Below are 60,948 nucleotides of genomic sequence, written 5' to 3'. Positions count from 1 at the left end.
TTTAATTAAAAGTATTATTGAATAGAATAATAGAAATTACTTTCTTAAAGTAAATGCTTGAACAGAAGATTAGAAAAATCCTAATTTTATAAAGCATGCAACAGAACAGGGTAGTTGCAAAACACACTCTACCTATCACAGGCACCTGTGCTGAGAGACTTTGATTTTACAAAGCAGAGCTGGGAAGTGAAATCCTTCCTCTACAGTGACAGAAATTTTGCACAGAAAGTAACTGTGTATCAGTTGGGCAGCTGTTAGTCCATATACCTTAGGACTGTTCTCTTGGGGAATTTGCAATACCATGACTTAAAATTATATAATAATTTATAGCAGAAGGGACATGCCATGCAGAGCTCTGCTAGCCCCATCCCACTCAAACCCAGCTGAGACTGCTGACCAATATTGACACAAACTTAAGAATCTGTGTATAGGGCTCAAGTCTACATGTTTTTGGTTTTTTTTTAGTTGGTTAGTGCTGTTAGCACTTTTTGTTATTAATTTGACCTGAGTTCATGATCTCTCTGATATGTGTAAAACTGCCAACAACTGAACAAGCATCATCATCTCTAATGTTTGGCTTTTTTCCAAACAACCACATGAAAAGGTTAATTCAGACGGAGTTAAAGAATTTTATTTTGTGCATTTCAGAAATAAATGATGACATTTTCTAAAATCAGTTGTTGCTGTGCTAGACAGACACGTGTAAAACTCATCTTTCCATTTTACATTACAACATGCAGTGCGAAAATAATACATTATTTTACTTGAATTCTCAGTTAATCATCTTTGAATAAATCATTAACTGTACGAACACTAGTAACAGTCAAAATTATTTCAATTGGAAGGAAGAAAAAAGAAAAATGTCAATACCATATAGATCAAGAAACACCAACTGGAACACAATGGATTCACAGTTCTTACTAAGTTCTTTAGTTTATTTCTACAACATATTAGTTTATTTGTAAAACATGTTTTACTGATTATAACTTTGCATTACTAGAAGTTTTTGAGTGTATAATATAAGTGATACTAATGAATGAAAATACAGTTCAGGATGAGTCAACATAAATCCCCTATTTTTAGGGGATGACGACTTGGGTATAAAGTTTATCTAGATGAATACCAGCTCATGTAAGTGTTAGACTTAACTTTGCTTTCTTCCCTCTTCATTTTTAAACTGTCTGGCTCAACAAGTGTTCAGTAGGTTTGTGATTAAAAAAAAAAAAAAAAGAGAAAGAAAAAACCCCAAACCAATAAACCACCACCAACCCCCCCAACAGTTATAACCTCAAATCTTACTTTTGTTGCTACTTAACAGCAAAGTCAACCAATATGATACAAATTTTTTCCTATGTAAAACATTTATCTGTCACTAAAACTAATCAGTGCAGAAGCAACATTAGAATGGGCATGTTTAGAAGTTCCATAACATATGTATTTTTGTGTACACAGTGGTGCTTTCTTTAAAATTTTACTATTAAATTAGAAAAAAAAAAACCAGCAGTGACAAATATGCAGTCTCTATCAGCAGTGCAATTTGCAAAACAGTAGAAAGTCATCTGTAATAACATACGAAGGCTTTGCTGAATAATTTCTCGTTTTTTTCCAACACTGAAAGAGTGTTATTGCCAATGTATATGATTTGACACCTTGTGAAAATCTTTTTCAACAGTCATAGCTCTTAAGCTGCACTTCCAATTTTAAAATGTTTCATCAGGTAAGAACAATTTATTCTGCCATATTATTCCTGCTTTCTAAACCATAGGAGCCATAAAACATAGTTTGAAATAATGAACGAGAAATAATTATCTAGGAAAACAGTAAAAAGCCAGTCATACAGTAGGACAGAAACCTCAAAATCATTATCAAGAATTTTTGAAAGTTCGGTACATTACAAAAAAACACTTTATATGCCTCTTGCACATTAAAAAAAAAACACCTGTGGCTGACATTTCAGTAACGTTTTCGATCAAATGACATCTCTCATGCATTATGTCGAGAAAATAAGATTTCCCAACCCATGTACTGCAGCAGCTCAAAAGTTGAGGTACAACATAGACCTTCCCTAGTCATAACTTCTAACTACTGAACACTTCAGCAAGGGAGTTCAAATACTTACTAACCTTTCAAATAAACAGCGTGAATATAGCCACTTCTTACAATTAATCTATGTTCAGCCTATTAACTTGCCCTTAAATGTATCTATCTGTAACATCTCCCTGAACAAGACAGCACACTTGCACTGTACTTTAGACAGGGTACAGAAACTTTAAAATACAGATACAATAAAGTCTTGACCTACATGTTATTAGTGCATTATAATTACATTCTGTGTATATTTTTTTCAGCATATGTTGTCCAATATTAAAAAAAAATGCAGTATCAGTTTTGCTTTCCCCCTCTGTGATGTGGGAAGTGTTGTCAGCCTCACTCTCTGCCTGTTTATTGCACTAAGATGGAAAAATCGCATGAATAGAGAGTTGAGAATTACCAACTGCTCTTCTGTCAACCACCCTTCAGTTTGGGAACACTGAACTGAACTTAGTAAGGTCATGCAGGCATCCAAATACGAAAGCACATACATGTTTTGCATCATGTTCAGCGGAGGCTCTTCCCAAAAGAAAAACACAGAGGTAGCATGCTTATTCTTATCGGTGGAATTTCAAAAGGCCTAGAAGCCTCATCTTCTCTTCTCCAGTGGTAGGCTAATAGCTCTTCCCACTGATGTTGTTTCCACCTGTTTCAATAGAGCTAGGATTTTGCTAAGAATAAAGGGCTGAGGTGACCATACCTCTCCAATAAATTAATTTAATTAAGCAGTCAAGCACATTGACTTCTGTATCTTTGGCCTCCCCTAACGTAAAGGCTGTGCATTGTATGCACATGCACATGTTTCTCATTAATTCCTCATGGTGAAAAAGAGATCTAAATGAAGAAATAGGTTTGCTGCACGGCCCACAGTATTTAAATAAATTTAAAAATGGATTAGCATAGGAAATTACCTCATTATTGCTCGAGTTAACCTCAAAGTAGTTTAAAGTTTATGAAAAATTTATATATAACTTCAAAGGTTGGTGTATTACAGTATTCGTAAACTTTATTTCTGTGGCTGCTTAATAGAGTGTTCAACTGAACACATACAAAAAAAATCCCCGTAATACAGTTCAACAGAGAGACAACATATTATGCCTTCACTAAGTATGGTGCTACAGCACAAAGCATACCAAACTCAGAAAGCTATAGGTTAGTCTACTCCCCTTTAAGCATGCATTTGCAAAACATCCATTTACTCTTTAAGAGACAAAGAAAAAAAAAACAAACATAAGAGCTGTGCTACTTATTTTTAGCTCAGGAAAGAGCCACCTCACTTTGTTACATCAAGATTTTGATTTGAAACGTCTAAAAAACCAAAGCTACTTAAAATTAAGTTTGTGCATATTCTTAAAATTGCTCCTTACTAAAAGTTTCTGCATTAAGTGTGCACTGCAGTTTTATTTTATCGTCAATGGCCTGATTTTCAGAAAACAACCCAAGCCCTACACAGTTACAGGGCATAGGAGCTGCTGGTATTCAGCATCTTTGAAAGTCAGGACACAGCTTAAGTGATTGTGCAGAACAGGACATTTCCCTTGCAGTATAAAGCCAAGTGTTCATTTATGCCCAATAATAAGACTACAGAAGTTTCATCAAATCAATCAAAATAAGCTTTTACAAGTCATAAAGGATTTCAAGGATAACACCAATTGACCAGGCCTGAGTTTCACAGCTAAAAGGGCAATACTGTCCATTTTCATTGGTCAGTTCTGGAAGCCCTTTCCAGGATGATCTGATAAAAGAAAAAAAAAAAGGCAAAACAAATATTGTTGTTAGATTATACACTGAAATTAAAAGAACATTTCATTTTAAAACCTTTTAGAAGATTATCTCAGTAGGAAACGGAAAACCATGACTAAAGGTCATGACTACAGGCACAGTATGTTCTTTAATAACTGAGATCTAAGGAAACATTTTTTTCCTTGCAGCTGGGAATGGTAGTTTTTTGTGAGGGTGCCTCTCCTTCAAAGTAGACTCTCTGCTACTAATAATATCTGAACTTGAACTACTGGCATGTTGTCCCTGTTTTTCATTCAGGTAGTTTTGCAGTTGGAAGAATACAAATTATCTTTGAGTTAACTGAATGGTATTCAAATTACACTTGAAACTGGATTACGGTGCTACAAAGTGATAATGGCTGGAAGATAGCATGACTACATAAGCCTTTTTTTTCCTCCATAGGAATAAAATTTCCACAAACTAACATACTTACAGAAATGCTCATAAATTGAGCCTGTTGCTACATTAATAATTCTGTACACAAATGAAATACAAAACCAAGTAAAAGTACACTACTTAAGTAGTAAGACAGAAAAAACAAAAGAATGCTACTAAACTGTAAGGTATTTGGTAATACTACCAAACAAGACAGTGGGACAAGACACTACATAAGGCAAAAAGTTGCTTAACAAATCCCTTTTCTTCCTTGTGTGGTCAGACAAATCCTTCTGTCATGACCAGTCCTACTGAGTTACAGTTATGGGTATAAATAAATGCATATTTGAAGTACTGCAGAACGGATTATATGGAAGAGATATCAAGGGCAAGATCTTTATTTTGTTTGGTTTTGTTTGTCTCAAATCCTTAAGAATTAAAAACATAACAGACAGAAAACAGGGAAAAATAGTGTGGGTTTGGTTTTTAAGAGGGAGAACTCAAAACGCAAAGCAACATTTAAGGACCATAGCAAGTTCCTCTGCCTTCTTAGAATATCAAGTTTATTAAGATTCTGAAACACTGTCATACTAATTTCCTCATTTATAACACAAGAAATCCTAACAATATTTTACATCAGCTTATCTGCCACAATTTTAATCTGTCACTACTTTAACTATTTTGTTTTGCAGGTTGTTCTGAAATATTTCATTTTAAAAAACAACTCACCAACATTTTTTTCTGAAATTTATTTTTTGTATGAAATTAGATCCTAATTTTTACATAAGGTTTATTTCACCCGGTCTTGAAAGGGGTAAGTATTAATAATTCTGCAATCTATAAAAAGCACTAGATCTCAGCTGTATTTGAAACCTGACTTGAGATCTTCAATAGCACATACAGCAGTGAGCTTTATATGTAAGCAACAGATGCTGTTTATATTATAGATCTGTACATTAACATGCAATTGCATAGTGGACACCACTAGCTTGAATGAATGTTTTGAATCTCTGTTAGCAGGTGTCTTACCTTTCAAGGTGAACATAGTGGCGAGAAAGAACATTCTTAATCATAACTACAGTTTTTGCATATATCTCTGGACCAATCAACTTTGAGAAGTACAATTTGGCACGAAGAAAATATCCAATTGGCCACAGCCATTCCTAAGGAAAGAATGAAAAGAGATTATTATAGCTGTCAGTTTGAAAAGGTGACAGCACTTTTTCTAAAAAATTGAAGAAATTGGCTCTTACAGGTCCTTGGTGATAATTAAAACCTCTGGCTACATTATAGTTGTCATTGTCAAGAGCATTATCATACACTCCACAGTAAACCATATCACTGCAAGAAAGAAAAAATAAATTACGCAAAGAAAGCCGTAACAAAAATGATACATAAAAATGGAAAGCAGAAATGAACCAAAAATTTGTCACGGCATTTACATTTAATGGTGGTTAAGTTGGGGAGGTCTCCACCAGGTTCTGTATTTTACATGACAATGGAATTCCAAATGCAGTTTAAACTAGTAGGAAAATGGTTATAGTCTTGGAATTACTTGAATTCATGATTTTGCACTTATGCTTTTACTCAAACTGTAGTGCTGTGCACTGTATCATATATGAGCATGTATCAAGATGCAAATTCAACATCTTTTATGATAAAAAATTTGACTTACTGTGTGGCATCCAAAAACACCTGGCGATTGTCTACACAAATGAACTGCATGGACTTTTAGAACAGCAAAATAATTGTTCTGCAACTATTTATTGCAGCCTTATTTCACAGGTCTGTATGAGGATTTTAACAGAAGAAATACTATCCCCACATGTCAAACAATTCCTACTGTCATGTTTTGTAATTAACACTTATTCTTACGTCTACTATACTTACTCTGGGTCTAAGGTTTTCATGCCTAATGGACCAAGCAGTTTTTCCTCTGCTATCTGCAGAGCTTTCCAAGCTCTCTCAGGTGTGAACAACTCAGGGGCCTAATAAAATAATACAGATTCAATGAGTAAACTCTGCACATGTACACACATAAGACTGTGTATACAAATGTAGAAGACCACAAAAAGCCCAAATTTTGTATTACTGAATCAACTTCTGGAAGCTAAAAGTCAGAGTAAGCAAGAAGACAGAAGCTATCCAATTTTTTTTAAATTTTTATTTTATTTTAAATACACTTGCCAAGTAGTATGACTGAAGCTCTTTACAAACCTGATAAAGACAAGCAACCCATGCTTTTTAGCCAATTCGATGGAAAAAGGGGGTCTTTTCCCTTGAAGGGAAAAAGGTCTGCCTACCAAACCTAACCTTAAAAGACATTCTGAATACAGTGAACACTGCAAATTTATCCTAGCTATACACTGGACAGCAGTTTCATTTAGGTAAGTCCTGTCAAGGATGCATTTTTAGGACATACTCCAAGATGGACCAATATTAAAAGCATGGAAAAGAAAAGCTTTCAAAAAGTTATTCTAAGCAAAGTATGTTCCTGATATAATGCCATACAGGTGAACCTTACAATGAACTTTAAGTGCAAATGCTTCCTCCCTGCCACTTACCACAACCATTGCTATTGTAAAATTTGGCCTGAGTTGGTAATCACACCACGGACTCGAAGCTCCATAGCTGTCCTTATAAATTCCACGTTTGTGAACAAGATTTGGATGTTTCTCGTTAGGATCTGCTGGGTTCTCAGAGACAAAGAACAGCCTTTCAAAGTGTCCTTGAATTTTTCTGTTCCACTCATCATATGTGATAGTCTCCTCCTTTTCTGCAAGATGTTACATACAGGTTTTATTTTCTGAAAACAGCCACAGTGGTAACACCAGAAGTATGCTTATGTCTATTTTTACTGTTTTGCTTATTGAGGATTTACATAAGATTCTCCTAACACAATAAAGGCCACAGTAGCATTGCAAAAAGTTATTATCTAGAAGTTGAATTATACTGCAGATCAACTCCAACACATGCACAACTTTTTTACACAACATTTTTTAACTTGTAGTTAGCTAGAAGCAAACAGTATGAGGTACTGTGATCTATAGTAAATATTTAATTGAGTAAGTTTAAAATTTATAATTAACATTTCATCATGGTAACATGTCAGCTCTTTTATAGTACTTGGTATACATATTCTTGCTATTTTGGAGACTTCAAAGAGAGTGTCAAAACATTAGGATAAGTGTCACTTCTAAAAGCTTTCTCTTCCTGAATTCCTGACACTCAATGTAACAGGAGAGGACCTAGGATCACCTCTCTCAAGCTGGTGTTTCACCACGTTTAGGCCAATTCTACAGTTCACAGGAACAGCTCACTGAAACTTCAAGTGAGACTGGAAAAACATCAGGTTTTAGTCAGCAGAATTGTCCTAGGGATAACTTCCTGACTGAGATACGCATACATCTTAAATAAGCAATGTTTTTAAGAAAGAACCAAGAATAGTGAAGAATTGTACATCAGTTTTACATTAGATGAGTATAGGAATATTACCTGTTTTTCTTAAACTACAACTGGAGTATAGCAAAAAGGATAATACTACCAAAACTGAAATATGGTATGGCCAGAAGAACAAAAAACCTAGAAACTATAACAGTAAGCCTATTCTGAAGAAACAAGGTATAGACCATAAATAGGAATTAAGGTTTGTTTTAAAATAGACTCAGCAGTAGATGAATGAAGTTTAAACCCAGTTACATGAGATTAACAACAGTAGGGAGTATACACACATCAACACAAATCTAAAATAGTTTTCTTACCTCTTCTGTTCCAGAATCATAAGCAAGTCCTATAAATATTATTTCTACATTTACAGATTATAGTATTGCTGTGTACTGAATTCTAAATTGTCTTACTCTACCCATAAATTCTAAGAAATCCTGAAGTGACAGGTAAGTACATGAGCTAAGAATCTGTACTATCAAGGACTGGTAGGAAAAAACCTAAAACAAACACTTCATTCACATTTTCTAAAATAGAATAAAAGAACCATTAAATTAATTGCTTTCCAGTATTACCCTTTACTGAAGAGTAAAAATGCTTTACAGGGCATATATATTCACTTGGGCTGGGTAAGCTCAAAGCAAAGTAACTTTGTAACCAGAGCACTGAAACATAAGGGACATCTAAAGATACCCATGTAAGTATGCACAAGAGGTGGTTTTCTGTGTTGTGAATATTGGGGGGGGAGGGGGGGGGAGTGGGGAAGAAAAGAAAAAGAAGAGAAGCATCTCGTGTCATTTTACTTAGCATTCTTGTAATGAATGATGTGTATCATCATAATATATAATAATCCTATCACTTATATCAATTCTGAGAAATGGTATTTAGGCTCCAAAATTCCTTTGTAATCCACACCTTAATACATGGAATAAAATATTTGAAGTATTGACATGACATTATCAACTCTTAATAAATTTTTGTAGTAACAAAAGATTTTATCATACAAGATACTTTCCCTAGTTTTCCCCTTTTCCCCTTAAACCTTCTTGAGTAGTTTGATAATCATCCCTGATGTTATCTGGCCACAATTTCATCATTTTAGTTATTTTTATACTCCAGTAATACAATTATGAGATTTGCCTGTTCTTACCATATCTTTTTACAGTAACTCCATGGAATGGAAACACATTTTTCCCAGATAAATCCAGCAACCAGCGAACAGCAGACTTGCATAGGCCAACAATTTCCACAGCAGAGCCATCTCTAAAATAATAATGATAAAAAAGCCCAAGAATTACTTTAAGAAGGCTATTAAAGCTCAATAAGTAACTGACCCCCCCCCCATCTTATTTAGACACTTCATTTTTCCCTATTCTCCTACTATTCCTGTTTCTCCTGTAGGAGTATCCCAAAGTTCTACACTATTGCAGTGTTTTGTGAGTAACAGCTCCGTCATCATCACTATTGTCATTATTTTCTAAGCTTCAGTCATACCTCTGTTACCCATATTCTCTTGAAAGTGAAGAGTCCTTAGACATTCCAATCTCTCCTTGCAAGGGAGCTGCTCCATCCCTTCGAGTTTTAGCTGCCCTTCTCTGTACCTCCCTTTATTATGTCCTCCCTGAGACCAGCAATACACATAACACTCAAGATACAAATGCATCCTGCAGGTGTAAGGTTTCGCAAAGAGGCAGAATGGTGCCTTCTGTCTTGTTCTAAAAACCTTTACCGATGACACCAATTATTATTATTTTTTATTAACTTTTTTGGCTGCTGCTGTACACTAAGATATGATTTCAGAAAGCTACCAGTGACTCAGATTTCCTTCCTGTGTTATAGCTCAGTTCTGACAGCATTCGTATAGGTGTGGTTTTAGACTATTTTTCCCCTAGATGCATATCTTAACATTATCTACACTGAAACTTATCTGCCACTTTTAGGCACACTCAGTTTTGTAGGGTACTTTTGAGTTTCATGAAAGGCCAAGAATAAGAGAAGAGATCATTAGCATAAGCAGACTGCCAATTTACTTTTTTTTAGATCAGTAGGAATCCACCTGATGAAGAAACAATAGAGGAAAGGATGGAAAAGAGGTGAGGTTTTCTATCAGCTAACAGGGAATGAGCTTGATTGTAAACTGGCTAACAGATACTTTTCTTCTGTACAACAGACTAATTTAAAGTGGTATTATCATACCCAGCTAATTTGCATAGATTTATGAGAATTTTATACCAGTGATTAAGAACACAAAAAAAGGATCAGCCCCCAAAAAACTTGGTACTCTGATGTTAAAACTACATTCAGTATGGAGGTTCTCATCTGCACATGCACGTTGGTAACTTAGGTAGTATTTCTGCCATAATAGATTACTCAAGTCAAAAGTGAAGCATTAAAATAAGCACTAAATGCACTTCTTGGACTTGCTTCTTTTTTCAGGTGATATGCAGATAATCACCATATGCATAAATTTCATATCATATCACATTGAGTTTTATTGCCTGCTTGATGTAAATTTTTTCTCCAGCATGACCGATTCCACCTCTTTAGGGCAGGTACACCTCAACCTCTCTTGGTTCCCAATTAAAATGCCTCACTTATCAAGCAAGACAATGTTTTCCTTCAGTTCTCACCCACAGATAGCAGTCTACTTGAAACTGATGCTGTACTAAACTCAAGCAAGGATGCCTGCAGCAGCTTGCTAGCACATAGTAAAGAGCTTATTTTTAAAATGTTTAATCTCAACTTTAAAAACTTAAGATGCCGTAGATATTTTTTAATTCTAAATAAGAAGTATTCAAACAACACAACAATTATCAACAAGGTATCTCCTATAATAAGTCTAAAAAATAAGTACTGCTAGTACTACAAGTATATAGTTGTTCTTAAATTACATTTCACTACTTCAATTCAAAAGTCGACTCTTTGCAGGGAGCTAACGGCACGCCAGAAGCTAAGGGCTTCACCTTCTAAGAACACACCTTTTTTTCTTTAAATGACGACAAAGAAAAAAAATTACCATTAACATTTTAGTAGGCAGAAACATTTAGAGCATTTGAGAGATCACCTCTCAGATGTGTTAATGGAAAGCACTGTAGTTCTGCAGAAGAATTTCAGTTAGAAATATAATTTAAACCCCTCCCACCCAAAAGACTGGGTTCTGTACCTTGGAGTAGCTGGAATTCCTCTGTTGCGAGCTCTGTCGCTCTCTCCCATCTTATCCATCCAAGTGCCACAATTGAAGCGGTTCCCTCCAAAGACAAAGCCAGTTTCATTGTCAACACCTGCAGTTACATTAAAACCTGCCAAACAAGAACATCACGTGTGAAGTCTGTATTTTAAACAAAATAAAACCCCAACTGCCCCCCAACAACAGCCCAAACCTCCTAAATAAACAAAAACCCCCTCCAAATAAGAGATCTGAGATGGGTTTCTGAAGGCAACTATACTTTTAGTGTCTAAATTTAATTTTGTACTTAAAAAGTGCTTAATTAATTGTTTGTTATCAGCAACTGTTTATATGTTGTGGTACAAGTTATCTTTAAATAAAAGTTCACTTAAAGTAATATAGTTTGAGTTGCATTAAACAATTTTTTAAAAAAATACTCAATAGCTAAAGGAACAGAAATGTAATCATCACCTTTTGAGTTGCATAGCAAGTGTTCTATATATGTTACCTTCATCTCTCATGTTTTGATCTATCTGTGGACCAGCATTCCTTTCTCGGAAATTTATGCCTTCCATGTGTCGTTGCATTGCTTCCTGTATTACTTCATAAAGTGGCTGATCCTAGATTGATTACATGTTTGGATGATATGTGAAAGGCAAGATGAAAAACAAGTAGAAAGGCTCTATCTAATGTGCAAATAGTAGCAATTCTTAGCCTCTAGTTTATGATACTTCAAAAGAAAAGCATCTAACATTTTCAGTAGCATCTCTGACAATGGCAATACATTGTATACAATTTTTAATACAAACATTTTTCAAGACAAAAAGTAAGGAAAAAATTTAGAAGCTGATGGAATTTTTTCTTCTCCATCCCCAAGCCCCTGCGCCTGTCTAATCATGTGATGCAGGTGTACTGAGAACTGCATAAAATACAGAATACTTGTGCTATAATCAAATTTCACCACGAACAACAGATAGCAACAGGTTCTCGTAGCTAGAAAAATTATACCCTTTCATTAAAAATGAATAGTTGTGTTAAATACTTAAATCAGAAGTTATCTTTACCATAGTGCCTGCGGGCTGAGGAGAAGAGTCATCTCTTGGGTACATCCTAGAAACAGGACACCTGAGAATGTCTAATCCATTTGGAACAATTTTACAGTAGTCCTGGATACACTGAAGCCACCACCATACAGCATCACGACAGTTGTATCTGGCATGTGTCCCCTGGCCAAGCAGATTGGGAATGAGACCATGTCTTAAAGTCCCACCAAATGCTAAAATGATGTTTCTAGAACAGAAGAAAAACACAGTCTTGACTAAGTTACTTTCAAGGCCATTATTGGACCATTAAGTACAAAGCATAGAAGTTTGCCTTAACAGCAAGGTAAGTCAAGGAGACAAACAGGATCTTTAAGACAGATGCCAAAAGTCTGCTGTTGAAAGCTACAAATTACTTTATTTAGCATGAACTTCTTTTACAAAAGTCATCTATTCCCTACAAATTCCCCAATATGAACACATTTAAATCAGTTTGTACAAAACATACAACATCTGCTAATACGGAAAAGCTAGTTTGCTTTTTCATAGATAGTGATACAGAGCCTAAATCCAAATCCCACTGAGGTCACAGGGAAGGTTTTTATTGATATGGTTTTTGATTACCCTGGTAACCATTCTGATGGGTGGGGTGGAATGGGGACAGAGGACAGGAGTAGACGGGAATTTCCTATTAAAATACAGAGAGGTGACAGCAACTGAGCTTATGAGAAGTTTCATTTGAGAATTGTTGTGCATACCTTGTGGAAAACATGGATTCCAACTAGCTTTAGAAGGGAGTATAAACATATTAGTAGACTGCAGATCTTACTGTGTGAGAAAGGTAATAGTTGGGCAAATATAGAACAGCATAAACATGCTAATTTAAAACAACTAATTTTTATGTTTCTATTATGTAGCGAGCTTCAGCCAAATTAAAAGATTAATGGAAATATCAAATCAATAGATCTGCTCATTTGTCAGGTTAAACATTTACAAAGAGATGCCAGATTGTAACAATCCACAATTAGTTGATTTCTAGTATTAACAGACAAATACTAGCAGTTACCAAAAGAAAAAAAGGAGGAAAAAAAAAAAAATCACGATAGACATGCAATCATACCTTTCTGATTAAAACAGTATTCTCTTGCTACTTCAAATTTTTAAGTAATTCTGAAATAACTACTCAGCAACAATGATGCAAGTAACACAATCATTTTGTTTAAGTACAAGCAGTAGTGTTACTGGGGTTAAAACTACTTTATCTATACAGAACATCAGCTTCATATCAGTGCTAAGAAAGCAAAAGAGAATCATTTAAGTAGTATTTTTAATTCCACTTAGAGAGAACTCCCAAACCCATCTAGGGCCACTGAAGTTTTACACAACACATCAACCATTTCTAACAGCTTGTGTGTCATCTCAGGTTTTGAGAACATGCCTTTTTCCTAACTACCTGCAAAACCAGTAAGAACCAAGAATAAGTCAGTCTTACCTTGCTTCTAGATAGCGCCCAGTAACTAACATTAGACCTCTCAGTGCAATAAAGGTATCCCTTCCCCAAGAGCGAAAAATTCCAGAAGAAAAGTGAGGTAAACCTAAAAAGAAATTTCATTATTCATCTCATTTATTGATATAGCAGAAATCCCCAAGCACACACATAGGTATAAAATAACCAGAAGTAAAAATATTTTCACATTTATAATTTTTTCCTAAAGATTTTTAAAGTAAACAATCTTCTAGACCAAGTTCTTGATAAAGTGACCTCTTGATAAAAACCTCATTTTAGAACAGTATCTTCTATAATTTCAAGATCACACAACAGAATTTCTCATATCAATAACAGTCACATTTAAATTTTTATTAAATCACTTTGTTACTTAAGCAAGTGCCATCCTTTAATTAAAAGAAGTAGAAAGAAAACTAACAACCAAAAAGCCAGAACTACAACACGATTTGTAACACTTTGTTGGCAAGAGTTTATGTACAAGACACGTGCCATCTCAGTAGCATAAAGGGGTTAAGACTGGACAGATATGAATTGATATGAATTTCTTCAGCCCAAAATTGTTCTCAGCTGCTATAAAAGGTATCCTGCTTGTCTCTTCCAGCAGCTTCTAGAACTACATCTTACTGCAGATATTATAACATGTAACTTTAAGAATGATTCTGACAGATAAAGCACAATAATTACAACAGTAAGGTCCATCCTTGTCTTTTCTTCCATTTATTAACTTTTTCAATCTATCAAAAAATTCAAGATGGTAAAGCTTCAAAACAGCAGAGTCTTGTGCATGCTTGGTAGAACAACATTTTAACTTCTATCACTTACTTTTCCAAAGTATTTGCTAATACTCAAATATGGCCTCCACACCTCTGCAATTTTATAGTATATGGCAACAGCACTTGAGAATGACAATCCATGTATGAGTTAAAAGTCTCAGACACAACCACCAGTGAATATGTGAAGGGAACATTTAAAACCAAAACCCTTTAGTATAATTAAACCTTATGATTAATTTAAGGGAACATTGTGCCTCTGTGCTTCTAGGTAACACTAAAGCAGGCAAATGGAATGTTACTAAAAGCCAGAAACTAAAAGCAATAAAATTTCATGAGAGAAAGACAGACAGCAAAAAGAAGAAAATAAACACCCCAGTGAGACATGCCATAAAATCTGTGGATGTTAAGTTTCTATGGTTTCAGAAAAGGAATGGGCCAACTCAGAACAAAAATAAATTCATTTTAAGCCACTATACACAGAAGGGAATACTTTTGACATAGGAAAGTGCCCAATTCAAAGACTGCCAGATACTGGCAGAACATTCAGAGTTATAAACACTATTTACTGACTGCTTTTATGCTCTTCCCTTTGGGAGACTGTTTCAGATCAGGCATTCTTCTGGTCTACTAATGGTTCTTTCTTTTTCTGAGAACTTGTAAACAATGAATTCACCCTTGTACTCAATTACAATTCCATTCTCTAAATTCATGCTTAAAAATTATAAACTAAAACCTATTACGCTAAAGTATATCTATCTTAAGCAAGTCTTCTGGAAAGAAACGTACTTGTGGATGTCCATATATGATAAAAGTGGATATAGCTAAAAACGTCTCTAAATAAAGTGCTTATAGACTTCCCCTCACACCGTCCAAAGAGCAGTTGTCCCCAAGAAGTACTGCTAGACAAAACTCCCATATTTTTAATATGGGCAAATCTTTATCTTAAACACAAGTTAAAACACAGGGGAAAAGTGAGGAAAACTGCTACCTACATTTTATACGTGGTTGCTGACACATGGATCCCAAGCACAATGAAGACAATTTAAATATAGTTACTAAGAACAGTTTAGCTATTTCAGAAGACTTTTATAAAATAAAAAAAAAAAAAAAAAAAAAGTGCTGTCCTCACTTACCAGCTGCCAAGGAAACACAACACTGTTCTTTCTCATTTGTAATCTCATTCAGCCTATAGGGAACATCATGTAAGGAAGGAGACAGATCTGGCAGACAAGAATATTTTCCTATGCCACACATCTGGACTGAACCCAAGGAAAGGTGTTTAACGAATGTTGATCCATTCTGCACAAAGCTGTAATTCAATATAATTAAATTAAAATACTTTACATTCAGCAACATCAGTCTATAAAATGTACCCTTTTTCATTTACAGAAGACTATTATAAGTATTATGCATAATGAACTAACAATGAGTTAATATTAGTATTTTGCATAAACTAATTTTGTACCTATGATTTAATTTGTAAATCACTTTTCTCCCCAAAATGGGTGCCCAACGTTAGCCTTAAATTTTAATTTATTAATGCCAAATACTTCTAAGGAAAAGGGTAAAAAGACTAGGGAAATTGGTTTGGTTTACTTGATGCTTACATACATACCTAAGACCTCAAAAATATGATAAAAGATATTTTACTATGAACAGAAGTTTCTGTTTAAAAATACTGACTAGGTTTAAGATCACCACATTTTTATATACATTCATATATATAAAAAAACCATAAATCAATAAATCAGTTAACACATTATCTAAAATAATGAAACCTACATTCCTGACTATTTAATCTCCAAGCATTTTTTCATAAAATATACTACTTTCCACATGACTTCACAGCCATACAAAATCCTGTCCCATTTTAACATCTGTATTTTTACAAAACAATACTGATTTGTTCAGGATGTTCATAGCTAGAATAAAGCCTCCATTAAATCAATCTCCCTTCCCTTTCGAAGAAACAAAGGAGAAGCAGACACTGAAGATTAAACAGTTATTTCAAGAACTAAGCAAAGTGCTCAGATAATGAAGGATATATAGCTGTGTTAGAGAAGAAATGTTGAACAAAGCATCAGCATCAAGTACAATCTGGTATTTTCTTTTTTCCCTGAACTTTAAAGAATCATTGCAGTTGTACTGAAACTACAGCAAAAAAAGTTTCTGAAGCCTGGCAAAAAAATGCTGGTTTAAGGTCTCCTCCTCCTCCTGCACAATGCCAACTGTAGTTATAAATTCAAACCCTAGACAGACATCTGAACTCTCAACCTTCCAAACCACCACCATTAGAAGATGGATTTGAATTCACTACCAATTTTACCCTTTTACATTAGACGAGTATGAAAATATACAAATTACATTCTCTCCAGCAGATAAAATTTAAAAGGTGCAAATATATACAGATTCCTCTATAGCTCTGATAAGCCAAGCATACCTAGACATGTGATGCCATCCCACATCCAGAAGTGTTGTGTATGCACCCACTAATATGGCATCAAAGTAACATGGGATGAGGTAACGTGGAATTCTCTTTAGGTAGACAAACATGGCCTTCAACCATTTACCAACCTATTAAAATACAGTATTAATTAGAACTTGCTTACACTAGGGTTCAAAACCTAATGCTTTCAGGATCCATCTAGTTAAAGTATGTCACAGTTTTTGTACCTTTATTACACCCAAGTTATGCTTGACCACCACAAAGATGAAGTTATCTTCAGTTATTAATAACACTACTAGCACTCAACCATTCACAACCATTCACGTCTAAGAAGTTGTCCATGCTAGATATTTGTGGTAGAATTGCTGTACCCTCCCACTCCAAAATTTCAGCTGAGATAGATGAACTCTAAGAAAAGTAGTAGGGAAAAATCTGTACTATATCTATACTATGACATAAATGGGCAAGAACATCAACTGTAGAAAAAGATTATAATTTGCTAGCCTTGTAGGAAAAAAAAATATCACAAAGAAGTCATTAAAACTGAGTAGCAAAGGAAAGCTGTAACTCAAAAGGCATCACTACAACCCACGTGTAGGAAGAAGGTTTCTCATGGCCTAAGAAGACAGGACTGAAGAGATGAAGCTTGAGATGAGGGAAAGAAAAATTATCAGAAGGCTAAATTATGTAAGGCCACTGGTGAAAATGACTGCAGATCTGGGTCTAGGACTCCAGATTCCAGAGCTTCATCATCCTTGTGTCACTGCAAAATGTTTGACACCTGGGAAGTATTTCTCTTATTTCCTTCTAGAAATGTTAAAGAACATCATGACAACCTACTAGAAAGTCACTGAAGATTTAAACCTTGCAGATGAAGACTGCACAGATGAAGAAAGTACATGTCAATCTATCACATGATGACACTATACATTTAACCTGGAAGTTATGAAGGCAAAGTTACATATGTAAACAGTGAAATTGTAAATTTTAGTTTCATGTGACTTTAGTATAGCTATAGGTCCTTTATATTTTCTGTAAAACAGAGTAAGACACTACAAATTAAGAACTCAAAAAAATACATAGAAAAAATAAGCAACAATCTTTGAAGAGCAGTAAATCTGGCAAGTATCAGACTAACTTCCTTTCTAGGAAAGCTCCATCTGAGGTCAGATTCAGCATTCACTTCAGTACGTTAGACTGCTTTATCCATTCTTCTGCTTTATATCACTGTGCTTGACTTCAGGAACAAAATGAAGAATGCTAAAGCCTATATTATTATATTCATTATGTAAGTTACCCAAATGAGGTCTTCATTTTGTGAAATGAATAAAGTAATTGCCATGCAGGAAAATAAAACATGACAGAGAAAGAAAAGGACTGTATTGTAATGCAGCTATACAGGTAACTTGAATCTCAGTAATTCCTATCTTCTCAGTGCTTGACTGTGCAATCTTATTACAACTCTATCATAATCATGTATGCCTTCGTAGTATTTAGGCCCTCTTTTGAAAGTACTTAAAAAAAAATAAATGGTTACTTCATTTTTATTTGAGGAAAAGTAATAAACAAGGAAGGACCCCTGCAGGCCTTTATGTAAAAGCTAACAACCCCTCCATGCCCTACATATTTTTCACTTCCCTTTTGCAGTCTATGCTCAAATAGAATTGAGGAGAGGGAAGAAAAATATATTAACGGCTTAATCTCCTAGAAAAAATTGCCTAGACAAGAAATACGTTATAGACAGACTGAATTTAAAAATATACCAGTAATTGAAAAGGAAACAAACTAGTAATTTAAAACTCCAAAGTCACTAGATAAGTATTTTTACTCACTTCTGCACAGGCTCCTGCACGTGAAATCAGACGATTACTGACATAATCAATCATCCAGTCTCCAGATCTTAAATTATCACAAAATGGATGACCCAAATCATTCTTTGGTCTAATGTCTGCCATCACTGACATTAACCCTGAAGATACAAACCCAACTCTGGATTAAAAGACACACCATTATCACAAACAGCAAATACAATTCAGGAGGAAAAGGTACACAGCAACAGATGCTACAACTGGATTTAACTATATTACTTCTCTTGATGTGCAGAACGAATTAGGATACACTCAACTGTAGTTTCCTCAGTGTACATCTCAGACAGTTACAAAAATCATTGTGGAATAACCAGCATGATGGAATCCATGCCTTTGATAAATGATCGACACTCCTCAGTAATCTAGTAATGCCTAGGGTTTAATTAATGTGACTTTTCACTGGAGGTATATATATTTTCTTTTTATTTTAAAAGCAAGGGCATTGGTGTTAAAACACATATTGAAACTTAATTTTGCAGCTCAGAGTATCTAGAGAGAGGGGTTTTGGTTTAGTATGTGATTTCCTGGGTGCAACACTGATTAGTAGCATGGTCAAGCAAAAAAAACCACAAACCAACAACAAAACAAACAAACAAACAAACCTTACTGGTTTTTATCCAAACAATGGCACTAGCCATAAAACAGCATTAAGGTATGATCTAGATTGAGCAGCTCTGTTTTCCTTTTTTCTTGTTAGAAAAAACAACGCTGAAACTATTACCTTGGAGGCCTGCATACTTTAGCGGTGACCAGTTTGGTATATTGTAACAACCTCCACCATCTTCTTGTTCTTCTGCCTCACACCTATATAGTACTTGATTTAGGTCAGCCAAAGTTAGTTTAGATGCAATACTGAAAAAAACAGTTGAGAAAAAAACATTTCCAAACCCCAAAGCAACATTAGCAGGGAAATAGAGAAAGGATTTCACAAACAATTCTAGTTTCAGACTTATATTAAAATAATCAAATATATACCACTCTTTCACCACTTAATCCTGGAAATTAAGAGCCTGATTTTTCAGATTTTCCAAGATGTTGTTCTCAGATGTTTCAGTATTTATTTAGAAACACAGTATTAAGTACAAACCCCAAACAATCATACCACAACACTGACAAGCACTCCACATTAATAGGTCCACTTTAAGCAGCAATTACACAGAACATGAACAAACAAGCTTAGGAAGTTTTTAAGTATTAACCCTTGTTAGTATTATAAATATAAAAAGAACATCTCAGAGTTTTTACTGCACTCTGACAACCCAAATCCATCCGTAGTAACAACAACAAAAAAATCCTCACTTTAAGGTTACAGATTGTTCTTCATTCCCACTGTAGCTCTCTTGGTTCTACTTCAGAAACTTAAAGAATACTCACGAAGAAAATAACGTTTTTAATATAGGTGCTGAATGATCATCAGGAAGACTTCCAGATTTAAAATGAGGGCTGAACTGGATCAAATGATTGCGCAGTACACCAACAGCCTCTTGTGCCTTTGGGTCAAGACTAACTCTGTAAATATGAATGCATAGCTTGTAGAAATGTAGCACTTACAATAACTACTCAAGTCTCAAAACAAAGAATCCTCTCGTTCTATTTTAGCTAATGCAGCCATTTGGCAATTATAATAACGTACCTGAATACTATTACACTTCCTGGTGTTAATTTTTCAAATTCTATTTCTTGAACAAATTCATTTGGCCCTTTTATGGCAGTTCCAGCTTGCTTTATAATTTTACTGTCTTTAATCTTAGAAAAGAAAACACATTTGCAACTGAAATTCAATGTCTTTTTTCTAATATAACATATCACAATTACAAAATATTACATCAGAACATGGGTGAAGGAGGCTAGTTACCTGGATATGCTCTCTGAGTTCCATTGTGAAATTAGGCAATCCATTTATAAAACGTTCATCTTTTTTGTAAGGACTAGCATTTCTCTCAATAGTCCTAGCCTCAAGTACTACTTCTTCTATTTTTCCTAAGAAAAGTTAAATCATGTTGTAGCTGTTAAGATTCTTTAAATGAAAAGTGATTCTTTTGAAAGTATGAAGCAAAACTTAAAACTAAACATCTAAATATTCAAAATACAAGTCTCTGTTGTACAGCTAAAGAACAACCAAACATGACAAAACATATGGGGAAGCGTTTTAAATATCCTATAAACATTCATTACATGTTCACTGGCTGTATTGTATTTAAAACTGCTATTTTGTTATTTTATAACAAATTAGCCATAAAAATCAATCAACAATAATTAGTGAATTACAACCTGTCTTTTACTGATCACCAGCTCTGTTAGTTTCCTTATCTTTTAGGAGACTGTATTAGATTGGTTTCCAAACTGCAGCTACAGATGGTTTATCTTCAAAGTGTAACAGCTTATTATTAATATTCAAGTATTCTCATTTTCTCTATCCTTTCAGTAATCTACAAACGAAGACATACAAGTCTTGCAGTCACTTGTAAATGTCTTAACATATAATGTGACTGACTTTAAAACAGGTACGCACATGCACTCAAAGAACTGAGTATACTTAAAAAACTAGTTTGGAAAGCTTCTCTTCAGAAATATGCCCAGGTAATGTGTAGAAGTCATTATACGTTGCTACTATTAAGTATAGTAAATACTTTGTATATTTAATTATGTACGTATTATCTAAATATTATCTTTATATTAACTTATGCAGTACAAAGTTGTTTCTTAAGATGTATTTTAAAGCTACAAAAATAGTCATGTATAAGAAAGCTGAATAGCAATGACATTCACAAGTATGATGAGATTTTAGCCTTTTTACCCAGTATAACACATAATAGTAATCCCCTCCAACTCTGTACAATTAACCATCTTGCTGTTAACCATTTCTTACTAGTTCACAAATAAGACAGTAAACAAAACCACACCCTCATGGGGAGCTTATAGCAGGAAGTATACTCAATATGAATGCCTTTGAAAACCCAAGGTAAGTTTGTTATCGTTTCTTTAACCACTTTTGGTGAACGCATGTTAGTACATATAAATGGAGTGTTATATACACTGAAAATTCTCGTATTGATTTCATGTGTTTGAAGTTAAAAATTATGGAATTAGAATAACTTGAATTTTTTGTACACCTGCCATCTCTTGAAAAGAAATCAGATTACCTGGGATACACATTTCAGGTACTTCTTTACTGTAGAAAGAAGTTTTAGGATCCCTGAAGGCAGTTCGACTTACAGCCACAACAGACTGGTGTGTGTTAGGGCAATGTCTTGTCACTGCCACTATATCTTCATCAACTTGATCTACATACACCTAGAAAAGACATACCATTGCAACTGTGCTCACTCAGAACATAAATATGGAGAAATCACAGTGCTACCCTCACTTCTTGCCTGATTAAAACCTTTAGCCCCCAGCTCCTGATGCAGCCTGTTTATGGCCAGCCTTCCTGCTAGAATTCCTGTTTGGAAATTAACTTCACCAGAAGTCAGGTGTGTTGCTGGATTCCATTTTGCATAAAACCTCTCTTCAGATACTACAGAGATCTGTAAAGAAATTAAGATTTAAACAAATATCAACTGCTCTAGAAAGAAACCAAACATCTGGAGGTCTCAACTATGTAATAAATTCAAATTTCATATGAAATTGGATAATTCAAAGTAATGCCAGCTAGTAAACTGCTTGGAATTTAAAATAAACAATGTTAAAATATATGTCCTAGGACAAGAATAAAGTTTACATCTTAACAAGTAACTTAGGATATAAACTGTAGACACATACCTGGTGTGGTACTAATTCATCATAGCCTTTGGTGCTTCCTGTAGCACAGCATGCCATAGAAACAATCATTGCACTAGGAAGAGCATCATATGCAGATCGGTGCTATGTTAAAAAATAAATACTTAATAAATAGTGAAACAAAGACAAAATTAATCCCTCCCAATTCAGCATACAGAAGACATACTCAGTTTAACAGAGGAGTTGCTAATCACATGATTATCTTTTTCTCAATCACAAGAGAATTATTGAAAAAAAAAAAATTACTACAAATGCACTAACAAAAGTAACTTAAGAGAAACCCTCAAAAATAAGCACTCCAATTCCCACTACACTCTCTCATTCTCTCCTGTAAAACAGGAGCTTAGGAGAACAGGTTAACAAGGAGAGACAGAACCACTTATAGTAGCTGGAATAAAACAATGAAAACAGAGCATTAAGTAGCTTTATATACTTTTTCCCTTGAAAGACAAAGTCTTCAACATCAGAGGGAATTGTTATAAAATTTTATTCTCTGCATGAAAACTTAAAGATCCAAAACACATTTTTCGTAAATATCACTTAGGAAAAACATCCAGATTACACCAAGCCCTCCCATGGTTCAGAAATATAAATTCAGAAAGCATTAAATGTAAATTTTAGTTTTCATTTTAGGTGCTCACCTGAATTGGACATTCATTATCATGTGTAATATCCATAAACAGTGCATGAGCAATAGCTGGCATCAAAGGCCTCAAGCGTGGCTGAACAAAAGAGCCAACAGGTTCACCTCCAAAACGATAAACTAACCTTCCCTCTTCATGGCTATTATAAGCAGTCATTGCCTCTAAAGAACAAAATAGGTAAGTCTTTGCATAAGAATAACTACCATAGAGTACAGCAGGCACAAAGATGTTAATGCAGCATTTTACAGTTATTATTTTGGTGTGTTCAGTCATTAAAAAAAGTCACATAAAACTATATTCTCCAAAGTGGATACACAATCTTGGAGTATTCCATTTACTATAATATATTAAGGCAGAAAAAGGTAAAGGAAAAAAAGGGAGAAAAAAGCAGAGATCTGAAACTGTTTCTCATAGGCTTTAAGAAACTCATGCAACAAAAAAATCAGACACAACGCAGCACTTCATAGCAGAACTGTGCTACAACTTCTTTTTCTCTCACTAGAATAAGAGTGAAATATTTAACCTTCTGTAAACTAATGCAGGATATCTTCTCTTACTTTACAGCTAGTACTGTATTTTTGGCTGAGTATCAAAATAAGTCTCTACTTCTGATTACATGGAGTATGAAATTAAAAGTGCATAATCCAGAAGAAACCTTTTCCTTGGAAAAAGCACGTCATCTATAATCTCTCGTTGGAAAGAGACCACACACACAGCAAGCCTACCTCTTATTAAGGAGGTAATGCCCAGCCTATTCACAAAGATATTGTCCAGCTCCTCATTTCCTGTGAACAGTTCAGCCACTACATACAAATCGGCTCGCAATTTTCTAGCTGTGTCCAGCATGTACTGCAAAAAGCACAGCCAAAAAAGCCACAAAAAGGGGAAAGGTAGATACAAAAAAGGACAAGTTTCAAAGCTAGGCAGGGATTGGACAATAGGAAAATGCCATGCAGCAAAGATAAACAGAAAACCAAAATTAAAGAACAAAAAAAGTTGTTACACAGAAGACAATGCACAGACATAAGCAAAATCAAGAATTAACATACAACACAGGAGAAGTTAAGTAGAACATAAAGAAGAAAAGGTAATTGCATAAGCAAAGAACATAAAAAAAATAAAAAAAAGCATACCAATGTTAGTTTCACATTAAAAACTTCAAACCATACACGACAATCCTACATAATTTTCAACTGCTTATTGTACCTCTAATCAGGCTGGTAATTCCCAGGCGGTTGACAAAAACATTGTCAATGTACTCACTGCCCGTGAAGAGTTCAGCTATCACATAAAGATTAGGTCTGACTGATCTGGCTGTTGCTAGCATCTCCTATAGATCATAATACATTTTTAATGCAAGGCATCCATTGTCAGCTACATATATGCAATCATTAACATGAATGTTAACCAAACATAAATGAGTCATTCATATATGCAGTTCATTAAAACCATGTTTATATTTTACACAGATTATTTATGGACTGCATAATTCTAGGAAATTCTCTGAGACTTTAAACTAATTACAACTTTGTTTTTAAACAAAATCTTAACTCAAAATGCAAGAACAAAAGGCTGGACAAAAGAGATACCTGTTAAGGTAAGAAATCTGAGGAAGACTTCAGTTTAAGCCTTTGAAGTTACCATTTCAAAAATAGTAACAATAAATGAAAGAATGGCAGAAGTTTTGAAATGGCTTCATTTAAGAGCCACTTAGAACCTTTGCGTGGGCAAATCATCTTGTTTTAGAGAGCTCTTCATATACGCTCTGTAACCGAGCTAAGTCTAAGCACTAAGAAGCTGCACTACTCAAACCTATTTAAAGCTAATTTACCAGCTAAGTACAATTTCTGGGTGTAGTCAGCTCCCTGGTAAACAATAAGCACTAATCTTAGCAATAAGCCTGCCAGACTAAACTTTTTGCAGGTGTTCTTTACCAACTTTTAAATTCTGGGAAGTAACCCACTTCTTGTTTAATTCAGCAACAGCAAAATATATGGCAAAAACCCACTAAGACTAAGACTTTCCACCAAGTCTTTGCAATGACTCCATCTAAAACTGACATATTGGATACTGGCAGTCATTGCACCAAGTCCATAGTTATGTGAGGGAAAGAAAAATTAGCCATGTCCATCAGCATCTGCGATATTTCAGCTAAAGTAGAGAAATAAAAGATACAGTAGCTACACCACTCTACTGTTTAACATAGCTGAAATCATATCTAGACATCACCAGTCAAGAAACCTTGCTTATGCTATAAGGAAGATTCATTCACACCTGAACTCTGCCATGTAGCTCCTGCAGATTTTGTAACAACAGTGCAGGTATTTATTTCACAGGCAGAAGCTGTTTTATAATAAACACACTTAATTTTGCGTACCTCAGCTACATGAATAGGTGTTGAGTGACAGTTGTCAAGACGAACACCATGGAAATATTTGGCAGTGATTTCAGTGTATTTTTTCATATGTGCCCAGAGGTATGGACAGTCTTCAGGTTTATTACCATAACGCAGTTTCACACTGTCTCCCCAACAAATAAGCTCTCTTCTCAAGTAAACATTTGAGCCTGTAAGGGAAATAAATTCACTATAGTGTGTATATATGTAGTATAGAATGTGCACCAACATGAAAATGTGGTATTTCATTTTCTACTGCTGAAGAGCAGAACACTGTGATGAACAGTAAGAATTCTAACAATAACTGTATCAACTCAAAATCTATATATTCTACACTGATGTATGATTTCAGACTACTCCCAGGGAATATTTAACTTCTATAGTGATACTGAAATAATTCTTCGGGTTGAAATCAAATTCCTTTTAATTCTTCAAAGTAGTATAAAAACTGTACTTGAGAAAAGAAAGAAGAAATGAGCAGCAAACAAATGAACAAGATCAGTAGTTCAGTTGTTTATACTGGTCAAATTCAGAAAAGCATCACACTGTGTTACCATAAATAAACTGCCACAGGCAAAATTTAAAATTTTATCTTCCATTAACAGCAGACTCTGATGATGCAAGGCAAATTTCCAAAGCACTTAGGCAGGTAGGTCACTTAAATGGACAAAGTCTCTAAATAATTTTTGTGTGTATAAAAATATTTATCCTGCATCTAGTCTAGTTTCATATACTATTTTTTGCCTTCTTTTTGATGCAATCAATAAAAAACAATCTTTAAATCTGAGTTCACCTGTAATATACTTACTGCACAGAATATACTGACAGAGATTTAACTGTGACAAAGACTTAAATAATCAGCCATATCTAAAAAAGTGAATTCTGTCCTATATAAATCATGTATTTGACAATGGCAGTAATACAATTAAAAAAACCCCACACACACTATTTGCAACACGTAATATCCAGGCACAACCAAGGAATTGTCAATAATCAGACACCACATAAGAGAAATACAATTATCTTTGAGCCATCAGTCTTCTGAAGGTCTATTTGTATTCATCTTACCTAAACCTGATCAAAGCATGAACAGGGTCAGTACCACTCAGGATGGGTAAGACATAGATACTCCATTGCTTTCTGCTACTCCTAGACCAGCTATACTGATGCATCACCACAGTTATTTTAGTTGTTGAACCTTGAATTAGATCAGGAAACCTTAGCAAAGAGATTATTTTTCAGCCAGACTAATTTCCTAAAGCTCACATTATGGACACCTAAGTGATTGGGACTACACAATGAACGACGCACAACAAGAGTATGCAGCTACTAAGAGCAGGGATTTTAGGTCACCACTACTTCCAAAACTGTTCACTTAAGCACAGCCTACCTTTTACCTTCACTAATGGCAACATAACTATATGGACAGAAAAACTGGCTTTCTTTGGATGTACATCATGATTCTTTTAAGGGCCATTTACAGAACTGGCTGCATTTGTTTTGCAATTCCTATATTTGTGCCCTTATCTATCATCTTTTCACACTGAGTTCTCAGTTGAAATAATGTGTGGCGTAAAACAAAGGTATAACACAACTATAAAGCACTCAAGAGGCTGTAGACAAATTAATAGAGAAAACTCAGTAACGGAAGTTAGGTATGCTAACTAAAACCAATGACTGAAGCTAAAAATACAACAGTCTGCCCAGAAGCAAGGGCAGTTAGCTGAAAGGCAGCTGAACAAAACAACCCTTGAAACACATATTATCTTCATCCTTCCAAAAGAAAAAAAAAGTAAATAAAAAGCAGTGAAAGGGCTGTAAACTATTTTGCAGAAATGAGGTGTCTGCTAACTCCAGATCACCCTGGCATATCAACGAGATTAGCTTCCAGAGCAGACTCGACAAACTCTTAGATAGATGTTTTTAATTAGAATTAAACTGGCCTTTCTTTGATTCAGTTTACAAAGTGAATGACTACTCTGAAAACAAGAGTTGTCAACCTTGCTTTTACTGGATATCAATGCTGTACCCAAAGGAGTTAGAATACAATATTTCAGTGCATGGTGATTTCATACCCCATCTTTCCTTCACGAGTAATCTGCATACTTAATTTGGATTAACTGGGTCATCTCTTGACTGCCTGACTGCCACTCACTGGACCTTTCAAGGATCCAGTTTTTGCTCACTAATACAGTGAAATACTATCCACCTTTTTATTGCATTAGTTTTCTGCCACATTGTCATTGTCTTAGGGAAATGCCAACAAGGAGTGGTGTTGGAACAAAGTACAAAGTAAGCAAAGACAAGGACAAAAGAGAGGAGGCAGGATGTCCTCATTTCAGTGGCAGAAAGCTAGTAATTTCCCTCAAGTCTTGCAAAACTGTACCTCAAATCCCAGTACTTACAGTTAATCTGTACACTGAATGGAAAATAAAAGCGCTATAAACTGAGTATCTGCTATTCTGCAGCTTCATAGGAATAAATCTCAAAAAAAGATAGATTAAATAAAATCCTTTTTGCTTTGGCTAGAATATCAAAAGGTTTATAAGATGATTCAAAGTTCTTTTACAAACCTGGTTCCGCAAAGTTTCTAAGAGGATCATCTCCCATAACCCAACCATTATGAGCCATGAAATAACAAGCTTTATCTGGCTGATGTATCATAGTTTCTTCTTCCTCCACAGTCAGCTCTTTGAATGGATAAGTAAAATACCTATGGAATAGACAGGCAATTAAAAAAACACCCCACAACCCACATAAACTGAAATTTGTTGTCTTTGAAACTAAAATATCTGCTATGAACTGGCTTGTAGATAAAACATATATAAAAAAGCAGCTGCTAGACTATAAATGATGGGGAGTTTTCTATTTCTTAGCATGCCTTGAAGGAAAAAAGGACAGGTGTTGCCACTATCTTGGTGTCAGCTGGTAATGTAAGATTAAAGCCCTAGCTCTTCAGATACGAGTGGCATCAAGTACATCAAACTTGAAAGGTATAAGCTTTCCTAGCTCACCCCTCTTCCACCTACAAGAGCAATTTGCACTATGTAAGGCTTCAATGTGCTCTGAGTATTTTTTCATGCTCTCTGATCACATTTGTTTATTAAACAGTTACCATCGTTGCTTAAAAAAAGACAGTCAATTCATTAAGTGGCATTTGTCCATGGGAAAGAAAACATACACTTCTACATATAAATGTATATACTTTTAGTGAACTTTGAACTCACTTTCCCTGGATAGATTCTAAGTTTCCAAACAAAAAAAAAAAAAAATATATATACCTGGTAACTAAAGGATTTTTTCGACTGATAGGACCCAGCTTAGGACCATCACCAGCCAGTCGTTCATAAACCACAGTCCCCACAAGACAATTGACAGCCTAGAAGTAATTTAATTATGCATTATTGAAATGCCTGCATTTATTTGCAATTTAAAACAATTCAGAATTAAAACATAGTAATTATAAGACCTGCTCTTGATGGTGATTAGTTTGCCTGTACTGTTCGGCATTTAGTTCCTCAATCCTCTTGCGAAACCAGTTACAACATTCTTCTATTGCAGCTGGTCCATTGCTTATCAGGAAGACATTAAAAGCAGAGGACAATTAGAATAATTTATTTTTAAAACATGCAGTATACTTAACTAAAAGGAAGGAAAAAATTAATTTTTCCCATCTCTGAGAAGAATTTTACTTATTTGGTTTTGCAAACTTAACTTCACTTGTGATTTTAACTTGTAATCAATAATACAATACCTGTGTGGTATGAATGTTGCTAATGCTATATTCATATCTACAGTACAGCCAAATCGTCTATAATCAGGGTCCTGAACTATTTGAAGATGTTCATTTGGATCAGATTTAGTGCTCACTTTGCCTAAGAACAAGATAGAAAAGAGTATTCATAAAGTAAAAATAGGAATTACATTTAAAAGGCATACAACTTTTATAATTCTAGCATAAGCAAAATATGGATAGATAAAGTAAAGCCTTTAAAGGCTTTACTAGCTCTCAAAGCATTCTTGTATGCTTAAATCAGCACAGTAGATTTCTCACACAGCAAAAAATGGGATTATTTTGTTTTCCAGCTTACTGTTAAAAGTTTACCTATATGTTTCTTGAACTATAAATATATAATCCACATGCTTCAGCAACATACTCTTCTTTTACCTTCAGTTAGGAGGCTTTTAAATTGCTGCACAGCTTTGTTAACATCCACTTGGAAAAATTCCCATAGTTTAATTTTTGGATATACATCTTCCCAAATTAATTTACGGATACACTGTAAAATTAAAAATTATGTTAGTGAATAATGTTGATGATTAAAATAATTAAGAAAAAGCTAAGTGCTCCTATGAATTGTTCTGAAAAAAATAATTAGATTAAATGTATCTTCAAAGTATACACCATTTTTTGTGCATTTCCACAACCTTAGAAATATTAAAGTTTTTTTCAGCTATTTATAGTGTTCATTAGCTTACATTTAGTTCTTATTCACTTACATTCAAGTGATGATCATTTTCAATCAAGGAGGGGACCCCTTTAGCAGCATACTTTCCATCAGCCACCATACAGGTCAAGTGCCACAGAGCTCTATCCAAGACCCAAGCTGGCTTCAGGTGAGGAGAATTTACAAGGTTATAGCCACATTCTGGATGCATCCTGAGCCACTCACTGTTAGTAGCTTATTCAAGAAAGGGAACGGGGAAAAAAAAAGAAATAAAAAAAACCCCAAACAGTAAGTACACCAACTGAACACTTAGGGTTTTTTTGCAAATGTCTTAACACCAAGAAGTTATGGTACTACAGCATGTATAGTTAGTTCACATTTCAACTAAAGTTTTCCATACCAATAGAAAATCATGTCTTATGCATAGGTATGCATTACTGATAGCCATTTGTTTTGCAACAAATACAGGCGCAGAGACTGTGGAGAAACTTTTTGTTAGTTACATAAAAATATGCAATAGTACCACCAATTCTAAAACACTAAAAAAAATTTTAAAAAAATAAATCACATTTTCATTGCAGGAAATACATCAAATAACAGACATGAATTTTTCTTTGTCTTTTGAAAGCCAAACATACATCCCAAACCAAGATTTAAGATGGCCTAAGCGGTTTATTTTTTAATATTCTTAACCCTATCAGATGCTACACACACAGCCAGAGAGCAAGAGTGCTCAGACACTGCCCAAAAAATAATTAATGAAAAAATGTAGTTAAATGGGCTTTTAAGAAAGGATTAGCTGTGACACTGTTGTGTACATTATAAGAAGCAGAGTGGTGGAAAGCGATGCCACTGAGCCTTACACAGGAAGATGAGTGCACTGGCTGGTGCATGCAAATGGAACACTAGTTCAGATCAAACACTACATTCTATTGTGTCTATTTTCTAAACTTCCCCTGTAGCATCAACAAGCACCAGAAGATATGCTGAACATTAAGAATTAACTCAGAGAAGGTAAGGAGCCTTCACTAGAAAATGGGTGTAATATTCTAATATAGACAGTAGTGTGCATGCAGCAGTATGAGTAAATACATATATAGTGGAGAGAATTTTGATTTTGGAAGTATGACAATGAAGAAAAAATCCTCAAGAGTTAATTTTTTTCCATTTTTGGAACTGTCCTAAACACAGTTTAACTGAAAATAAATTTTCATACATTCTTTTGAATGAATGTCTGCAATTAAAAAAGTAAATGTAAAAAAAAAGCACGGAATGCATAAGAACAAATTTTTACTCAGGTTTTACAAGTTTTTTTAAAGTCATTTCTCAAAGAACGTGTCTTATTAATCCATTGTTTTAGAAAAGCAGAGGAAAATAGTGTAGTACTTCACACAAGGGAAAATATATAACAAATTATTATATTGGAAACATGAAGAAAGAGCCATTAACATGTCTTAAATTATACTGGAACAATTAACACCTAAACCCCAAGTTTTAGTTCAAAGAAGTTCAAATAAAAATGTCAAAGGGAAAGAAAAGAGTGTACTCCCTCAGTCTATAGTATGAACGCTCTTTTGAGCACCCTCTTACATTGTATCTCAAGACCATTATGAAATTGGCAAAATTCCATGTGTATAAGGTCAAACCATTTGTGAAAATTAAGATCTTCATGGTTTAAATGCCACCTACAACTGAAAACACCACACTTACTTTAAAGTTACATAAAGCAATAATAAACTTGGGCTGTTAAAGGCTGTTCTAGGCCAACCAGATCATGGCCTTCCCCCCTGCCCTTTTTTTTAAAATATATATACTACTTCTGAAAAAAAAAATATTTTTCTCCAAAAATCACAGCTAGCTTACTCTATTCATCTAGCAAGAACCATGATTTACTACAAAGGATTTTCATGAGTAAATACAAGTAATTCTAAAAAGACAATATATCAGTTAAATCTAAGGTGTTAATGTGCAAAAAAAAAAGTCAACAGGTCTTCCACTAATTCTGGTGCGGAACAGAATGATGTTTTCTGATCAGAAGGTAAACTCCAATGATTCACAACATAACACCAAAAGAAATCTAATTCTGCAGAAAAAAATTTAGCCAAAACATCACTTGTGATTACATTTGTTACAGCTAGGCAGGAAATACACATAACTATAAAAATATGGAAATATTAAGATGAGGAATTGCAGAAAGATATTTCTAAAATTCATTACGTTCTTGTTTAAGAAAATAATTTCACATTTTTCAAAGGACTAATTCATTGTTATACAAATTAAACACAAACTTAATATTTAGTAGTGATGCTCACTGCCCAAGACTTCTTTATTTTTTTTCTCCCCTTTACAAAGCTGAGAAAAGGTGGTGTTTGATGTGATTAGTCAAGTGCTTGGAAGCAGGATTTACTCAAGTGTTAAACTGCAATTAGACAATAGCGGCCTCTTCTGAAAGATAAAGAAGATATAATTTATTTTAGTTTATTTTAATTACTTTATATGAGTTACTACAGCCACTGAAAGCTCAAAGGATAAAAAAACAACTCTCCTTTTTCTATCTCCTGGTGAAAAGTAAATGCCAGTGAACACAGTATTTCTTATTTGAGGGTGTTTGAACACCCTGAAGGAAATGGCAGCCCAAAAAGGGCACATCTACCCAGTTACCAGGCAGGGTTTGCAAATTTATCTACGATACTCCTGCTAACATGCCAAAGGTGCATCTATATTTAACATTAGCACATGCATCTACTTTACTTTTAAAGTCAGGCCATAGACACTGGTGTTCATTAGAGCCTAACAGCCGTTAACATAAAAAAACCGATTCCCGCCATTTGCTACTGTGCAAGCAGTCCATTCTCCCTGAGTGTAAAAAACAAACACCTTAGCTTAACTGCTTAATATTGAGAGTGGTCTGACTTTACAGCAGGAACACAGGAGAAGCATTGCCGCTTTTATACAGTGGTCTCAGCTAGAAAGCAGAAACCACCAATGGATAAAACCACTGTAAGCTGAGGGGTCATGAGCTGTTAGAATTACCAGCATTAGAGGATTTACTGTGAGACGATTTAAGCTTTTAACGCAGACATGCTGCAGAATTAACAATGATATGCAAGTATCCATAATCTGCTCAAAATAACTGACTACATATTTTGTGTCTTATATTCAAATGGGTCTATGAAACATGTTTTACAATTAAATCACCCTAATGTGTAGGAATGAACTAATTTAACTACTAGAAATTACTGTTCAATTAAAATAAAAAAAGTTAAATTTCCATCTAATCCAGATGTGAAGATCCAGACAAAAAGAACCCCCAAAACTATTTGCCTATTTTCTGATTTCAAAAGCCCCCCCCAAAGTTCCACAGGCATATACCACATTACCGCTTATTCAGACATTTATCTACATATCTTTCTGCGTATGCTAAATTTGGCATTTAACAAAGTTTAGACTCAGTTGTAAATCAAAAGGTTTTGATTATAAACAAAGGGGCAGGCAGAAATCGAGTTTAAAAGTTTGAAAGCAAGCCATCAAGTATACCTTGCTTATTGATGTAAGTCAGGACCATGGTCATCTGACTATTTCTATCCTGTTAGAAGACACTTCTAAACATCCTTTCACCATAGTATAATTGTTAGTCATCCACCCCAATGAAGATTACTTTGAACTCTGAATGTAACCTGAAAAAGTCCTTCTACAAACGTAGCTAAATAATGTGACATTTTTCTTCTTACATCTATTTTGGAGTCTAATAATTAGAGTTACGTATTTCTGTCCATAAAGACATTCTCCTTGGTAGCATGAAAATACACACAGTAAAAAGATGACAGGATCTCAAGCATGTGTGAGAGAAAGTGGACTTGCAGTTGATAAAGTACAAGAAATTTTTTATCCGAAATTGGGAGAATGTTTAAAAGCCTAGTTCCCTCAGACACATAGCCAATAACTATACTTAGTAACTTCTCAACAAACAGATAGGGCAAACAACAGTGCCTACACTGCATTGCAGACTGATTGGATAGGAATGTTTGGCAGCAGTCAACGCCAAAGTAATAAAGCAAATAAAGCTTCAAATTCACAGATATCTGTGGTTAGGGTTTTTTTTAAGCCTCAAAGGACTCTAACATCAACATAAATAACCATTTGTTGTACTCTTTGCTATGAGAATGCTAGTTATTGTGATCCTTAGGATTACAGCTTAAGATGAAAACTTCATTATAATCAAAGTAAACTTGTTATCTAAATAATCAGCAAAATTACAAATGAAGAAGTACTATAATTTAAATTTCATCAGATCATACTGAAGAAAACCCACTGTCCCTCAAGCAATTGGGAGAAGTGAAGCCTTCAATGCATTGGCATATCTATGCTTAAAAAACTCCCCCCCAAACACAAAGCTATCTCTTTTTTTCCTTTCCCCACAGACTGAGCTGTAACATTTCCTCCATTGCTTAATCCTAGCCTCTTGTCCCTATTCTGTTTGCTGTCTGCATGCTAGATCCAAATTAGAGCAGTTACTTTTAAACAGCTACAAGAATAATACCCTGTTTAACAAGAAAGTACTCAGTTTATGTTCACCCAGTAATTAATAACACGGATTCCATTCATTTACTTGGGAGCTACACAGAGCAGATCATAAAAATAAGCATATTATAAAAATAAGCATATTATAAAAATACAGACGCATGCACAGTTCATTAATTCTCTCTAAGAAGGGCTCTATTCACTCTTTCAGTAACAATACTAAATTCTTTCACATCTGTTATGGAGACATATCAGTTAGAATTATAAAGAGTTGTCCTGGATCTGAGAAATTCAAAGAGAGAAGCAACTAAGTTCCTTAAAACAGCTACTAAAAGATGGGTTCAAGAGGGAAAAGTTAAGGCAAATAATGAAATATAATTATAGGACCAATCTTGTTATTAATGCACACAAAAATCATACCAGTATGATTGTAGACTACATCTGTGATGCAAAGCATATTCCATTCATTTTTCATTTTTTCCACAAGAGCTCCTATATCACTCCAAGTGCACTTTTTATTATGGCTTGAAAATTCAGGATTTACTTCTAACTGATCAGCCAGTGAATAACATGATCTAGACAGTCCAAGCTTCTGCAGTGGTGTAAAATGAATCATGTTGTAACCTACATAGTAAGAAGCCATTTAGTAAGAAAAACAAATTTCAGTCAAAGTTAATTGAAAGAAGCATAATAAGTAGCAGTTATAACACACACTTAAAGCTACTGTTTGGAATAACCAGTGTAAACTAATCTGAATTGTCCCCTTGAAATTCAATAATACAAGCTTTAAAAATACAAGCTTTAAAAATCACCCTGTCAGTTCTACAAGTTTCCAAGTCTATCTGAAATCAAAACAATAAACAAAAGTGGTTTCCAATATTATGAAATCCCTGAATTTTCACACCTCTGCAAATATTTTAATGATTTCACTGACTTAATCTATTAACTAAATTGAATATAGTGGAAAATATTTAGTCTACAAAATAAAGAATAAACGAGGTGTTCACACTGAAGCTCTTCAGTGTAACTTTGGGTTTTGATCATAAGACAAAAACATATATCCTTTAATATGTGTATTGGCATTACCTGTTTCTTTTGCAACTTTAAGCCTATCTTCCCATTCATGAAACGGTCCCAGACATTTAGCAAGGAACGTCTGGAGTGTAACACAATCCAAAGGTAGCACATGATTGTCAGCTCCAACATGTAAAATAGGATCCACGACTATGTAACCTCCACCACTTTTTTCATTTCTAGGAAAAATTAATTTTCATTGGCATAGTAAACACCCATTGTACCAATCAGTTTCAGAAAGAGAATCCCACAAGCACAAGCTATTTCAAAAACACAGTAGCCCAGTACAGAGGTTGGGGGGAGGTGGGGAACAGGACTGCAGCGCACCTGAAGAAAATAGGAAACACTGAAGAGATGTTCATCTCTTAGGCATCATCTCTCTACTGGACTTGCAAGAATACAATTGGGATGCAGAGCTTTAAACTCTCTGCAAAAGTGAGATACCTTTGTTACTTTCTGAGACAGAGTACTGGTTTGTCCTTTTAGGATATAGACAGAAACAAAGAAAGCATGACTGCCCATCTTTTATACAGAGACCTCCACTTGGAGCACCATTCTCAGGAAGATACCGGAGCTAAATGCCCTTTTAAGCCTGAGGGAATTTAACCACCCATTTTCCAGAAACTCAGAATACCAAACTACAATCATTACAGATACTGGCATTCTCTTCTGCACTTGTCCTGTTGAAACAAAGGAGGAAATAAAGAACGTGAAGAATGCCAGAACCTCTGTGTTAGAAAAACAGAAAAGAACCTTCAAAGTCAATGAAGGGTCAGATACTCAGAATGCTGATGACTTTGAAAACTTGTAAAAATCACTTGCCTTTCCAACATTCACAGAAAATTAATCAACTTTGTTCTGTATATTCCCCAGAATATCTTTGCATCAGAAAGTATTAAACAACCACCACAGGTACTGTCTTTCATTAGCAGATTCAGATAGGCCCCATGGTTGCAATTTGAAAAATGCATGGAAAAAAATGTTTTCGGAATTAACAGTGATTTCTTCAGGTTAAAATGTAGACTAAGGAAGCAGACTGCATTTGGCTATAAGTATAGAATTTCACTTACCCAAGACTGAAGTAGTACTGGTATGACCCAGAAATTTGGAGATCCAGCTTGCAGTATTTGTCAGAGTCATCTTCTTTTCCTGTGGGATTGTGCCATGACAGCGTCCTGAACTTGTGGCGATCAAATACTTCTCCAGAAGCTGGATAATTTGTGTACACGGTAACAGGCTTGCCTTGAAGAGTTGGGCCCAATCGGAACTGTAGTTCAAAACCTCAAGAAAAAAAGATAAAATCACTTTATCAGACAGACTAGATTTTTCTATTCTGTAATTACAAATCATAATTTGATATTATGTTAAAAAGAAAGTACACCAACATATCTGCCAAGAATTTCAGCAGAATGGTATAATTCTACAGCATCATCTCTCCCTACTTTCCTAACGTCGTTCTTTGCACATTTTATATATAGTCCTTTTCCTTTACTTATACGGCACTGTTCATCCCTTTCCAATTTGCTCCTCTTTACCATATAAAATGTCTTAAAAACAAAATACAGCAAAACACCATGATCAGCAGACTACATACAATTTTATGCAGATTTTGGATTACGTAGTATTTAAGTATTTAGGTTTACCAAGTCTATATACTAAGCTGACCCGTGAAAACATCTGAGAAAAAATTAGGAACACATTTCAAACCAGAAATATTTCAAATCCCTTCATTCTCCATCGAGGGTTCACTAAACAATGCTAAATTCCTTATGCTTTTAACTGTAAAATTATATATACTTGTGTGTAACCTGCAATGTACAAAAAAATTGTTAAACGTTCAGAGCACTCAACAAACCAAAGGAAGTTTGCATACAGGCTGCAGGTCACACACACACAGAAAAGAACAGTATTTAGGCTTAAGATACCCATGATAATGAGAACAAAATTAAGTTAAAATATTAGGACCTAAAGCCATACTGTAGTCTGTTCAGTTGCATATGAAAAATTCAGTCAACAGATTTCAGAATAGGTTTCCACTTGCAGGTTTGAGGGCCACCATCATGTGCATGGCTAATTATGTGCATGGCTAATTACAAGGTCCTTCCAAGTGACTGAAACATGTATAAGTGCTTGCACAATAACTTTTACTAAATTACGTGCCAGTCGTGTAGTTAACTGTAGTAAAACACCTACTAGCCCTAGCAGTCTACAAAATTGGGAGTAAAAGAAACCTGAGTATTTGTAAAAAGAGAAAGTTACTAATACACAGATAATGAATTAAAAGCATAAAACCCCCGAACAATATGAAGTTCCAGTATCTTAAGTTGAAAAAAAGCCACTTGCTCATTATGTAGAATCATAGGGATTCTAATACCAGAATTCAATGTCTGAATACATCTAAATGTAAGTTTCTCATATTAACATAATCACCACTGCACCAAAACCCACCATGTAAAGCAGTGGGTTTAGGATCTGAATGTCTGTCAGGTAAAATGAAGCTCATTTGATTGATTGGAAAAAAAAAAAAAAAAATCAATCACTTTTGGAAGGTTAAGTACACTCTCCCCAGTATTATCCTGACATTTATTACAGGGATTACTAAAATTAGAGCACAGGGATATATGCCATTGATATCTTATTTCCTGTAACAGTTATACTGACATCAGGAATGCTGTGCTCAAAATTAGCTATGCCCTCTAAGAGACTGCTAGCAGCAGAGGCACTCTGAATGTTTGATAGCCATGCACTTCTGTGTGACTCCTTCCAACAAAATTTACACAACTGAAAGGATGAGTTAAAAATAGAGGTTAAAGTCAACTCTGCACTTCTTCACTACTGACATTTTCTTAGACTAGACTGTCAGAAAATTTTGAAATCAATATAGTTGAAGAGAATTATTATTCTCAAGAACCAAAATCTTGCTCCTCTACTAAACCACTTTGGTATCAGGTTCTTAGATCAGTAACATAAAGCAATAAACCCCACCAAATTTCATGAGTAATAAGAACTGTTGCATCATTAAAAGTTGTTTCTAAAGACAGTGGCTTTAGTTTTATAGTCTGAATTTGCTGACCAGCATAATAATGGATGAATTAGTGGGGTGGTTTTTTGTTTGGTTTGTTTTGGGGTTTGTTTGTTTGTTTTGGTTGGGTTTGGGTTTTTTTCTGCAAATAGACTTAAAACACTTTCAGAGAGAAATAATGTCAAGTTCTTAGAAGTATGCAGCCACAATACTAACATAGCACGGCTATAAGAAATCTGACAGGCAAGACAGGATTTAGGAGGAGCTAAAGATCCCATATTCTGAAACATTACCTCAGACTTTGCAAAATGTTAGTATTACTGATACGTTTCAAAATTGTAATATTAAAGATGGGGTGCTGCATAACAGGTTGCAGATAAATACTAGAGAGCTTGACTTATGAGGACTTTTTCGGGTCACTGAAGTACAGGTTATAAAAGGAGAGGTCCTGTTCTGCAGGGCCTGTCTAAAAAATGCTTCACACTTCATTCCCATGAAGACTGACAGCTCCTAGCTGACCTACTCCTCATATCTCAAGTGTTTTACGAGACAGACTGGACCGCAACTGGAGCCCATAGAGCTCTGCAGTGGAAGCAAGCATGTCAGGAATTGTTTCACATTAGAATATGGAAAAAAGTAAGGAAGAAAAGAAGAACACCACCGCAGGCTGAGCTCCCTTTCCATTGCCGCTCGAAGAAGGTGGCGAGTGCCCGCCCGGCCATTTCCCGCTCACCGGGCCCTGGGGGCTCCTCGCCGAGGAGGAGCAGGAGGAGGAGGTTGAGGAGGCCGCAACCCGCCGCCCCCGACCTACCTTGCTCCAGCCTGAAGAGGGTTTTGTCCAGCTTCTCCATCTCGCTGAGGTGCAGCAGCCGCGTCTCCTTACCGCCCGGCATGGCTGCGGCCGTCTGCCCGGCGCTCCTCCCGCGCCAGGAGACTCACTTCGGGGGGGGAGAAGCGAGCCCTGCCGTGAGGGAACACAAACAAAAACCCACAGGTCAGCGGCGACCCCCGGGAGGACAGCGTCTGTTTGGGAACGCCTCACGCTGCCCGTCTCGCTTACATGTTCCCTGGCCGCGGGGAAGTGAGGGGACGAGGCGCTGCAGGGCAGGGAGGAGGGGGAGGAGGGTATGAGGGAGCTGTCAGGAGGCACCCAGCCCTCCCTTGGCCGTGGACTGCCGCCGGCAGCACCGCAGACCAGCTCCCCGTCCCACAGCGCGGCCCGGCCCGCAGCCAGAGCCGCCCCCCGGGGGGGGGGGGGAGCCTGACAGCTGTCACTCTCCCCGCTCGCCCCGGTGCTGCCGGGAGTCACTGCCAGGCCCCTATCACCGCCCTGCCTCTGTGGGAAGCGGTGCCCGCCTCAGCTGTCCCACCATACTCACGAGCGGGCCCGGAGAGCGGCGGAGGCGCAGCTCCCCGCTGAGGGCGACGGCTGCCGAGGCCGAGCGCAGCCGGGGCCGCGGCCGGGGCGGGGGCTGGAGCAGCCCGTCCGCCCTCGCCTGCTGCGGCAGCCCCGGGCTGGCCGGGCGAGCAGTCACTCACGCACTCGCCAGCAGCCACGACAGACTCGGCGGAACCGCTTTTTTTTTTCCCTTCCCTTTTCTCGCTTTTTTTGAAACAAACTTTATTGGTTCCGCCGCGGCCGCGCACGGAGACGGGCGGCGCCGGCGCAGCTCCCGCGAGAGCGCAGGGCCCGCCCCGGCAGCGGTGCGGACGGCCGGGCCGGGCCGGGCCGGGCCGGGCCGGGCCGGCTGGGTCTGCCCCTCCCCTCCCCTCTCCGCCCCGCCCCTGTCGGGCCTGTCCCGCCCCGCTCCGCCCCGCCCCGCCCCGCCCCGGGGAGCGAGCCCTGAGGGGAGGGGTTACCTCAGAAGCGACCCGTGTCGCCGGCGCTGTCGCGGCTGCGGGTGGGCCGAGCAGTCCGCGAGTCCGGGCCCGGGAGCACCCCAGGGCTTTCGGGGAACGCAACGTGGTGCTACCTGATCTTCTGCCCCTGCCTTTACAGCCATGGCCCCCACCAGCGCCTTTACACACGGCTTGTGCGTACCGGCACGAGAGACCGCCCACCGAGGGGGCTCAGGCACCTGAAACCAAAGCTCTGTGCGGTTTAACGGGCATTCCGCTGAGGAAAATGTGACTTTAACGGCTGCCTGAAGTAGCCGGGCTGACGCCGTTGGGCCCAGCCGCTCCTTGCCGTGATGGAAACGCCGCTCCGGGGGGCTTCCTCAGCGTTCCCGCCTTGCTGCCTCGTCCGGCGCGGGCAGGAGCCCGCTGCCTCCCACCGCGTCGCGGGCGCAGAGCGGCCAGGCAGCCAACTCCTTTCTGATAGGCTGCGCTGTAGAAAAAACACGATGTCAGCTAGGGTTTAAGTGCTATATATAGTATGTGGACAAGATTACAAACTCGGGGGATCTGTCTTTGACCAAGAGGTAAGGTGGTTTAAAAAACCAACAAAACCGAAAAAACAACCCCCTTGTTTTGAAGCACACTGTTATCTGAACCGCTGTCACTAGAGAGCCCTTACCGTTGCTTATATTGCAGAATACCTGGGACAGTTGCTCCAAGCTTCTCAACACCGAAGTCATTAACTATACCCCACTGTAAAGGTCAGCCTTGCAGCTTTGGAAGGTCAGTCTATTTTTATTGCCTAGGACTGCGTTAAAAAAAAAAAAAAAGCACTTCTCAATTTGCAGTCACTGTTATACTCTTGGGTTTTTTTTTTCTTTTCAAAGGTGGTATATTTTGTGGAATTGGGAGGAGTCTGCAAAACAGTTTAGATTTAACCATTTACTTCCAGTCATCCCATGCATACCCTTATAACTGTGTCTTACTGCAATGCAATGGGATGGATGAGGAGCTGATCGAGAGCTTATGGGTCAGGATTAAAGGGAGGGCAGGGACAGTTGACATTATAGCGGGGGTCTGCTACAGGCCACCCGACCAGGAAGACCGAGCGGATGAGGGCCTCTGTAGACAGATAGGAGCAGCCTCACATTCACAAGCCCTGGTCTGCATGGGGGACTTCAATTACCCTGATATCTGTTGCAGGGACAACACAGCAGGGCATAAGCAATCCAAGACGTCCCTGGAACGTGATAACTTCCTTCTCCAAGTGGTAGAGGAGCTATGCTGGACCTTGTTCTCACCAACAAGGAGGGGCTGGTGGGGAATGTGAAGTTCAAGGGCAGCCTGGGCTGCAGTGACCATGAAATGGTGGAGTTCAGATCCTTTGGGCAGCTAAGAGGGCCCACAGTAAGCTTGCTACCCTGGATTTCAGGAGAGCAGACTTTGGCCTCTTCAGGGATCTGCTTGGTAGAGTACCATGATCTGCGTGGTAGAGTACCATGGGATAAAGCCCTGAAGGGAAGAGGGGCCCAAGAAAGCTGGTCAAGGATTCACCTTTTTCAAGCTCAGGACCGATGCATCCCAACAAAAAGGAAGTCAGGCAAAGATGCCAGGAGGCCTGCATGGATGAACAAGGAGCTCCTGGACAAAATCAAACACAAAAAGCCTACAGGGAGTGGAAGCAAGGATAGGTGGACTCGGAGGCATACAGAGAAATTGTTTGAGCAGCCAGGATCAGGTTAGGAAAGCTAAAGCCCTGATAGAATTAAATCTGGCCAGGGACGTCAAGGGCAACAAGAAAAGTGATAGGTACATTGGTGATAAAAGGAAGATTAGGAAAATGGGGGCCCTCTCTGGAAGGAAACAGGAGACCTGGTTACCTGGGACATGGAGAAGGCTGAGGTACTCAATGACTTTTTTTGTCTCAGTCTTCACTGGCAAGTGCTCCAGCCACGCCACCCAAGTCACAGAAGGCAAAGGCAGGGACTGGGAGAATGAAGAACCACCCGCTGTAGGAGAAGATCAGGTTCGAGACCATCTAAGGAACCTGAAAGTGCACAAGTCCATGGGACCTGATGAGATGCATCTGCAGGTCCTGAGGGAACAGGCGGATGAAGTGACTAAGCCACCATCCATCATATTTGAGAAGTTGTGGTGGTCCAGTGAAGTTCCCACTGACTGGAAAAGTGGAAACATAACACCCATTTTTAAAAAGGGAAAAAAGAAAGACCCAGGGAACTACAGGCCAGTCAGTCTCACCTCTGTGCCTGGCAAGACCATGGAGCAGATCCTCCTGGAAACTATGCTAAGGCACATGGAAAATAAGGTGGTGGTTGGTGACAGCCAACATGGCTTCACTAAGGGCAAATTGTGCCTGATAAATTTGGTGGCCTTCTATGATGGGGTTACAGTGTTGGATAAGGGAAGAGCAACTGACATCATCTACCTGGACTTGTGCAAAGCACTTGACACTGTCATGCATGACATCTTTGTCTCTAAGTTGGAGAGACATGGATTTGACATATGGACCACTCAGTGGATAAGGAATTGGCTGGATGGTTCCACTCAAAGAGTTGTGGTCAACGGCTTGATGTCTGAGTAAAGACCAGTGACAAGTGGCATTCCTCAAGGGTCAGTATTGGGACTAGTGCTGTTCAACATCTTTGTCAGCGACATGGACAGTGGGATTGAGTGCACCCTCAGCAAGTTTGCTGATGACACCAAGCTGTGTGGTACAGTCAACTTGCTGAAGGGAAGGGATGCCATCCAGAGAGACCTTGAGAGGTGGGCCCATGTGAACCTCATGAAGTTCAACAACGCCAAGTGCAAGGTCCTGCACATGGGTTGGGGCAATCCCAAGGACAAGTACAGGCTGGGTGATGAGTAGGTTGAGAGCAGCTCTGTGGAGAAGGACTTGGGGGTGTTGGTTGACGAGAAGCTCAACGTGACCCAGCAATCTGTGCTTGCAGCCCAGAAAGCCAATCGCATCCTCGGCTGCATCAAAAGAAGCATGACCAGCAGATCAAAGGAGGTGATTTGGCCCCTCTACTCCGCTCTTGTGAGACCCCAGCTCTGGGGCCCCCAGAATAAGAAGGACATGGACCTGTTGGAGCGAGTCCAGAGGAGGGCCATGAAGATGATCAGAGGGCTGGAGCACCTCTTCTATGAAGACAGGCTGAGAGAATCGGGGTTATTCAGTCTGGAGAAGAGAATGCTCCAGAGAGACCTTATAGCAGCCTTCCAGTACCTAAAGGAGGCCTACAAGAAAGCTGGAGAGGGACTTTTTACAAGGCCGTGTAGTGATAGGACAAGGGGTAATGGCTTTAAACTTAAAGAGGGTAGATTTAGATTAGATGTAAGGAAGAAGTTCTTCACTGTGAGGGTGATGAGACACTGGAACAAGTTGCCCAGAAAGGTTGTGGATGCCCCATCCCTGGAAGTGTTCAAGGCCAGGTTGGATGAGGCTTTGAGCAGCCTGGTCCAGTGGAAGGTGCCTCTGCCCATGGCATGGGGGTTGCAACTAGATGATCTTTATGTCACTTCCAACCCAAACCATTCTATGATTCTATGAATGTGTTCATCCAATTACGATGCATTTAAGGGGCAGTCCAAAGGCCTTGATATTCATGGAAACACTTCCACCCATTTCAAACTGAGTTTGTTATCTTTTGGTAACTAATTTTTTTCTTTCCCCCTTCACCTGCTCCTCCCTCTGAACATTTTAAGAAATCTGTTTGTTCCTTATGACAGTTCACATTTTTTGGTATTGTTGAGAAAGGCTTTCATGTTGATGTAAGTGAATATGTCAGCCTTTATGCCCATTGACAATATTAGGGCCTCTAGACAGACTGAGGGAAAATTGCTAATAAATGCCCCCTCTTTGTATTTGTGCAGTTCCCCTGACATTCACCTCACTGAGACTCATTCAGATATGATTCAAATGTGATACTTCCAATCCAGATTATTTTACACAGATATTTCCTGGGGGCCCAGCAGGATTCTCCCATCTTCCTTGTCTTTTCTAGCCCCCCTTACTCAGCTTGCTGGCCTGTGTGCTTTGTATGCAGGACAGACTTGCACCTAGCAGAAGCCTGGGTCTCCTCGTATGCCAGCTGCTTTCTCTGAACTGATTATGTGCTAGTAAAGAAGATACAACATAGGAATGGGAAATACAAGACGCTCCAACAGGTATGGGAGTTGTAGGAACAAACCCAAAAGACGTATCGTTGAAAGAGATCTGGACCATCTCTTTGCTATGGTCCTCAAGTAGGCTTCCGTATCCTGAAGTGACTTGCAGTTGGTCTGCCACAGAGCCTTACACAAGTGCCTCTTCCTCCAGGCTTGCTATTGTCCTGTCATGTACTGCAAACAGGGTGGGATTTAGAAATTTCATGAGCTGATTACGCAGTGCACAGTTCTAAGAGAGGAGGAGCAAATAATGCAAATGTAGCCAAGTCCTTTGTATATATATTTACCATAAAGTGCATGCTGAATACCTTGTGAAAAGGTTTGTGGGAAAGCACAGATCCCCAGTGCTGTAGTCCCTGTGAATAGGCTGCACGGGAAAGATGAAGACCTGCGTCATCTTTCAGGGCGGCCACATACCTTGCTGGATAAGGAGCCGGATGTTTGCCTTTTCTGAAAGAGGCTCTGCCGAGAACAAGTGCCATGAGACGTTCCGTCTGTGGGAAAGCACAGATCCCCAGTGCTTTTGTGCCTGTGAATAGGGTGCACTGGGAAGATGAAGACCTGCAACATCTTTCAGGGCTGTCACCTTCCTTGCAGGAGAAGGAGCCGGACATTTGCCTTTTCGGAGAAGGCGCTGCCGAGAACTAGTGCCATGAGATGTTCCATTTGTGGGAAAGCAGAGATCCCCAGTGCTGTTGTGCCTGTGAATAGGCTGCCAAGGGAAGGTGAAGACCAGCAACATCTTTCAGGGCTGCCACCTTCCTTGCGGGAGAAGGAGACGGATGTTTCCTATTTCAAAAAGAGCCTCTGTCAAGAATGAGAGCCATGAGGTGTTCCGTCTGTGGGAAAGCACAGATCCCCAGTGCTTTTGTGCCTGTGAATAGGGTGCACTGGGAAGATGAAGACCTGCAACATCTTTCAAGCCTGCCACGTTCCTTGCGGGAGAAGGAGCCGGATGTTTACAATTTCGAAAAGAGGCTCTGTGGAGAACGAGTGCCATGAGATGTTCCGTTTGTGGGAAGCACAGATGCCCAGTGCTGTTGTGGTTGTGAATAGGCTGCCAAGGGGAGGTGAAGACCAGCAACATCATTCAAGGCTACCACCTTCCTTGTGGGAGAAGGAGCAGGACGTTTGCCATTTTGGAAAGAGGCTAATCCGAGAATGAGCGTCATGAGACGTTCCGTCTGTGGGAACCCACAGATGCCCAGTGCTGTTGTGCCTGCGCATAGGCTGCACGGGGAAGATGAAGACCACCAAGATCTTTCAGGGCTGGCACGTTCCTTGCGGGAGAAGGAGCCGGATGTTTGCCATTTCGGAAAGAGCTTCTGCCAAGGACAAGTACCATGAGATATTCCGTCTGTGGGAAAGCACAGATCCCCAGTGCTGTTGTGCCTGTGAATAGTTTGAATGGGAAAGATAAAGACCTCCATCTCCTTTCAGGGCTGCCACCATCCTTGCGGGAGAAGGAGCCGGATGTTTGCCTTTTCGGAAAGAGACTGTGCCGAGAACGAGTGCCATGAGATGTTCCGTCTGTGGGAAGCACAGATCCCCAGTGCTGTTGTGCCTGTGAATAGGCTGCACGGGGAAGATGAAGACTTGCAACATCTTTCAGGGCTGCCACCTTCCTTGCAGGAGAAGGAGACCGAAGTTTGCCTTTTTGGAAAGAGCCTCTGCCGAGAACGAGTGCCATGAGATGTTCCGTCTGTGGGAAAGCACAGATGCCCAGTGCTGTTGTGCCAGTGAATAGGCTGCACGGGGAAGATGAAGACCTGCAACATATTTCAGGTCTGGCACATTCCTTGCGGGAGAAGGAGCCGGACGTTTGCCATTTTGGAAAGAGCCTCTGCCGAGGGCAAGTGCCATGAGATGTTCTGTCTGTGGGAAAGCACAGATCCCCAGTGCTGTTGTGCTTGTGAATAGGCTGCACGGGGTACATGAAGGCCACCAAGAGTTTTCAGGGCTGGCACGTTCCTTGTTGGAGAAGGAGCCGGTCTTTTGCCATTTTGGAAAGAGGCTAATCCGAGAATGAGCGTCATGAGACGTTCCATCTGTGGGAACGCACAGATGCCCAGTGCTGTTGTGCCTGTGAATAGGCTGCCAAGGAAAGGTGAAGACTAGCAACATCTTTCAGGGCTGGCATTTTCCTTGTGGGAGAAGGAACCGGATGTTTTCCTTTTTGAAAAAGGCTCTGCCGAGAACGAGTGCCATGAGATGTTCCGTCTGTGGGAAAGCACAGATGCCCAGTGCTGTTGTGCCAGTGAATAGGCTGCATGGGAAAGGTGAAGACCAGAAATGTCTTTCATGGCTTCCACCTTACTTGTGGGAGAAGGAGCCGGACGTTTGCAGTTTTGGAAAGAGCTTCTGCCGAGGACGAGCACGATGAGATGTTTTGTCTGTGTGACAGCACAGATGCCCAGTTCTGTTGTGCCGGTGAATAGGCTGCCAAGGGAAGCTGAAGACCAGCAACATCTGTCAGGGCTGGCACCTTCCTTGTGGGAGAAGGAGCCGGACGTCTGCTGTTTTGTAAAAAGGCTCTGCTGAGAATGGGCGGCATGAGATGTTCCGTCTGTTGGAAAGCATAGATGCCCAGTGCTGTTGTGCCTGTGAATAGGCTGTCAAGGAAGGTGAAGACCAGCAAGAGCTTTCAGGGCTGGCACAATCCTTTTGGGAGAAGGAGCTGGACATTTGCCTTTTCGGAAAGAGTTTCTGTCGAGGATGAACACGATGAGATGTTCCATCTGTGTAAAGTACAGATGCCCAGTGCTGTTGTGCTGGTGAATAGTCAGCATGGGGAAGATGAAGACCTGCAACATCTTTCAGGGCTGCCACCTTCCTTGCGGGAGAAGGAGACCGAAGTTTGCCTTTTCGGAAAGAGCCTCTGCCGAGAACGAGTGCCATGAGATGTTCCGTCTGTGGGAAAGCACAGATGCCCAGTGCTGTTGTGCCAGTGAATAGGCTGCACGGGGAAGATGAAGACCTGCAACATATTTCAGGTCTGGCACATTCCTTGCGGGAGAAGGAGCCGGACGTTTGCCATTTTGGAAAGAGCCTCTGCCGAGGGCAAGTGCCATGAGATGTTCTGTCTGTGGGAAAGCACAGATCCCCAGTGCTGTTGTGCTTGTGAATAGGCTGCATGGGGTACATGAAGGCCACCAAGAGTTTTCAGGGCTGGCACGTTCCTTGTTGGAGAAGGAGCCGGTCTTTTGCCATTTTGGAAAGAGGCTAATCCGAGAATGAGCGTCATGAGACGTTCCATCTGTGGGAACGCACAGATGCCCAGTGCTGTTGTGCCTGTGAATAGGCTGCCAAGGAAAGGTGAAGACTAGCAACATCTTTCAGGGCTGGCATTTTCCTTGTGGGAGAAGGAACCGGATGTTTTCCTTTTTGAAAAAGGCTCTGCCGAGAACGAGTGCCATGAGATGTTCCGTCTGTGGGAAAGCACAGATGCCCAGTGCTGTTGTGCCAGTGAATAGGCTGCATGGGAAAGGTGAAGACCAGAAATGTCTTTCATGGCTTCCACCTTACTTGTGGGAGAAGGAGCCGGACGTTTGCAGTTTTGGAAAGAGCTTCTGCCGAGGACGAGCACGATGAGATGTTTTGTCTGTGTGACAGCACAGATGCCCAGTTCTGTTGTGCCGGTGAATAGGCTGCCAAGGGAAGCTGAAGACCAGCAACATCTGTCAGGGCTGGCACCTTCCTTGTGGGAGAAGGAGCCGGACGTCTGCTGTTTTGTAAAAAGGCTCTGCTGAGAATGGGCGGCATGAGATGTTCCGTCTGTTGGAAAGCATAGATGCCCAGTGCTGTTGTGCCTGTGAATAGGCTGTCAAGGAAGGTGAAGACCAGCAAGAGCTTTCAGGGCTGGCACAATCCTTTTGGGAGAAGGAGCTGGACATTTGCCTTTTCGGAAAGAGTTTCTGTCGAGGATGAACACGATGAGATGTTCCATCTGTGTAAAGTACAGATGCCCAGTGCTGTTGTGCTGGTGAATAGTCAGCATGGGGAAGATGAAGACCTGCAACATCTTTCAGGGCTGCCACCTTCCTTGCGGGAGAAGGAGACCGAAGTTTGCCTTTTCGGAAAGAGCCTCTGCCGAGAACGAGTGCCATGAGATGTTCCGTCTGTGGGAAAGCACAGATGCCCAGTGCTGTTGTGCCAGTGAATAGGCTGCATGGGGAAGATGAAGACCTGCAACATATTTCAGGTCTGGCACATTCCTTGCGGGAGAAGGAGACCGAAGTTTGCCTTTTCGGAAAGAGCCTCTGCGGAGGGCAAGTGCCATGAGACGTTCTGTCCGTGGGAAAGCACAGATCCCCAGTGCTGTTGTGCTTGTGAATAGGCTGCATGGGGTACATGAAGGCCACCAAGAGTTTTCAGAGCTGGCACGTTCCTTGTGGGAGAAGGAGCCGGTCTTTTGCCATTTTGGAAAGAGGCTAATCCGAGAATGAGCGTCATGAGACGTTCCGTCTGCGGGAACACACAGATGCCCAGTGCTGTTGTGCCTGTGAATAGGCTGCCAAGGAAAGGTGAAGACTAGCAACATCTTTCAGGGCTGGCATTTTCCTTGTGGGAGAAGGAACCGGATGTTTTCCTTTTTGAAAAAGGCTCTGCCGAGAACGAGTGCCATGAGATGTTCCATCTGTGGGAAAGCACAGATGCCCAGTGCTGTTGTGCCAGTGAATAGGCTGCCAAGGAAGGTGAAGACCAGCAACATCTTTCAGGGCTGGCACGTTCTTTGTGGGAGAAGGAGACCGACGTTTGTCATTTTGGAAAGAGGCTCTGCCGAGAATGAGCGGCATGAGATGTTCCGTCTGTGGGAAAGCACAGATGCCAGTGCTGTTGTGCCGGTGAATAGGCTGCATGGGGAAGGTGAAGACCTGCAACATCTTTCAGGGCTTGCAGGTTTTGTGAGGGAGAAGGAGCCGGACGTTTACCATTTCAGAAAGAGGCTCTGCCGAGAATGAGAGCCATGAGATGCTCTGTCTGTGCGAAAGCACAGATCCCCAGTGCTGTCGTGCCTGTGAATTGGGTGCCAAGATGTGGTGAAGACCAGCAATAATTTTCAGGGCTGCCACCTTCCTTGTGGGAGAAGGACCCGGATGTGTTCCATTTCGGAAAGAGGCTATGCCAAGAACGAGTGCCATCAGGTGTTCCACCTGTGGGAAAGCACAGATCCCCATGGCTGTTGTGCCTTTGAATAGGCTGCATGGGTGAGGTGAAGACCAGCAACAGCTTTCAGGTTTGGCACCTTCCTTGTGGGAGAAGGACCCAGACGTTTGCCATTTCGGAAAGAGGCTCTGCCGAGAATGGAGACATTTCAGGTCTCCTGGAAAGCACGGATGCAGAGGCCACTTGTGCCTGTTGAATACACTGCACGGGAAGATGAAGAGCAGCAACAGCTCTCAGGGCTGGCTAATGCCTTGTGGGAGTTCAAGAAGGATGTTTGCCGTTTCGGGAACAGGCTCTGCCGAGAATGGTGAGCTGTTAGGGCTCTTGGAAAGCACAGATCCACAGTGATCTTCTGCATGTGAATAGGCTGCCAAGCGAAGGTCAAGAGCAGCAACAGCTTTCAGGGCTAGCACCTTCCTTGTGGGAGAAGGAGTCTGACGTTTGCCTTTTTGGAAAGACCATCTTCCGAGGATGAGCGTCATGAGATGTTGCGTCTCTGGGAAAGCATAGATCCCCAGTGCTGTTGTGCCTGTGAATAGGCTGTCAAGGGAAGGTGATGACCAGCAATATCTTTCAGGGCTGGCATGTTCCTTGTGGGAGAAGGAGCTGGACGTTTGCCATTTCGGAAAGAGGATATGCTGAGGACGATTTCCATGAGATGTTGCGTCTGTGGGAAAGCACGGATCCCCAGTGCTGTTGTTTTGGTCAATAGGCTGCATTGGGAAGGTGAAGACCAGCAACATCTTTCAGGGCTGGCACCTTCCTTGTGTGAGAAGGAGCCTGTCGTTTGCCTTTTCAAAAAGAGGCTCTGCCGGGAACGAGTGCCATGAGATGTTCCATCTGTGGGAAAACACAGATCCCCAGTCCTGTTGTGCTTGTGAATAGGCTGCCAAGGGAAGGATGAAGACCTGTAAGATCTTTCAGGACTGGCACGTTCCTTGAGGGATAAGGAGCCGGACATTTGTCTTTTCGGAAATAGGCTCTGCTGAGAATGAGCGGCATGAGATGTTCCTTCTGTGGGAAAGCACAGATCCCCAGTGCTATTGTGCTGGTGAATATGCTGCCAAGGGAAGGTGAAGACCAGCAACATCTTTCAGGGCTGGCACTTTCCTTTCAGATAAGGAGCCAGACGTTTGCCTTTTCGGAAACAGGCTCTGCCGAGAACAGAGAGCTGTCAGATCTCTGGGAAAGCATGGATGCACAGGGTGCTTGTGCCTGTTTAATAGGCTGCACTGGGAAGATGATGACCAGCAACAGCTTTCAGGGCCGGTTCATGCTTTGTGGGAGTTCAAGTCTGACATTTGACATTTTGGGAACAGTCTCTGCCAAGAACATTGAGATGTCAGGGCTTTGGGAAAGTACGGATCCCCAGTGCTCTTCTGGCTGTGAATAGGCTGCCAAGCGAAGGTCAAGAGCAGCAACAGCTTTCAGAACTGGCGCCTTTTTTTGTGGCTGTTCAAGCTGGTTGTTTGCAATTTTGCGAACAGTCTCTGCTGAGAACGGTGAGCTGTTAGGTCTCTCAGAAAGCATGGATACGCAGGGCACTTGTGCCCGTGAATAGGCTGCCAGGGTAGGGTGAAGAGCAGCAACAGCTTTCAGGGCTGGTGCCTGCCTTGTGGAAGAACTAGCCAGACATTTACAATTTCAGAAACAGGCTCTGCCGAGATCGGTCTGCTGTTAGGGCTCTGGGAATGCACGGATCCACAGTGCTCTTCTGCCTGTTTAATCAGCTGCATGGGGAAGGTGAAGAGCAGCAACAGCTTTCAGGGCTGGCTCTTTCCTGTGGCAGAATAGCCAGATGTTTGCCATTTTGGAAACAAGCTCTGCCGAGATCAGTGAGCTGTGATGGCTCTGGGAAAGCACGGATCCACAGTGCGCCTCTGCCTTTGAATAGGCTGCCTAGGGAAGGTGAACACCAGCAACAGGTTTCAGGGCTGGCGCCTTCCTTGTGGGAGAACTAGCTAGACTCTTGCTGTTTCAGAAACAGGCTCTGCTGAGAAGGGTGAGCTGTTAGGTTTCTGGGAAAGCATGGTACTGCAGGGCCCTTGTGCTTGTTTAATTGGCTGCACAGGAAAGGTGAAGAGTAGCAACAGCTTTCAGGGCTGGCGCCTTCCTTGTGGGAGTTCAAGCCTGACGTTTGCCATTTTGGAAATAGAGTCTGTTGAGAAAGGTGAGCTGTTAGGTGTGAACTATCGTTCACAAGTGTCTATCCTGGGACTATTTGTTTTCTGCAGAAGTTCATGTTTGAATGTTAGGAAATACAGTGTGCTGTTGCCTATCTAAGCCGGGACTTATGCACTGAGACAAAACTTTAGAAATTCTGGATCAACTAAAGCCGTCACATGAGGTGACAATCTGAAATACAGACTTGGGAAACTGCTGGATTTTGATCATGGCGTATCTCTTGATTCTTAGATTGCAGGGTAGTCATCAAAGGTTATGGCTGTACTTTTTGAAATTATTTTATTTGTTATTGTTTATGCTTTGTTTTGCATCAGAGGATTGGGCTGTAGATTGTCTTGTAAAGCATTTTCCTAGTTGTGGTCAAGCCACACCCCAATGCTGGTTGAGGCCCGCTAGATGTATGTTAATGCTTACCCTGAACTGTAATCTTTTTTACAGCTTCTCTTGTAGCATTTGGGAAGATGCTATAGTAATCACCTCCCAGATGCCCATGCAACTAACACTTGATAGAGGTGATTCTATTGTACCTATCTCGTGATGCACCAAGTTTTGACTCCTGACTAGATAACTTATGTCTTGCAGGTATTGCAACATCAACCTCACCTGCCTTATGATATATCTTACGACCCGCCAAAAAACACCCTAGCCTATAAGTCCATATCAAGTGACGATACAAGAGAATCCCGATGTGGAAATGACACCCTGCCTCCTGACGCCCTGCCCTTTGACAGACATCGGCAGCATAGGCAGTGTACTGCCCACATTCCATGTAAGGAAGTTATGAGTCTTTCAAATTACAGTACTGCTTCTGGAGCCAAAGGGTGGCACAACTTGTACACAACATTCAAAAGCTATTCGCATGACTGTCTGTTGCTTCCAAATTACCTGGACACTGTGTCCCTGTCAGTCTGCTGGAGCTATGGCATTACATATGATCTTGTATTTGCTATCAGTGATCAGGTGAGTCCTGGTATCAGTGGGTTGTTGCCCCTCTTTCTTACTGCCTCCATAAAGCTTTGCTTTATAATGTGTTGTCAGACTCCATTACTGTTCAGACCACACTGGCTCATATCCAATTTTTAATCCAGCTGTAGTCCCAAGTCTTTTTCCACATGGTTGCCCTCAATCCATTCATCACCCAGCCTGTACTGATATTGGGGATTGCCCCAATCCAGATGCAGGACCTTGCATTTAGCCTTGTTGAAGTTCATGAGGTTCACAAGGGCTGACTCCTCAATGCTGTCAAGATCTCTCTTGAAGGCATGCCTTCCCTCAAGTGAATCAACCACACCACTCAGCTTGGCATCATCTGCAAACTTGCTGAGCGTGCACTCAATCCCACTGTCTATGTCATTGATGAAGATATTAAATAGTATTGGTCCCAGTATAGACCCTAGAGGGACACCAATTTTCACGGCTTTCCACTTGGACATTGATCCATTGACTGCAACTCTTTGAATGCAGCCACCCAGCCACTTCCTCATCCGTCAAATTGTCTATCAAACTCGTATCTCTCCAATTTAGCAGCAAGAATGTTGGGCACTGGAATGTATCAAAGGCCTTGCAGAAGTCCAGGTAAATGACAGAAGTAGCTCTTCCCTTGTCCACTGATGCAGTCCATCCATCATTGTAGGTCACCAGATCCATCAGGCAAAATTTGCTCTTGATGAAGCCATGTTGGCTGTCTCTAATCACCTCACTGTCTTCCATATGCCTTGACATATCTCCCAGGCGGATCTGTTCCATGATATTCCCAGGCACAGAGGTGAGGCTGCCCGGTCAGTAGTCCCAAGAGTTGTCCTTTTTACCCTTCATAAAAATGGGTGTGATGTTTCCTTTTTTCCAGTCACTGGGGACTTCACCTGACTGCCATGACTTTTCAAATATAATGGAGAGAGCAGCTTAGCAACTATATCCGCCAGTTCCCTCAGTATCCTGGAATGCATCTTGTCGGATCCCATGGACTAGTGTATGTTCAGGTTCCTCAGGCGGTCTTGAACCTGATCTTCTCCTACAATGGGTGGGACTTCAGTCCCCCAGTCCATTGACGTGAGGTTCAGGGACTTGAGAGATGTGAGAAGAGCAATTGCCAGTGAAAACTGAGGTAAAAAACTGTTGAGTACCTCAGCTTCCTCCTTGCCAGTTGTTGCTGTTCTCTGAGGAGTGGGATACATTTTCTTTTGCCTTCCTTTTCTAACCAGTATACCGGCAGAAGCCCTTCTTATTTTCACATTCTTTGCCAAATTCAGCTCCAGCTGTGCCTTAGCTTTCCTGATCCCTCCCTATACACCCAGGCGGTATCCCTGTATTTTTCCCAGGATGCGTGTCCCTTGTTCCACTGCCCATGCATTTCCTTCTTACATTTTAGTTTGACCAGGAAGTCCTTACTCAGCCATGCTGGTCTCCCGCCTTCCTTGCCTGATTTCTTACACTTGGGAATCAAGAGTTGTTGTGCTCTAAGAAAAACATCTTTAAATAGCTGCCAGCTCTCTTCTGCTCCTTTATCCCCGAGGACAGTTTTGCCAGGGGTCCCATCCACTAATTCCTTAAGCAATCGAAAATTTGGTCTCTAAAATTTAAAGTCTTAATCGTAGCCAGACTCTAAGTGCTACTGCATATAAAAGTCAATATCTAGACAAACATTTTCAAAAGGTAGTTTGAATGAATGCAGGAAAAAAAGAAGTTCTTGTCCAAAGGATCAAAACTGAATACTTAGAATTCATAGCTGGCACTCACAAGTACTACAGCAATAATGAATCCCAGGGCACAGAAAACTGCAATTGCCGTTGCACTCCTGTGAAAAGGCAAGCACTGACAGACTGCTGTTGTACTTGCCTACATATGGATTTCAGTACACATGTTATTGGTTCCCATGTTATGCATTTTCAGCTGTAGACTGAAAATCTAGTGAGATCAGGAGATAGTTCTTTGCCACACTGCACCAGCAATGGTAGAAATTATTTCATTCCTGATCATTCAAGATAGTGTCACTTATGGAAAGAATAAGTCAACTATAGTCAAAACTAGTTTCTGTTCCTAATTATTTCACAGAAAATTTGGGGGGCTTTGGACAAGCCATTTTATACTCACTCTGTTTACCCAACTGTAAAATGGAACTGGTTTTAAAAATTCCTAACAAGAGTGCTATAATGTTTAAACAATTCTTGTGTATAAAGTACGTTAGCTCTACAAATGAGTGGTGTTTTCCATTGTAAGTGGAAGATAAATAATTTTACAGCATTTTGTTACAGGACAGGAAATATAGTTACCAGATAAATACAACTGTGTTTACCAGAACTGACTACTAGATGTCACTCTTGTTTCACATACATAGCTGGAAAGACAGCGCTCATATTCTAATGCCTCCTCACCATTTTGAATTTAGACATGAGTAATCATTTGCTGTCAAAACATAAGGTAAGTCATGTTACTGCAGGAGAAGTTTGGAGAAGGAACAGAAAACTACTGCCCAATTAAAATACATGCAGAGTAAGTTATTCCACAGCAATTACTTGTGTACTGGAAACTAACAGATGTAGCAGCTTCTTCGTCCATGGGAGAGGAATACCCTGGTGCTTTGTTTCAAGGACTCAAAGCATTATTTCATAAAGGTCAAAAGCCAACAAGGAGAAGCACTTTGTAGTGAAATTTCCTTCCAAGAGCTGCTTTGCACTACTCGCACAGTGCAAAGAAGGCACAAGAGAAGGCAAAAGCTCTCTGCTGATGAGAGCCTCAGAAGCTGTAGTAGAGAATTAGAGAGTAAGAATTATAATCAGGCTCCCTACCTTCTTTTCTTTATCACATATGTTTTGGACTACTCAAAAGGCTGTGGTATTGAAATGAATCATCCTTGGCTAGTAAAGATGAGTATTTCCCTAACTTTCTCTAAAGTCTTTTTACCAAAAGTTGGCATAAAGGCATATTTGCAAGCAGAATTTTTTGACATTTACAGCATAACTCAAATAAATCCGCAATGTTAATGTCCCCTTCATATCCAGAAAACTGTAGGGAAAGAGACAAAGTCAACTTGCAAGCAAAACAAAAAACATGTTTAATGGCACTTCTATTGTGAAGGAATATTCTCAACATGCTCAGAGATCTAGGAAAGATAGATAGAGAAAAGATAGAGATGAGAAAGCTCTCAGTGAGCAAGGCAGACAGCTTCCAGAAAAGATGCAATATGATGGTGAAAAGATGCAATATGATGGTGTCCCCCTACTACCCATTAATTATTCTAATCAGAATAAGCCTCTAAATAAAGATTACAATTAATGCAAATTAAAGCTGATTAAAAATTGGGACTTTTTGTTTTAGATGTTTTTGGAATAGAGTTTGATGATGGTTAAGAGTGGAAGCCCACATTTATAGAAGTATTTGGGAACTCAAAGTTATTAGTTGTTAGAAAGGGCACTGAACAAGGTAGATATTTTTTAAGATTATATCTTCTTACATATTTTAAGAACACAACATGAAATAACAAGTGCCTAAAATGACAAAATACCTTGCAGCATATCTTTGCAAAAGAACCTAAAAAGATATACTGGAAGCTAGAAAAAAGCAACATCTGAATGTTTGTTTATCCAAAGTATTTGTGCTCTTTTGAGACTCACAAGAGTTCAATAAAATTCTCATAAGATTAATATTTCTTCTGGGATTTCTAGTTCTTATTTCTTCCAATAATAATCATATGTAAAGAAAGAAAGAAATCATCCCATGTGGCTGTGCAATTCACAACCTTAACAAAACTGGCGGGAAAAAAGCTGTAAAATAAGCATCTTCAGTTTCTGAAATTTCTGGAACTAATCAGCCGTCCTTGGTAACATCATTCCCTCAAAGCATTACACTCAAAAGTGAACTACAGCCTGTAATTTGAAGATACCTGTGAATTTTAAGTTTTTACAGTCATTATTTAATGTTTGGCACTTAACAACCTTTATACACAGTAAGAACCTCAACAAATGCGTTCATTGCCAAAAATTGAAAGCATAAGTCATTTATTTGATATTCAAAGCAGATCATGTCCTTGGGGACTTCACATTTCTTTTACATTATTGTTCATACCTTTAAACATGAATCTGGAAACCTTTATTTAGTCAGTAGGCACAATTGAGTGCAATTTGAATTCCTAGAAGCATACTCATTAAATACAGAGAGACAGACAATACACATTTAACAAGTTACGTAGTCAGGAAATTTATCTAAACCAAGAAGTCCTAACATTGCTATGTTGTCTTATCCCAGTCGTATATTCACACCCATTATTGACTCAGAGTTCTGCACCATTTGGCCTCAGATCTTTTGGAGACTGGATGTCCATAGCTCTACATGGAGATATATCTAGGTCCTCCCAAAGAAAGAAATACAGAAACTTGCAGTGGCTGCCTTCAGTTGGAATTAGTTCAGACTGAATATTTCTTCTGTTGCCTTTTTCTGATATCTCTGACATTAAGCAGATACAATAAAAACAATTTTAATTCATTTTTAAATAGGAAGTCAACATAGTATTGCCCCTAGTTGTATTTATTATAATGAATCCAGAAGAAACCGGTATTTCTTACTTACATATAAAACCACAGCAGAGCATTTCAGCTGTACCCCTGTATAAGTAGTGTAAACTGAGTTATCATTGAAGAATTTCTCACCTCCTTTTAAAGACAAGAAATCAGGTATAATCCAAAGAGTTCCTCTTGGTGATGTTATATCTGAATGTTAAGGTGCTGAAATGATTCTAGGTGACTCCATGCATATTTAACCAAAATTGTTGACATTTAGGCATATTCCTACAACATCTTACAGGTTAAAGAGGAAAAACAGGATAATTTACTTCTGTTTGTCAAGCACAATAAATGATTGCTGCTATAGCTCACACAGAAAAAAAAAAATCTGTTCCTCAATATTTTAATATTTAGAAGCAATAATACATCCTTTAGTAAAGAAACAAGTATTTCAAACTAAATGAAAACAGGATCCCTGAGGTAAATGGCAGACTGCTATCATGGACAGATGCAAAAGCATGATAGCATGCACTATAGTGAGACTGGAATTAGGTTGGAAACATATTCTGTCAATAACAGTGTAATTATGATGACTTGATCTTTATGAAATGCCCCAGGATATGCTACAGGCATTACAAATGAGTACTAGGTGATCCTTAGCCTGAATAATATACCTAAAAGGGAGGGAAAGAAAAAGATGAGTGAGAAGAAGTGGGAAAGGGGAAATAAAGAAAAATTGGACTAAATGAAGGTCATGGGTTTCTCATGTACAAGATGACACCTGTTGCTAGATCAGTTGTGCCTGGAGTTAGAAAATGCCTAGGATTGAGACTACAGATTTGCCGAGCAAGCAAGAGATCAGGAAATGATAAAAGCAATACTGAATTCATCCCTAGCACTCAGGAGCTTCAAGCTACATGAGTGCAAATTACCAGATTCCTCACTGTCTTTGAACACCGACATATCTTTCAGAAGCCTCAAGATCCAAGAGACTTGTTTACTCCTTGTATCAAGCCAAAAAATCAGCTCATGAACTCAGTGCACCAAGCAAATGCAGAATGAAGACACTTTGGCTTCTCAGTAGGCTAATTGTTGATTTGTTTTCTTAATAATCATGGCTTGCATTGCTCACACTATTAGGAAACAATGAATGCTCCTGAAATCAATGCTTTATCTGAGTGCATACTTTATCCAGAGCTGCCAAATCCCCAGTCCTTATATACATCCCTTTCCAAACAACCAGACAATCAGATTCATTTAAGTTCAGAAAATATTCTTTAGCCTTGCAGTATACTACAGCAAACTGACAGAGTATGCTCAGTATAGCTCCAATATTAGAGAAGGCTTTAGCAATTATATAGGTATAATATGAGAAAGTTTCCCCCACAGGAATACTATATTGCCATGGTAACTGAGAAAGGAAGTCAATTTAACATAGTAGCTCACAATTTCCTCATTTTCTGTATCAGCATTTGTTCACGGCAGTTACATTATTTAGAGCCAAAGAACTTTAATCAAAGATATAAACTTTCTGGAAGCAATGGGAGTTTGCTTACATTATGGGAAAATAGTATTTCTCCATACTAATAAGTACACTTTAATATAATCATAGAATCACAGAATGGTTTGGCTTGATCTTTAAAGATCCTCTAGACCAAACTTCCTGCCATGGGCAGGGACATCTTTCACCAGATGAGGTAAGAATGTAATGTATATCTTTACCCTTGAATGTGAAAAATTCACAGTAAATTAAATGAGAAGTGCTTTAAATTCATTTTCAGCATTAATCCAGATTTATTTTCTTATGTACACTGGCTATGAAATGCTATCCAGGAAAATGGTGAAAAGGTAGTGATCTATAAGATTCAGAACACCCAAAAAACCCCCAATTAGATAGAGATGTAGATTTCATAAAAGGCATCTGAGAAGGAAGGAAAATGGAAAAAAAAAGTTAAAGACTGCCAAGGAACTCAGAGTAGCTGGGACAAGATAAAAAGCCACATAGACACAAAGTCTTTGGTGATCTGTTTCAAGCTACTCCACAGCATGTTAGCTTTTTAGTTCTTATATGCCACTGTAAGAGGTATCTTACAAACACTTTAGCTATAGAACAAAATGCACCTGCATTGCACAAAATGGGATGTCTTACAGAGAACAAATCACATAAGTTTGGCAAAAGGGTGAGAAACAGCACAGAAATTGAACTTAATAGGCAAAAGCAGCCAGTTACAAAATAGGAAAAATGGGAACGCCTAACTAAGACTAAACAATATACTGTTTGAGGCAGAACAGAAAGAAGCACAGAGTAGGGTATCTGATGTACACCTCTCCTTGGGAAGGGATCACTTACCTTGCTCCATTTAAAAACATATATATATATATATATATACACACACATATTGAAAAGCATACTGTCTGTATCAACCACAATAGTAACATATTGCCCAAAGCTCCATTTGTTGCTCAAAAAAATAAAGCATGGCTCAGCTAAGCCAGAAGATTTAGAAACTTGCAACTATCAAACCAAACAGATTGCAAAATTTTATGAGGAAATTTGTGGAGCTGTAATAAGGATCACATTATAAAAGATCAAAGCACCAAAAGAGCAGGGAAGAGATTCTACTGTTCTCAGTACTTTTTATTACTTTCAGTTCTAACATGTTTGTCAAAATGGTGATCCCATCTTTGGATTGAACCTGCAGCAGCACAGAAGGCCAGAATCAAAATTGTGTGTAATGAAAAAGGTACTTGCTTTACTCTTAGGAAGCAATGAAGAATGTTGCAGGAGTAGGTGACCAGGCTAAAAGTAGTCTGTGACTATAGGGTCCCTGATGACATGATGACTGCAGATTAGGGCAAAGAGGTTATACAATGAGACCAGCCTTCAAGCCTTACCAGTACCGGTGGAGAAGATGCTGATTACTCCTCGGGGAAGGGTGATAGTGTCTTTTGGGAGGGAGGAAGCGTGCCATATGCAAACAGCAACCTGTTGAGTTCAGTCAACAGTTTTGATCTCTTGACAGCACATGAAGAAGAGAAAATGACAAACTCCACAGTGGAAGACAGAGTGGACTGGTGACTCTTTTTTGTGGACAATGCAGGAAATAATTTCCTGATTAGAACTGAAATCTGTGGAAATGGGCTGCCTGGGGGGAAGACAAATCAATTGATAATTATTGTCAGTGGCAGTTATCCAGTCTACATTGCTTATCTAGTTTACTGATGCCACCATCACAACTTGGGATTATTTTAAGCAGATCAGAAGTGAGAAAAAGTTCTTAGCATGGGACAAAAAGAATTCACAGGTGGTTTTGATTAATATCTTTCAAAGGATGAGATTAAGGTAGAGGCTAACACATTCTGGAAGTAAGTTCTTCTCTTTGGTGATAATGTTGCCATAGTAGGTTTTCTTCTCTTGATCACAGAAGGATGATCCAGAAGGTCTCGTGTAGGGACATATTCTCTCACAATAAAAAGAGTAGCTTTGCATTGACTTACCTATTCAAGTATAGACATGTTCTGCTAAAAATGTTTAAGAATTGAATATTTTTTTAAGGCTGAGCAGTAACAGAAACAACTGAGAAAAAATATTGTTTAAAATACTTTGTCTATTTCCTCTCCCTTTCGTTCTAGATTTAGATTTTTTCAAATGGAATCTGTATTGCACTCTAAGTCTTATTTATAAGAAATAAAGCCTTCT

At 39.1% G+C, this 60,948-nt stretch overlaps 1 protein-coding gene and 1 long non-coding RNA gene across 5 annotated transcripts; one reads left to right on the top strand and one right to left on the bottom strand.

Annotated features, from left to right (window-relative positions):
• Positions 1-609: 609 nt before the first annotated feature.
• AGL (amylo-alpha-1,6-glucosidase and 4-alpha-glucanotransferase) lies at positions 610-40,566 on the bottom strand. 4 transcript variants are annotated; one of them, XM_075038719.1, is made up of 34 exons: positions 40,237-40,566; positions 39,188-39,337; positions 36,425-36,635; positions 35,367-35,533; positions 34,701-34,904; positions 29,812-29,993; positions 29,480-29,591; positions 29,066-29,186; positions 28,781-28,883; positions 28,593-28,690; positions 27,885-28,024; positions 25,294-25,481; positions 24,123-24,246; positions 22,914-23,077; positions 22,255-22,356; positions 21,867-22,019; positions 21,636-21,786; positions 20,348-20,472; positions 20,126-20,238; positions 19,867-20,001; positions 19,214-19,344; positions 18,457-18,593; positions 16,619-16,752; positions 15,312-15,487; positions 13,391-13,493; positions 11,923-12,148; positions 11,367-11,478; positions 10,856-10,991; positions 8,843-8,955; positions 6,813-7,024; positions 6,139-6,236; positions 5,502-5,589; positions 5,278-5,411; positions 610-3,826 (listed from the first exon to the last, which is right to left on the bottom strand). In XM_075038719.1, the coding sequence occupies exons 2-34, from the start codon at positions 39,267-39,269 to the stop codon at positions 3,709-3,711; spliced, it is 4,593 nt and encodes a 1,530-aa protein (XP_074894820.1). In that variant the 5' UTR covers positions 39,270-39,337; positions 40,237-40,566; the 3' UTR covers positions 610-3,708. The 4 variants fall into 4 exon arrangements, with proteins under 4 accessions (XP_074894820.1, XP_074894818.1, XP_074894817.1 ...); XM_075038717.1 differs by lacking the exon at positions 40,237-40,566 and adding an exon at positions 39,756-40,009; XM_075038716.1 differs by lacking the exon at positions 40,237-40,566 and adding an exon at positions 39,437-39,592.
• On the top strand, positions 39,245-52,736 carry LOC142035959 (uncharacterized). The gene is made up of 3 exons (XR_012652015.1): positions 39,245-39,370; positions 40,912-40,998; positions 52,336-52,736. It is a non-coding gene; the product is annotated as an uncharacterized LOC142035959 (long non-coding RNA).
• The last annotated feature ends 8,212 nt before the right edge of the window (positions 52,737-60,948 follow it).

This window comes from Buteo buteo, chromosome 10, assembly GCF_964188355.1.
Source record: "Buteo buteo chromosome 10, bButBut1.hap1.1, whole genome shotgun sequence".
In the NCBI taxonomy this organism is placed as follows: Eukaryota; Metazoa; Chordata; class Aves; order Accipitriformes; family Accipitridae; genus Buteo; species Buteo buteo.
Note: the sequence above shows the minus strand (reverse complement) of the source record. Positions and strands in the feature narration are given on the sequence as shown.

Bases quoted from the DNA above. Each gene is read 5' to 3' on its own strand.
- AGL (XM_075038719.1), bottom strand. From the start codon at position 39,269: ATGCCGGGCGGTAAGGAGACGCGGCTGCTGCACCTCAGCGAGATGGAG. The intron at 16,753-18,456 runs GTGAGTAAAAAT...GTATTTTAATAG, and splicing joins GTGCAGGAGCCTGTGCAGAA to GTTGGTAAATGGTTGAAGGC. The intron at 13,494-15,311 runs GTAAGTGAGGAC...ATTTCTTTTTAG, and splicing joins TTGTGTTTCCTTGGCAGCTG to GTTTACCTCACTTTTCTTCT.